Source organism: Peromyscus maniculatus, chromosome 16 (genome assembly GCF_049852395.1).
Source record: "Peromyscus maniculatus bairdii isolate BWxNUB_F1_BW_parent chromosome 16, HU_Pman_BW_mat_3.1, whole genome shotgun sequence".
NCBI classification, from domain to species: Eukaryota; Metazoa; Chordata; class Mammalia; order Rodentia; family Cricetidae; genus Peromyscus; species Peromyscus maniculatus.
The window spans coordinates 26,222,851-26,294,939 of NC_134867.1; the positions used below are offsets into that span (position 1 = coordinate 26,222,851).

General features: G+C 38.4%; 2 long non-coding RNA genes across 3 annotated transcripts; both read left to right on the top strand.

The window, feature by feature from the left end:
• The first annotated feature begins 9,257 nt into the window (after nt 1-9,257).
• LOC143268870 (uncharacterized) lies at nt 9,258-38,131 on the top strand. 2 transcript variants are annotated; one of them, XR_013045010.1, is made up of 3 exons: nt 9,258-10,139; nt 27,299-27,360; nt 33,696-38,131. It is a non-coding gene; the product is annotated as an uncharacterized LOC143268870 (long non-coding RNA). The 2 variants fall into 2 exon arrangements; XR_013045009.1 differs by having other exon boundaries at nt 9,263-9,758.
• A 4,939-nt stretch (nt 38,132-43,070) lies between these two features.
• LOC143268958 (uncharacterized) lies at nt 43,071-54,151 on the top strand. The gene is made up of 3 exons (XR_013045209.1): nt 43,071-43,129; nt 43,806-43,936; nt 51,990-54,151. It is a non-coding gene; the product is annotated as an uncharacterized LOC143268958 (long non-coding RNA).
• The last annotated feature ends 17,938 nt before the right edge of the window (nt 54,152-72,089 follow it).

The following is a 72,089-nucleotide window of genomic DNA, read 5'->3' on the forward strand; positions in this document are numbered from 1 at the left end:
TGTTATTTCAGAGGCCATATCAATAATTTTATTATAGTTATTGAACTTTAGGCAGTTCAGACCTTACATTCCCGATTTCTCCATTGTTTTTGTTGTTGCCATGACCTTCATTTTCAATTTCTCTTTTAAGTGATAAAGTTAATCTCTTTAGAAAATTTCTCAGCTGATATTATTTCTAGAATGTCCTCGTAATGGGTCTCTACCCATCTTTGTAAAATTATGAAGCAGGCAGTGTCTATCCTTCCAGGAATATTACGTTTCGTACCCCACACTTGTGGGGAAGTCAGCAACAAACCACTCACCCATCTGTTTGCTTAATAGAAATTTTCAGTCAATGGGACTGGTGTCTGGAGCCAGGCAGGCTTGGTGGCACTGGGCTTTAGCCAGACATTTCAAACCATTTCCCTAAATGCTTCGGATCCAGCAAAATACAAAGCTGACATTACCAAATACTTTTTCTCTTTAATTTTTTAATTTGTGCACATTGAGAGGGAAATGTAATCCATCTGTTTAGTTGGCGTGTAGTTCAGCAAACTATTGTTTTGCAAGAGAAATTCAGTGTCCAAGAAGCCTCATGAGCCTCTCTACTCTCTCCACTAGAATCCCAGAGAAGTGGAGATTTCCAAAAACAGATGGGCAGGAGTGTTAGAAGGTACCAGGTGCCATAGGTTTAGTGAAAATTATTATTGTCTTAATACTCTTTAGCCCATAAAATTTTGTCTAGTGCCATCAGACACTAAGTTAAAATATGGCCTAGTGGATTTAATTATTAGACTTTTGTTTCCCGTTTCTTGATTTCTTTTCAGTTCTTTCTCATCTCCACTCTCCCTAAGTGCTGTGGTACATGGTTCCCAGCCTATATAATTTCTTTCTTCCGTGCTCTTAGCATCAAAGTTATGTTTTTCTACCAAAAGCTTTGATTACCTCTAAGTGATTCCATGTCTCAGGGGCTTGACTTTGGGTGCACACGGACATGTTTTCAATGCTTGTATAGGAGTATGCCCCAGGCATATTCCATATCACTAATTCCACAGAGTTATGGTAGAAACTACATTTGAAAAGCTTTGTAGACTCATAAATTTTGGAAATATTAGGTTAAAGGAGATTAAGTGGGCTTCTTGGCTTTGGGATTCTAAGACCTTCACTATTTTAATGGCTTTGTACATCTCTTAGAGAAAGCAGCATACGGAGGACTCAAGAATGCTCTTCTGCCTAGGGACAGGCTTCTGGGGGAGCACCCAGCTGAAGTGGAGCCCTGTGAGAAACACTTGAGAAATTCTGTCTTTCTTTCCTCCTTGTATTTATTTCATTACTCTGTGGTAACCAGTGTCTATTGTCTAAAGACAAACAATAAATCCCCTTCTTTTAAGATATAACTTAATTTTCGTTTCATTAGAGAAAATAAAATATTCTGTTTGACTGAAGAGAGAAGCTGACCATTAACAGACAGTATGAAGTACTAAAGACTGTTTTGCAACTATTTGAATGGAAATTCCCATTTGTAGGCTTAGTGGGCGGTGTGACAGCTTGGATAGAAGAACTGGGTTCTTTGATTAATTTCCCCCCAATTGTGTTGTGAGAGGAACCTTTTTAATAAGACAACTGTGTGAGAATTGGCTCACATCTACCAGTAAACTCAGAAATGAGGAAGTAGAAAAAATTGAATCGCCTCAAAGTAAAGTGAAATAATTTGGGAGCATTTTTGGTAATGCAGAATTCTTTTTTGTCTCTCTCTCTCTCTCTATTACTCTATTATTGATTTATCTTTCTTTGCCAAAATCTGAGGTTACAGAATTTTGAAATTATTTTCATTTGTTTCTCTAAATCGTCCTGGGGTTAACCTCCCTAAAATGGCTCTTTGGTCTTTGTCTCAATCCATACACCTCATTTTGCTACCTGTTTAAGGACCCACTTTGGGAGGTGAGTGCCTGGAGAAAGCTCTTCCGAAAACACCCAGGAGAACAGCTGCATCCCTTGTAAGAATTCATGTGAATCACATAATTTAAAGTGCCAAGTGACCTGTTTTGGTCAGGGTGTGTGTCCAGGTCATGAGTTCTTGACTCAGAGAAGAGAAGAAATACCTCCACTTGTTTCAGGTGAGGCAGTTCTACCCCAAGAGTGACCATTTTTTTCTTGAGAAGCTTCTTTGTCCTCTAAACATGCCAGTCTCAATTGGGAGGGTAGGAAAGGCTCCTGGAACCCATGAAACTGCATATGGAAATCACCTGAATTATTGATCCACACCCTTAATTCTTTCCTTTGTTCCTTTTTCCTTGTTTGTTCTAGAACAGTCCATGAAGAGACCTTTTTCCATCAACTTTAGACTGCATCTCCTGAAGTTACTCCTATTAATAAATACTCTCATTTACTCTCTCCTCACTTCTCTCTTTCCCTCCCTCCCGCTCCTCTTCTCTCATCATGAAACACTTTTTTTTTTTCATTTTATATGTTACAATGAATTCATGTGTGGCTTTCTAAGTCACTTATAAGACTCTCATCCTCTCACCTGTTCATTAATGTATGTACTTAGCCTTTTAGTAAACATTTATTCAACACCTACTACACAGAGGTTAAATAGTTTCTAAAGTTTCTCAATTTGTAAACAAGTGAAAGGAACCTCAGATTTTTTGCAGAGGACTTTCAGATGAAATGTAAAGACTAAACAGCATGAATATTCAAGGCCACAGCAACATTAATTATAGTTTTAATTCATCTAGATGAAATGGTCTTTTCTTAGACTGTTGTAGTATTCACATAATTCTCGGATTAATATTGGGTCTAGAACAATAGGAAATTGTACTTTGCTCAAAGAGAATATTGCAAAGAGCAAGCTCAGCCAGTACTCCCTTGACTTTGGCTTCTGATTTCATTGTCTTGTAGCTTAGAGGGTGACCTGCTATTGATGTCGAGTAGAATATCACTCTGGAAAGAAGGTTTCTCAGAGTTAAAATGGGAGTGATTATAGATACAACCTGTAATAGAATTAAATCCTACACTGATGTATACTTCAAGCTTTCTGTTTGCGTTGGTGACAATTAAATGTTTAGTGTGAGGAAAAGTCATGATTCCTCTAAAGAAGTTTCAAAACAAAAGAATTTGCCCTTTCTGCTGACACCACTGGCTGGCTAAGCATTTGCAGTTCAGTGCTTCTCCTGATTTAAAAAAACAAAACAAAACAAAAACAAAAACAAACCATTTCTCTATTTCTGTTTTCATCAAATCTCACAGTAAGTCTTATCTATATTCACGTTCTTTCTGTTTTTATATTAAATGAATGTGATATAGACTTTACTTAAACCATTTTTCCTAACTCTAACTGATCATTTCCTCAAGTTGAAGAAGTTTAGAGCCATCCCTGATTCTGTCCTAACTCTCACCTTGGACTTTTATAGGGCATTTTAATTTACTGGTCACACAGGCATTCTTTAAATTAAGACTATCAGAGCCCTGTGGAGCTCCTAGACAGACAGGAAGAACTCAGCAGACTCACTATTAAAAGGAAATAAAATGATACTGACGAGGTGGTCCAAACAAACCTGAAATTTACTCTGAGTTGTTCTGTGGAAGCATGGCTATCTGATGGTACCCAACATATCTAAAGCCTTGTCTTGGGGTCGGTGCCCTGTCAGCGCATGAGCTCTTAGTGTGGAGTGAGCAGTGCAGGCCGATTCCAGCGTTACTGAAATGGAGCATGACCATGTTCTTGTTTGCCTAAATTACTGCAGGCTTCTCTGTTTCCCTTCTATAGACAAAGTCGTCCTTCCCCTTTACATAACAATGATAGCGCTCCTTCAGAAAGGAACTGGGAACACACCACACCACCACTTGAAATTCTGGCTTCTCTCCTATGAAAGTCCAAAAAGCCCCAACAATCCACAGTGTCTGCTCCTTCCCTTTGCCAGTTTCATTTACTATCACTGTGTCTCTTGTTCTGCTGTCGTTGGGTTGCTGAAAGCCATCACCAGAAATGTATTATTATCTGTTTGCCATATCCTGACCTCCATCCTCATCTCCTTTAAGTCAATTTTCAAATGTACCGCCTTCTTTGACAACCACATGGAAAACCCAAAACACACCCCTTCTGACTTCTCAGTTTGAGTTTTCCTCCAAACTACTCTTAGCCACCTCATGTGCTCTATGCTTTCCTACTTCTCTGTGGTTGTCTGTCTTCTTCATGGACTGCAGCTTATGAGGAAGCAAGTCTTGACCTGAGTTTCATTGCCAGCCCTGAACCTCTTACTGCCAACTGAATGAATACAGAGCAGATTATGGATTCGTATCTGAAAATAGTGAGCACTCATTTGAACTCCTGGCTTAACCGTACAGAAGTCATTTCCACAGATATGTGTTCTTTATGAAACTGAAAGTCTTATTTTATAATACCAGATAAGTGCTGAGTCTAAGCAAGTGAACACACTACAGGGCTGAAGTGAAATTCAGGACAATGTCCCCTAAATTTAAAAAAAAAAAATCATTGCTTTTAGCTTTCAGAACTTGAAGCTGGAGAATGTAAGAACTCAAATGTAAGGTATAAATCAAGATCTGGTGAGATAAGTTTCTTAGACTACTGGCTGTGGGAGAGCTTCCACTGTTTAGATGTGGCTTCCCACTGCGACAGAATGGAAAATTTCACAGAGTATTAAGCTTTGAAGCTCAACCCTGGAGCCACACACCCAGGTGCCCATGTTTCTGTGTGCATATCCCAGGCATCTCAAACTCTTGTCAGCGACTGTCACTCCGTTTATCCCCAGGGAAAACTGTGACCCCTTTAGAATCCTTGTCTCATCAAATGGTATAAAAGTACCCACTTTATATAGAAAGAACATCAACATAGCAAAGAAAAGGCAGAGGCATCTTTAATTCCTTTCCCTCGGCGTTAGAAACCATTTAAATATAACCTTTTCCCCAGGGAACAAAAGTGTATGTCTGCCCGCCTACTTTCAACACCACAAACACTTCCTTAATGAATGACTTTTTAAAAGTCAAAACCTCCTAATGGATCCACGCCTTTCATCTCCTGGAATTTCATGTTTGCTACATGACAGCCAAATCTGAACTTTCAAAAGTGCAACTTGTGTGGTTCTGTGCATTGGTGATTTCCCATTTTTTTTCTTAAAGTGAAGTCCTTAACTGTCTTGAAATGTCGTTCATACCTGGCCTCTACTATGTTTTCAGCCTTAACTTCCACCACTTTTCCCCTCACAGGCTGGTAATGCACCACACTGAGTTAAGAGAAGTGCCCTCTGACCTTCGTATTAAAGCCCTCTGGGCTACAGACAGGCTAAAACAAGGCCTGTGCTTCTACTTGCCATTTTGGCAACACTCTGTATTCTCCTGTGAGATCTTTATATCAGTTACTCCTGTAACTGAGTCCTTTTCACATCTGATAATACTAAGGGTTATGTGCATCAGGCTCTTCTTTAAATCAGAATTATGCACAAACCATTCAATATACAAGCACCCAATGAAATAGGTAGCTTATGATTGAAGAAGCTAAAACATGATCATCCATCCAAGGTTACATCCCTGAACTCTGATTTGAGGTCTGAAACTGTTCTTAACTCCTTTGTGTCTGAGAAAGAAAACAACATTGCAGGCATACTTCAGCAAGCAGTTTTTTTCTTGAATTGTATGTACGCAATTGCATAATCAAGAAGACAATAATAGGGGCTGGAGAGGTGGCTCAGTGGTTAAGAGCACTCACTGCTCTTTCCAAGGGTCCTGATTTCAGTTCCCAGCACCCACATGGCCGCTTACAACTATCTGATACCGTCTTCTGGTGTGCAAATGTACATGAATACAAAGTACCCATATACATCAAAACACATAAAGACATAAATCTTTATATAAAAAAAAGAGGGCAATAATAGAAACCAGAATCCAACAAGAAAGACTTGGATTCTCTTTAATCCGTGCTCAACTTTGTTTTTAGTCCACAGTCTGTCTGCACTAGGATCCATATCCCATCACAATACAAGCTACTTAGAAGAGGGCAATGCCTTTCGTTTGTTTCCATGATAGAAGCTACTCCTCCTTATTACATTTATTTGGTCACTGTGGGGATTGATGTTTGCTGTCACAGTTTATAAATTCTTTGATACTGAGGACCTTGCCCATTTTAGCATTCCCCATTGTCAAGTACAGTTTCCAAACAACATGAAGTCACTGGGCAGTAGATTGGGGAGAGATTGGTGACAGCTGGAAGAAACATGTAGATAGGAGGAATCTCATAAGCAATCTCCTACATATATTTTTATTGGTGCTGTATAATTATGGTCAACTTTTCTTTGAAACTATGGGCTCCTGAAGTTTCTGTTCATTATGTCCAAAGACAGTTCTTAGCTTTGTTATTCTTGTTCTTTTGAGTTAAATCATCCTTACTGATTCTCATATTTGCTTTGCCTTTACATGAGCAATATGCTATTACCAAATCAATGAACACATCTTATGAGTACAGTCTATTGGAATATAGCAATAAACAAAATCCAAAATTCTTAAATTGGCATTATAAGATGGTCAATATCAGTGTTATAGCAACAACTCTAAGCAAGTGTTATAAAGGCTAATGAAATTGTATTTTCCACACCATGGAGAAAGAGCAAGCTCTGTAATTTTGTGTGGAAAGCTGCTTTGAATTTTCTCTGCCCAGTAGAAATCAATTATTTCTGTTTGTGTTTATGCCTCTATAAATTAAAAAACTCTTGCTATGCTCAGAAGAATGTTCTGATAAATAATGAAGTCATGTCCGAAACGTACTATACAAGAGCAAAGTGTAATTATGATTTTTTTCTGATTGGGGTTAGCTTGATTCCCAGTTTCTAAGAAGTCTGTAATACCTGCCTGACAGGCTAATATTATTTCCATGTCCTCTTGGGGGGCATCCACGCAGCTGCTTGGAAGGCTAACTCTGAATATCTATCACTTCGTATGTGTAAACTGCCCCATGCACAGCCTCATGGAATACATCCATGGAATACATGGACAGCACAAGGTATTTCTTCTGAGAGAGAGACAGAGACAGAGACAGAGACAGAGACAGAGGAGTAATTTTCTTTGTTGTCAAGATTTTCCAAACTCGGATGTATGACAGCGCCTCTTGATAAGATTATATTCATTTTCAGGAAGAAGTGTTCTTAACCCTGCTGTTGGGGGAAAATACAAAAGCGCTGATGTTTTCTGGGAGTTAAGACAACAGAACACTTTGCAGTTTTAAGCAAAACAAATTCACCATGTACTGCTGCAAGTTGGGACGCAATTAGAAATCTTTGTAGTAAATTTGAATTCAGTGACTGGTTGCTTGCACGGAGATTAATCTGACCTTTCTCTTCATTAGTATTCATGAGGTATGGTTCCATTTTTGAAACAGTCTCGGGCTTGGAGTAAGATACTTTCTTCCTATTAATAGACAATTATTCACTGACTCGGTGCAATCATCCATTATTTTTTAAAACTTGAGATATTGATTTTTGTACTTTTAAAATGCAATTAAATTCTACTTTGCACAAGAAAATTCACTCTTCTTTCCAGACAACATCACAGAACATTGATAGAGTAGCAGCCACCGTGGGGCTTCATTGAGATTTTGTTCAGATGGGGAAAGGTACTTAATAGATAAGTGAGATTTAGGAACCAGTGCTATCAATAAAATCTACTTTATTGTGGGATTATTTTCTTGCACTTTTCTAACAGAATCATTTTCCAACAATCATTTACATATTATTCTCTCTGCATCAAAGTTCTCATTTTATAAACATTGTTGTCAAGAAAATATTTTTTCTCCCCCTTGAATGGGAGAAAACATTTTTTTTTTGGTTTTTAATTGAAAAAGCTATTTGTTTTGGTAACTCTCCATTCTTCACTTAACTGAAGAAAGTATTTTAAAGCGGGAGATCAGTTCTATGTTATTAGCTGCCTTGCCTTTCTTGACACAGACTACCCACAGAGGAGACAAGAGAGGAAGAGTCCTCCTAGGTTAGCATGCCTTAGAAGGAGGCTGCCAGTGTTGAAGTAAGTTCAGGGCAGTTAAGGAAGACCTTCAGATTGGAGGTAAAGATGCATAGGATACAGAGTGTGTTCATGACACCCAAAGCCTCTCCATGAAGCATGTTTACCTTCCAATTGCCTACATAACTCAATCATTCCCTGGCTTAAGCTCCCCACTAACTCACCAGGAACCTCCTCACACCCAGGAACATCTGCTTTCAATTGGAAAGTGCTTACAAAGGACCACCTGCCAGCACAGGGAATGTTTTCCTTCTCCCAGTGGGGTCTTAGAGACAGGCTTTCATGTAGTTAAACAGCTAAGCAAGAAACCCAGAAGAATATTATTAAGGCTCGAATGCTTGCTGAGATGTTCTTATACACAGAAAACGAAACCCATAAGATACTAAGAGGATTGGTTTGAAAATTCCATTTTATCTGGTCCTTGCTTAGAACTCTGAATTTTATTTTCCTCACGCCTCTCTTCATATTTCTTTTATTTGCATTTGTCCATTCTGTTTGTGGGTAGGAGGACGTACTGTGCCACAGTGAGCACACGGAGGACAAAAGACAAGTAGGGAGGTGGGTACCACGTGGGGCCAGGGATCAACATCAGTTCATCAGCAAGCATCTTCACCTGCTGAGTACTCATCTTGTTGGCCCCTTTCTTCATATCCCTTTGCTCTGTCCTGTTTTCTGATATCACTCATGGCTTTAATACAAAATAGAAGTATTTCTCAGTTTCGAAAGCTACCACGTTAAAGCAGATGAAAACACTTCTGTATGTGGATGAATCTGAATGGGGTTCTCCTGCACCCATGACAGTCACCACTGGCAACAAGGGAATCAGGAGGGCTGTTCAAGGCCCAAAGAGCTCCAGCTCTCAACCTGACCTGAAGCACGAGTACAAACGTGTGTACACATGGAGTGAGGTTGTTTGAAGGGGATTTGAGGAGCCGGGAAAAAGAACAAGAACCACGTGGGACTGAGGGCGCTCCTTGCTGCCGGTTCCTGACAAGTTCTCTCACACACTCTGTTGCTCTATGAAGTATACATGGCTAGGAGACTGAGAACTGGTGTCACAACCTTGTTTTTTCAGTAAGGGGGGTGGGGGGAACACTATAGAAAGAAAACTCTTATGATTTTGTGTGAGATAAAAAGCGGTAGTTAAAGATTGGTGAGCATATTTTATTTTGTAACATCAACTTTATTGTCCAGTACTTAGAGTGGGTACTTCCTCCGTTGATACTTGGAATCCCCCTCATTCTTGTGGAAGGGCTTCAGTTCACCTCACAAACAGAGGGGATACAAATAGCTGGACTCCACCAGCAACATCAGCCTACATGCAAGCCTCAGAGACTGGCCTCATGAAACATTCCACAGGGATGGAAGGGATCTCAGACACCCAGCTACAGCTGACAAAGCGTAGGGGTCGGGGGGGACAAAGTGGTGACATGATCCGTGATGACAGCCAAGTTAATATCACTTCCGCAGACTTTCTAGCTTCATCAGTCCACACCACATTGTTGCCTGGGAGAGACACACTGCAGTAAAGACACACAAGCCCACTCACACGCAGCCCTGCTTTCCGAAGACCTTCCCTGCAGTGTGATAGGATCACAGCACAAGGGTTGCTTGACTATGGGACCTCTGAGTAATTCATCACTCAAGGGCTAAACGTGGACTAGATGAACTCCTCTCAGAAAAACAAGCTGAACGTGCTGGCTCACATTACCTCACCGTCAGCAGGCAAGAAGTGATGAGAAGAAATGAGCATGGTAAGAAAACAGGCCGTCCTCACCTGTTGCTTTCTCATGACATACTTGTCTTGAGAATCCAACAACGGAGGACAATAGCCTGCTTTAAAGACAGCCTGAAACAGGTATTTGAAAAAAGATCATCTTAAAGCAGGTTCACAGAGCTGCATAGCAAACATTCCCGACTCCTGAGCCAGAAGATCTCTCTTGCAAACTAAGGACAGCCATGAGGATGCCTCAAAGGCTACATTAAAAATGACACAAACAGGCAGCAGACTGCGTCTATTACCTGGGACCAAGTCTCATAGTTTGCTGACCTTTGCTCTAAAATGTTGTCAAGACCTGAACTGTAGGAGAATATGGTCCTGTGACTCATTCCAACAGTATTGCATAGAAGACTTTGTAAGTATTGCATTAAATTTCAGAATGTACTAACATTAAGCAAATCACACCTCCCAGCTTCAGTCTCCTCATCTACATATCCATGAGGAAACTTAATCAGAATCCACTGAGTGTTTGCTAACTTTAAATTTTGACTATCTCTCCATATACAATTAAATCTCCATATACAATTAAATCTCAGGAATGGAACATTTGCTCCAATTTCATTGAGCAGTGTATGCAGGGGGCCGGCATCTCTTTTCAATGATTTGATCTGAAGGATGCAAGCTGGTGATCTTAGGAAAGTCAAATGTGGGTTCTGTTAAATAAGTAGTAAGGCAAGTCACATACACTTAAGTGTTTATGTGCATTTTCCACTCTGATCCTCATTACATTAGATTGCAAAATAGCTAACCCTTTGGATTTCTTTATATTTCAAGAAAATAGCGGAGTAAAGAAGTTATATGACTTACCTACTATCTTACAGCAAATGCAGAGCTGAGCAGAACATTTTAAATGGCAGCCAGGTTTTAATTCTAAACACATCATTCTCCTACAGTGTCCACCTTTGGATTATTTCAAAATGTGACTATAAAATGAGAGAAGAACCATTCCCAATAGTGATGAACTTGTACAGATAAATATAGACATTCTATACTAGCTTCACAAGGCAGAAAAAAAAATGCAACGTACTGATATCAAGAGTAATATTCCACAAAGAAACTACTTACATGGCCTGGGGATTTTCAGGGCTATCCACATTTACAAAGACAATCCAGTTGTGCTTTCTAGGAGAAAGTATAATGTATAAAACTGTTAATATCAATTTAATTAGCTTCCTTCTAAACAAAAACACATTTATAAATTGGACACAAGTATTTTTGTTTTTCTCTTATTAAAGTTGAAACTTTGGTCATCTTAAATAACAACAAAACATGTCTCTTGTGTCTGAAAAACTGCATTCTAGCTGGCTTGGTTTTCACTTTTTTTTCATGTTTTTCACACTCCATCTGGTTTTGTGTACTCAGTGTCTTTTCCCCTCTGCCAAGTTTTTTTCTTTCCCACTGTACACACATCATTCTTCATCTTCAAAGCGCTTTACATACACAATAAGCTGGGTTTCCCTGATACTTTAAAATTAGCTTTAATTTCATCCTTCGTGTTTTTCTCATGAGCCTCTAAAATACCTCACTCCATGGCTCTTCTTTTATTTGTCTCCAAAGAAAACAAGTTTCATCTACACATTTAAAGTGGCAAAGCCTCATCTTGTTTGTATTGCCCCAGAGTATTGAATATTGGTTTAGCACATTCTTGGTGTCAAGAAGTGTGCAGTATATCCTGTTACCTAGATGCTGCAGTGCGGTCTTGAAGGAACCCAAGTCTTAAGGGAGAGAGGGACAAGAGTCTCCTGTCTTACTGTAAGCAGTCATGCTAAGCACAAGGATTCCAGAACTCTGAGAGCAAGAATGTCGAAAGCAGCTATGAGGGCAGCATGAGGTACTTCCTAAAGGCCTTTTCCATAACCAACTCAATAAATACCACAGACTGGGAAACAATAAATTATTATTGGGTTTGAGTGAAGAGCTAGAAATTATTTTCAACTGCTTGATAAGTAGCCACACAAGTTTGTGAGTACAGTATTTTGATACTGTATTTGCTTGGCACTGTTTTATCAGCCACACTCCTGATGTGTGTTTTGATGCCTCCACTTTTCATTTTGAAAGTCTGTGAGAGTCTTGGTATAGGCCTAACGGTGTGCTGCCGAATTCACTTGTGGACTTTCTAACCAGCAGGACCTCTGAATGAGACTGTATTAGAGAGCGCATCATTGAAGAGGAGACTAAGTTAAAGTGACCTTACTGGGAAGAATCATAATCAATGACTCTGCACAATGTGTTCTTAGAGAAAACGGGAATTCGAGTGCTGACGGATAAGAGCAGAAGCTGATGGAAGACTCAGAAGTGCAATGTCCACAAGCCAAGGATCTGACACCTTATCCAGAGCTTAGCCTTCAAACTGTTACCACCTGATGAGCAGCTATCTTGCTTGTGCAGTTTCTCACGTGGTTTTCAGCCTATTTACATTTATTAATTAATTCTGAATTTTTATAATACCCCTTTTAGAGGATGGAAGCTCTAAAAATCAGAGGTAGGGAAGAGCAGGGCATGAAATATCACTACCAGGGCCACCGATGCTAAGTGTCCTTCACTTACTCCTGCTTCTAGCGGTTCACCTGCGTTTTCAGCTGTCCTTCTGAGCCCTGGGAGGAGTCAGGGCCGGTTTGTTATTTTGAAAGCTTAGCAGAAATGGATAAAATGTGCATCATTAGATAAAGCATTTATAGAAAAGTTAAAAGAACAGGTATCTCCTACCACATTCACAATTGTCAACGATAACTTGTGTCCGTTTTTAAGGCTACATGAATACTCCTGGAACATTAAAATTAGCTTCTAGTGTAGACCAGGAAAATTGATACTTTTAGAAAGTATATATACCCCTAAAAATGATAAGAACTACTACTAAGGTTATTTTTAATGCTAAAAACCCAGTGGGAAAACAATCATACAAAAAAACCACATTGTTTTCTTGTTACTCATGCCAGTCAAGGTGGTCTGAAGGTGAGGGGTTATTGTTAAGTTGTTATTCATGCCAGTGTTCCAGAGCTTCAATGACATTAAAAACCCTGACAGCCTAGAGCCGGGGGGACTTTACAGAACATGCCAATGTCTTTTTCAACTTAGAGGTGTAGGTGATAACTCATAATTGTGAAAAAATATTGTAACTTGTTTTCCTCTGTATTGATCACCCCTTCTCTGTGCGATCAACTTCTGCTTTTCCTGTCTGCCTTTACCAGGACTTTGATCCCAGCCACTCTCCCACTACCGTGTATAACATAGGGCACTGCTTTATTAACAGGCCCTGACAGGAAACCATTTGGTATTTCTTACTTGGGATGAATTAGGTGGATTTCTTCTTTCTACTTAAAAACCAAAACAAAATATCAACAGTTTTAAATGCTTTTGTGAGCTACTATAGATTTCAAGAGGGCACATACACTTAAAATTTAGCTTTTGAAATTAGCAGTCTAATCTCAGTTTACTTTGAAGCTTGGTATTCCTACAATCCTTCAGTCTCCTCTATACTGCTGGTGTTTCATAGTTCATGTCTAACGACTATTTGTGTTCTTTGATCTTGCTCACACTTGAAGTGTCTACACACCATTCAAAGTACTGCGGACTTTTTTTTGTTTGTTTGTTTTATTTGTGAGGTTTTTTTAAAAAAATTATTTTCTATTTGGTTGCTTTAGGTTGTTATTTATATTAACCCTTTCTCCCATTTTATGTCCATTTTATTTTATGTTGTTGGTGGGTCCATATATGAAAAGTATAGATTGTTTTCAGACATGCATTTTATTCTTAGCCCAAAAGTTTGGCTCTCTAGCATTTTCATTTGGTATTCAGCTCCAAGTAGTTTATGGGCTCTAGTGATACTTTGCTTTAACTTAGTAATCATTTGCCATATGTGTGCATATGCATGGTTAATTTTCTTGTAAGTGAGACAGTTATTTTTGCTGGTAGAATTTCTTATAATTGTTGATGAATAAGTAAATGTAGCCTGTATGCTACCACATTTTGGAATTTGCTGACTTTTTTTTACTGTGGTCTAGTGCATGGTAGAATTTTATGACTGTTTCTTGTCTCTTTGGAAATGATATGTAGCTGCCATGTGTATGGTACAGACTTCTTGGTAGAGCTCAAGTGCCTTACACAGCTCTTCTGTGTTCCTCCCCATTAGTTGGTGGTTTTTTGGTTGACTTCTGAGAGAAGGGCGTTTGCCTTCTCTTCATCACTATGAACTTGCATGTTGTACTTTGTAGGGCTTTTAGTATTTGCACTGCATGATCCCTTTGTGGTGGCCCAGTTACCCAACTTATGGGTTGCACCGGTGTCTACTTCTGAGAGTAAGAAGTCACAGTTTGATACTGGCTGTCTTCTGCAAGGGAGCTTCCTCATACACGTTATGCATTCATTATCTATTCGATTTCTGCTATGTATAATACCGGCATCTAAAAATTCCAGTTCTGGTTTGGGAGCCTCCTTTGACTTCTAGGAGGACTTGATGGGAGAGGTAGAGGAAAGTCTGTATTGTGCTCATTTCAAACCTTCAAGATTAAACTTGAGTCATGTTGCCTCTTCTCTTCCACTTCCTGGCCTCCCTTCCCATCATGCTCCTATTCTGACTTAAGCCCCTGTTAAACTTGTTTCAAATCCTGAACAAAGCTCTTCCTTACATGGAACTTCCATACATCAATTGCTTTTGACCTAGAACTCTATTTTTCTTCGTAAATGATATTTTGCAGGCAGTCTTTAGAGTCTGAACAGATTTCATTGAATTCAATTTATGAAAGTATGTAAGCATACTGCAAGAATTGATGACAATGTATAGATGCATTTCTTTCAACATTAAGGCAGTGTAGATGAGCTCTGTTTAACATGTTCCTCAGTCCAGTTCTGGGGTACATTAAGATTACAGCACAAGTCACTTTATATCATTCAGTTATTTCACATAAACTGGAGAGAAACATCTGGATAATTCATAGAACATCTGGGGATGACTTGTGAAATATTTGACTAAGCTCATAGAACACTTGGGCTTTATAAAAACAATCCAAGAGTTATCTTTGCCTGACTCTGCCAGAGAGAAATGGGCAAGATCAACATTTTTTAAGACTTTTCTTCTCCTGTGGAATAATCTAAATATGTCCTATAAAGAGATGGAGATTGTGTGTGTGTGTGTGTGTGTGTGTGTGTGTGTGCATGTGTGTATGATGTGTATGTGTGTGTGTAGTGTATATGTGTATGTATGTGAAATAGAGAGATAGAGATAGAGATAGACAGAAAGATAGACAGAGACAGAAAATTTCTATCACCCCTTAGAGGGGTTTTGTTACTTAGTTTCTGTGACTGGATATTAAAACAAAAATGGAGAGAACAATTTGAAAATTTTTAAATTTTTTTAAATTTACTCCACCCTATTGCAATGTTATTTTTATTTAGCCAGTTTTTACTAAATAGTTTTGCAATAAAAACAAAAAATGAAAAGATTAAAAAAAACCTTGAATCTACTAGATTATAAATGTGTAGAAAGGACCATGAGTAGGATGTAGAGTGTCTGTATGAATTTTTGCTGAATGAAGGGGTTTTAAATGTTAAGTGCATGAAATAATGCATGGGTAGAGGCAGAACTGGAATAATATATTTTCAAAATTCTCATGGAATTTAACAATAGCTCCTTTACTATAATAATATAAATTATCAAAAGCTCACAATATAAGTTCATATTTGTCTTGAATATAAAAATTGTTCTCACGGTGAGTTAAGATAATTTCTGTTTTGTTTCCTCAAATTATGAATTTTGAAAATGTATTTCATTAGCCACTTCTACTTCCATTCATCCTTGAAGAAGCTCCTCCTCGATGTAAAAAGAACGATGCATTCATTAAAAAGGTAGGTTGGGAACAAAGATGGGTGCAAAATGTCAGTTAAAATCAAATCTGTGGAGAAGTATTACTTTTCCCTCTGAATTACATTTTTTGAAAATATAACCCATTCAGACAGCATGTCTCAAATTTCATTTATATAACCTCAGGAAAAAAGGTTTACCTATTCTTGTTTGCCTTATTGACAAAAATAATATTGAAGACGATCCAGTAACGTCAGTTAGAAAAGAAATTTAGTTTTACAAAGCAGATGGGTAGGATGACTCACTTCTGTAATCGCAGCACCTGCAGTCTCAGGCAGGGGAATTGCCATGAGTTTGAGACCATCCTGGGCTACACTGTGAGACTTGGGTTTTAAACAAACATACACCTAAAAAACATATATTAAGCAAAAGCATGTAACAAAGAAAATTTTCAAAATGAGTAGGAAGAAAAAGAATTAAATGACACATTTTTTTAAAAGCAGGAAAATGTTCATTTTTTTTAAAATAAAAGTTTATTTTATGAACAATTGCATGTGCTTGTTCTGTGACACTATTCCTGAGGGCATATGGACACTCAAAATAGGAAACTGATGACAGGCCAAAATAAGACACCACCCAAATACAACCTGTTGAGCCGATGGGTTTTGCTGGGAAGATTTACAGGAATATGACAAACATGACTGAGAGGAAGAGAAATAACTCGAAGACAGCTGTGTCATCAAAAGCCCAACCCAGCCTGGGTGATAATTCACGAACGTTTTATTGCAGGATAGAGTGCTTTACCTCGCTTAGGACAGCTTACTCTTAACCAGTTTTATCTTAGAAGAAATTGCTACCCAATAACTAGTGCCATTCTTTCATAGTAACCTGGAAGGAAACTAGGAAATGCACAGGTCAGTACAAAATGTACTTTTTGAAAAGAAAAAAAACACCTCATGCATTAGTGCCATCTTGGCAGTATCATAATTTGAATTCTAAGAATCACCAACTAAGCCATGACTATTCTTATGTGTCAACTTGTCTGGAATCCAGCACCCAGATTCTAGAACAGCATTATTCTGCTTATATCTGTAATGGTGATTTAGGATGTGATTAACATCTAAATAAGTAGACTTTAAGTACAAATAGATTGCCTTCGACAGGGTAGCTGGCATCATCTACACAGCTGAAATACAACTGGATTGAACATACTAAGAAGTTGACTTCTCCCAAGCTACAGGGAGTTCTCAGTAGACTGTCTTTGCGCTTCCTCAGCAATACTGACTCTCCTGGCTCTAGAGCACACTGCCTCTGTCTTTGGACTCAGCTTCAGCTCTGGCCTGTATACCATCCCTTTATCTTCCTAATTTGACTTATGAAGACTCTACAATAATTTCTGCCATTTCCTTAAAGTGCCTCCCCTACCACACACACACTCCCTCACATTGTTGGTTTCGTTTGTCTAGAGACCATGGATTCTGACAACTGTAAGAGCAACATCATTCCATCATTTGGGGAATACTTTGTCATTGCTCTGAATTCATACAGTAAAAAAATCTAATTGAATTTCAAACCTATGTGCTCTTAGCATCATATATTTTATAATGGTTTTGGTCAATAAAAACATAGTATATACCAATACACTTAAAGGTTCCACTAATTATAGATTATTTACATGATTCAAGTTGTCCAATTCAGATTAGTACCGAAAAAGGAATTTTCATTAATACAGAGTAACAAATATACCTCACTTATATGCCAATATCAACTTCTTAGATGAAATTTTCTTGTCTGATATCTTTTGTTATTTCAGAGACATATTCATTAAAATTCTTTCAATAAATGTGAAGTCACTTCAAACATAAATCCTATCAAAGCTGCATTAGCTTTTCTGAAGTTTAGACAAGTTAAATTATTTTGTCTGCTCCCTAATACATTGTTTTATCTTAATTATTTTGACTATGTTATTACTAAAAAAAACCCAGAATTTGTAGGAGCCAAGATCAATACAGACTCCTTAAACCATTCCAACCTGTCAGTTCTTGTTCACTCAATACCATTAGTTTCTATATATCACAATGTGAAAAATGTTCAAACTATAATAAAGAACAAACCAAACTTTTTCCTATAGGCAGTAACCATCAACCAAATAAAAATGAAAAGGACATAGAGGTATTGTATAATTTTTCTTGCCATATACTATATTGAGTGACTATAGGGTTTTGTGCGTTAAGGCACTATATGTGTGTTTAAGACTTACAAAGTTTCTAGGTAAAAGCACCTAATTACAATGAACAAGAAGACCACTCTGAAGGCCATGACAATATTTAAAGTCTGGATCAGGGTAGAGTCAGTACAATGAAAAAAATGTGGAAAGAGTTGGAATGTTTATGACTTTGAATTAATGGGACTTTTAATTGATGGGCCAGATGTGAGCAGCGATGTACAAGGAGGGAGGGAAAATTTTTTCTGATGAGCAAACTACGTTTTCAATAGTCCTAATGAGGAGCTCTGTGTTACCCAAGGTTCTGGGGTAGAATGACATTCATTCTCATCCTTGCCTCCATTTTCACAGTGTGGTAGAGGGCAAGTCTTGAATTCAACAGACCCAAAAGCACAAGAAAACACCAGATTTTAAAATATTTATCCTTTCATTAAAAAGAAATGAGAAAACCTTTTGTTTCCTTCAAAAAGTTTCCCATGCTCCAAGGATTCTGGATCAGGCAAGGGGGCCATTCTTTAAAATGAACCTGAGAGACACATTGGACTCTTCGAAGATAGATTTCCTCTTTTGAAATGACAGATTTTTCAGCTAGTGAAGAGGGAGAAAGAGAATAATTGAGATAGAGAGTCTCAGGAAAACTAGATTCATCTGATATTTTACAGACAGACAAATCACAGCATACAGCTAAGATAACAGATTTGGGAATTGGGGTCAGATACAGGGAAACTGAAAGAAAGTTACTTGAAACATAAATAAGAGGAACAAATGTGTAAGTCAGGTCAGTTTTTATCTGAACAACTACAATATTTCATCAGAATTAAACACCATAAATTTGAAGGCATAAAATATTCACAACCAACTAAATTACAAAGCACTTAGATCCACTACTGTAATTGGGTATATCCCTACTTCAGATCTGTTAAACATTTAAAATAGAGAGACATATAAATATCAATGAGCTCTGTTAGTAGTTTATAATTAAAATCCTAGAATTTCTACATTTCCTTCAAAAATTAATTGCATTTATTTATTTACCCATCTATTTATATAGGTGGGTACGTAGGTATATATGAACCACTGCAAGCGTGTGGAGGTCAGAGGACAAATTGATGAAATTGCTTTTCTCACCTTTTACCATGTAGGTCCTGGGGGTCAGACTTTACATGCTCAACCATCTTGCCAGTCTCTACCTTTACTTTTAAAAGTCAAGACATTTTGAAGCACTAAGATAGATGCTCCATCAGAAATTGTATTTAACTCAAGCCTTTAAACCTCTCATTTTCCCTGTATTGTTAAAGATCAACATGGATGGCTAAAAATTCTGGGCTCACTCGGAATTTTGGTTACAAGAGAAACTTGCAATGATGCACAGTTAGTTCTTTGCATCCAATGACTATAAACTTTCACATTCTTTGGAAAGGGTCACAAACCACAGAACTTCTGCCTTCTGCTTTATTTCAAAACTTCCAGCATTGGTTGTGACAAGCCTAAGTAACACTTAGAAACTCTCAGATGGCACAAAATACTCACTTTTATTTTGTAAGCATCCCTTAGATGTGAGTCTTTAGATGAATTTCTTGTTCTAAGTAAATTTACTACACTATTATTAACTAATAAGATGTAAAGCCAAAGATGAATAATGGGAGCACATGCTCTAAATTAGAAGGACGGAATAAGACAGTTTGCTATATGGAAAATTGCATGAACATGTGACCATTATATTGCCTTTCCACTTCCCTCCACTTTCTGTCCTGCATGGACATCAGTAGAAATGCAGTGCTAGAACCTGCCTTTTTATAGGGAGGTACAACAGCCTTCCAAAAAGCGGAGGCAGAACAGAGCAGGCATTCTACTTACATCGCCAAGTTGCTTGGCGTCTCCTCTCAATGTGATTCATATGGTTGAGCAAAGCAGTTTCAGATTTGTCCTAGGATATTTCTGCATGAAATGCCTAAGGTGGTCTTTGGGGTAGAAGACTGAGATGTACACAACACTTTCTTATACTGAAGGCTGGGAGGGCTTTGGAAAATAGCAATCTCGTTGCAGTTTTCATAAAAACATGTAATACAAGCGCCCAGAAATCTGAGCATAGCAGTAGAGAAACAATATATTTTAATAAAAAAAAAGATGGTTTTAGAAGATTCCATGCTCCTAGAAATCATTTATACATTATAAATTTATATATACTTGTATATTGTAAACAAAACAAAGCAAAAGAAAACAATGAAATCTGGAGGGATTTTAGACTCTAGTCTCATAAATTCTCTTCTATTAAGGTTTTCAAGGACCTTGAATTTTTTAGCTCAGAGATTTAACAATGATTACATATTTAATGTCTATCACCGCATTTCATTTGGCCTGCTTTTCTACACTTTTCTAATTACAAATGAGATATTATTCAAGATGATTGATCATAAATCTTCAGCAGTTTATGGAAATGTAGAAAGCATCAAATGGTTTTGGGCACAGCATTTTTTTCCATGACTATAATAAAACCTTTCTCCTTTCAGGTTCATGGGAAAGATAAATATTATTTCCTTGAAGAAAGAACTATTACACCAAAAAGAAGGGAGCACAGTGCTACAGTTCAGTGACTGACTACTTGGAAACCATTTGTTTTACACAGGCAAAGTACAGTGACTACAAAAGCCACCAAAGTGATTGATCACTGAAACACTTAGCCAAAAAAAAGCCAGAGGTGGTTGCTGTATCAAGACACACACATACACACACACACACACACACACACACACACACACACACACACACACACGTGCGCGCGCGCACAGAAAGAGAGAGAGAGAGAGAGAGAGAGAGAGAGAGAGAGAGAGAGAGAGAGATGGAGAGATGGAATGACAGAGCAATAGACACACAGAGAAAGACAGAGTCAAAAAGAGATAGATACACACAGTTAGACACACATACAGAGACAGAGACAGAGAGATATATACAGACAGAGAGACAAAGAAAGATACAGACACTGCTGTGGGATGGTCTGTATGGCAAATGTGTTGCTCTGATTGGTCAATAAATAAAACACTGATTGGCCAGTGGCTAGGCAGGAAGTATAGGCGGGACTAACAGAGAGGAGAAAAGAAAGAACAGGAAGGCAGAAGGAGTCACTGCCAGCCGCTACCATGACAAGCAGCATGTAAAGATGCTGGTAAGCCATGAGCCAAGGTATAGATTTATGGAAATGGATTAATTTAAGCTATAAGAACAGTTAGCAAGAAGCCTGCCATGGCCATACAGTTTGTAAGCAATATAAGTCTCTGGTTACTTGGTTGGGTCTGAGCAGCTGTGGGACTGGCAGGTGACAAAGATTTGTCCTGACTGTGGGCCAGGCAGGAAAACTCTAGTTACAAGACACACACACACAGCACACTCCACAGAGAGAGGGAGACAGAGAGAGGGACAGAGAGATAGACACACAGAGACAGAGAGAGATAGACACACAGAGAGACAGAGAAAGAGACAGAGATAGACACAGAGAGAGATACAGACACACACAAAGAGAGACAGAGAGATGGAGAGACAGAGAGATATAGAGACAGAGAAAGACAGAGAGCAAGAGACACAGAGACAGACAGAGACACAGAAACAGAGAGACAGAGAGAAACAGAGGTAGTCAGAGACAGAGACAGAGAGACATAGAAAGAGATGACAGTGAGTTCTTACACTCTACCAGTAGACAGATTGCCTCTGTGTTCTATTAACAAAGCCTGGGATGATCTCTACTCTTTCAGACTGGTAACATATTTTCTTTCTTTTTCCACCTAAGGAATAATTATCTAAGATATGATTCTTATAACTTTAGAATAATCTGAAAGTACAGGAGAAGTATCTTCAAAATAGTATATGCTCCCATGTCATGATTTATCTTTCCTATCCCTTGGTTTCTCATGAGCATATATATTTATGAAAAATAAATTTTATAAGCCATATTCACTTTTTAATATATATATATATATATATATATATATAATTGAGATCAATTTCTAAGCTTCAGTTCCTTAATTTCAAGACATATTCTTAATTAAGTTTTTAATGTTAACTAATAAGTAATATGCCTTATGAGTACACTCTCAGAGGGTATGTGTACACTTTTGTGTGTGCATGTGTTTGTGTCTGCAAGTATGTGCCTATATGTCTGTATTTTTAATCTATAAAGAATTTTAACAGTACCCTGCATCAGTCTCTCTATAATCCAATTTTAAGAGTGCTTATCTTTTTACTGTAAGTCTTTAAAATAACAGCATATTTCTGTCTCTCTGGCTAACTGAATTTTCAACCCAACGTGGTATCCTGGAGATAGCAAGACATTGTCAATTTACTACTGTAGCCTATTTACTAAACTCAGAAGACAAGAGCAGGCCACAAGGAATGCAGTTACGAAAGCCTGTGGATGGTGTGGTGGCCTCTCCTGCTAGAACAGGGGAAGGGTTCTGACTCTTGCTATTTGGTGTAGAATACTGTTTGGCTTACTTCACCAGAAGCCATGCTGGGAACTAGAGCTGTTCATACATACATCAAGCTTCAACTCTCAGGCAGAGTGAGATGAATAGGCACACATCAAAGTAAGGAGGGTGTGGAACCCTGGAGGGCCTGTGGGAAGAAGAAAAGTGTGCTGTGGAGGGACAGGGGAGTGTCTCGGAGTTCTCACCAGCAAGCTGAAGCAGTGTTTCACTGAATTTTTAGGTTCCTGGGTGTTGGCAGCCTTCACTTAGGAGTAGACCATGAGAATGCGGATTACTGGCAGAACAAGTTAGATGTCTTTTAAAGTGATGGGATTCAAGAACCAACTGGTATGTTTTAGGGCACTTGCACAAACATAAGTCAAAATCCCTTGACTCATTCTATAACGTTTTTGAAGTCCAGGGGCCTTTGCTAAAGAGCAACATTTGAATATGATTCACTCTTGACATTTGAAGGCATTCTGGAAAACACCAAAGGAACAGGACTTCAGACTAACATTCCAATCTAATACCATGCATCTCCAATACTAGCTAAAGTTGGCTTTATGAAGATGTGAGCTAACTGTCTTATATACCCACATATGTATATGTGTTTTAAAACATGGGCATTGGACAAATTTAAAATGCGCCTTCAGTGGGTTATTGTCCTGTGTGTGTGTGTGTGTGTGTGTGTGTGTGTGTGTGTGTGTATTTTCACAAATGAGTGTTTATGCACTGTTTACTTGGCTATTTCAATTAACCACTGAGAAAGGGATATTTTTGAAACATATCAAAAGGAAACTTGGCCTATTAAGGGAAAAGACACCTTTTCTATTTTACGTAAGCTTCACACAATGGCTTTCTAGTTCACAAAAGTAGGTGGGTACTGAGCACAGGTTGTTGCCATGTTTGGAGCTGGTATATGACAGAGTGAAGAAACCTGAACTTCACTTAGCAAGGCTAAGACACAACGTCTCTATCTTAGCTCATCTTAGCCATCAGTAGAGTGTTGGTATACCATACCATGTTACTTCTCTTTCCTTATACTCAACGTACTCAGATGATGTTTTGAACACAGGGTAGTTATAACCACATTCTTCTAAGCCACCCACCACAGAGTCCACTTCACACTCAGGGTAGCAGACAGTACTCCTGAGCTCTCTACTCAAGGAGTTCACTAAGGAGTATAAAATACGATGGTACTCAAGACAGAGGCATGGGCATAGGGCAACACAATACCTTTAGCCCCATGTGGAATACATACTAGACCTGAAACCAGAGAAAGAAAGAAATATTCACTAATTTTGTTAAAATGATTCTGTTAATTTTGTCAACGTTGTGTAATACTGAATGTACACATATGTAATAAATGAAGGAAATAAAAATGAAATTGCAAAAACAAAAAGCCCTATGACACACAGAAATGAGCAATACATTTTGACTTTTTTTTTTTAAATAGAATTTTACAGTGCAGCCCCATTGGACAAGAACTCATTATATAGATAAGAATTACCTTGAACTAATAGAAACACATCTCCCTCTGCCTCTCAAGGGCTGGAATTAAAGACATGTGCCATCATGCCTAGCAGATGAAATTCTTAAAAAGCAATTTATAAATATCATCTTAAAGCCACTTAACACATATGTATAGAGAAATACAACAATATGTTTCAAGGGAATGGACAGGAAGGGCAACAGTTAAGAGCACTTGCAGAGGACCTGGGTTCTGTTTCTAGTATCCACATAGGGGCTACAACTATTTGTAACTCTAGTTCAAGGAAATCCAAGGCCCTCTTCTAACCTCTTTAGATACCAGACATGCATGTGGTGCACATACATGTGGTCAGGGAAACACTCAAGTTCATAAAATTAAAAAATGTAAAACATTTGAAAAAAAACTTTTCAAAAATATATTAATGGAGAAAAGTATGTGCCAAGTCGAGAGTTCCAATAAGTTTTACCTGGAGATTTTTAAAACGTTGCGTTGCTTTGTACCTTTCCTGAATCTCGCTCTGTAGACCAGCCTGACCTTGAACTCATATATGTATATAATGTAGAGAGATAGTTAGTAGATGTGTAGTGATTGCTCATACTTAGGGAATTTTCAGAGGTATGTATGGAAAGTACCCTGATTAAATCTTTTTCATTATCAAGTACTTTACAATGTGGAATGGATACTAATGGCTATGATATATAACAGCCCAGAATGTAGAATATGAGAAGCTTTCTCTTCTCTCCCACTGCACCTTCGCACCTGTTCATTATTTCCTTTCTATCCAGCCATCCCACCATTCCCAGGCTCTCATCATTACCATTCTATGCTCTGCTTTTAAAGACAACTTTAGTTAATACATGACGGTGTTAGCCGGCAATAGCTGCCTCTCTCTCTCTCTCTCTCTCTCTCTCTCTCTCTCTCTCTCTCTCTCTCTCTCTCTCTCCCTCCTCCCTCTTTCTCTTTTCTGTGGTACTGGGAGCTGAACCCTGTGCCTCAAGCATAGGACACAAGAATTCTACCACTGAGCTACATACCCAGCCCAGTGTTTGTTTTTCTGTGCCTGAGTTATTTTTTCTCAGTATAATGTCCTCTGATTCTCTCCCCTCTTGCTAGCCTTTTATATCACTGCCACATTACAATGCCTACCCCCACTACCATCTGTAACCGCTTATAACCACTAATTCCTTCTCTGTCTCTATAATTTTGTCAACTCAAGAACGTTAAATGGAATCATACAGCATGTGACCTTTAGAAATTGTTTCTTTTCCCCACACAGCATGACACTCTTCCAGATTATCTGAGACATCGCACCACATGGCAATGTCAGCACTGGCCGGTATGCTAAGTGTACATTAGTTTTCAAGGCACACTGAACTGCTTTCCAGAGTAGCCACACCATTCTGAGTGTGTACCAGCTTTGAATGAGAGCCTCAACAATTCCATATCCCTAAAAAATATAATGTACTTGCTATTCTATAGTTAATAACCAGTAGCCAGGGCTGAAGAGGTTGCTGAACGGCTAAGAGTACTTGCTACTGTTGGCAAGGATCCAGGTTCAGTTCCCAGTCCCCATATCAGGCACCTTACAACCACCTCTAACTCCAGATCCAGTGGATCCAATGCCTTTTACTGGTTTCCATTAGTACCTGCATAGAGGTTGTGCAAACACACACACACACACACACACACACACACACACACACACACACACACACACACACAAATAGGCTGACGATATGGCTCAGAAGTTAAGAGCATATATTGCTCTTCAGAGGATCCAGGTTCAATTCCCAGCACCCACGTGGTGGTTCACAACCATCTATAACTCCAGTGCCCATTCTGACGGCTACAGGCACCAAGTATACATATGGTTACACATACATACATGTAGGCAAAATACTCAACATAAAGTAAAATGAACAAGCCTAATTTGAAAAAATAAAGAAATGAATGAATGACTAAAAATAACCACTAGCAAAGTTGAAGTGGCACTCCAAATAGCAAAAGTACAAATCATACAAACTCAAATAAAGAGAAAGAAACCAAAAAATTAAACCCTGAATATTTTCCAAGTGAATTAAAATAACTAAAGTTGAATTGTAAGACAATACAAAGAAAAAATTTATAACAATATTTTGTTCAGAAAAAAATTACACAGAATGATTTGCTATACTCTACCTACTCATAATTTGAAAACTTAATTTTTCAAGGGCTTCCTTATTCTTGTCTTTACCTTGTCCCAGGGAAGTTATAGACTTGACTCAATATGGTAAGTAGACTGGAACCTAATGCTGAAGTGATAGTTAATGAAACTCAAGTAGATGGCAATTCTCCGGAATGATTGGGTTAATTTAGGTGGCCCTGTTCATCAAATCATCCTGCAAATGCTTAGTAAGCCTCAATTGTATAGCATTATTAAATATGTACTGTAAAACACTTGGGGTCCATGCCATATAAAACAATTACATGCTTTTATGAGGCTTAAAATAAAGTAGAGAAAGGACTAGCACTTAAAAGAAAAAACAATGATATTTTGTGGTCCAGGATAGTCAGCTTTAAATTTTAAAATTATTTTGAATGTTTGCTTGAAAATTTTAAATTCTTAAATAGAAAGATAAGAATAGGATGAAAAGAGACAGCGAACAGTTGGAATCAACATTTTTGTACTCTGAAGTACAAATTATTTTTTGTACTCTGCATATTCTGTATACTCTGTATATTCTGTACTCTGAACAAATTATTTTTGTTCATTTTGATTGATCAATTTCTCTAATAGATTAGATATCTTTGGGGCCAATAAAAATACTCTGGGTATCTGCTGTGTCCTGTAAACATCCACCTATTTTTATTATATAATAGCAAAATTTATGTCCAGACACTAGGCACAGTGGGCCTGACTGAATGGCATATTAGAATTCAAGAGGGCATAGTTTTGATGTATTTCTCAGACTAAAGGGACCAAGGAAGGACAAAAGACTTATGTAGGGTAATAGCACTCTCTCCCTCAAGACCTGGACAGAGTTTTCAGGAAGGGACTGTGAAGAACTGCTCTGTATTCAACTCAGGACTGAATACAAGGACACAGAGAAAAGATGTGATTTGGATACAAGATTTCTTGAGTGGTTCCAATTCGGAAGAGGTAAATGAAGTGTGTTAAAAATAGCCACCTCTCTGGAAATAGCTAAAAGAGAACGTTCCTTTTGCAAAGCCAGTGAGATGTCCGGGAGTCGTTTTCAAGGTCACTTTAACCTCTAAGAAATGTATGAGAGTTCTTCTGTGAGAACAGGATCTCCTCCTACCCGCCCCTTACCCTGATCAGGTGATGTCACAGGTTTCTGTGATCCTTTTTTTTTTAATGTAATAAACAGTGCCATCTACTGACCAACTCATGCTACTGAAGTAGCAGATTATTCTGGGACTGTACATGGACCTGTGACAGACAATTTGTCATAGTTTACAGAAGTCGCATTCTACATGTGCTTGTCGAAGCTACAAGCAGGGCAGGTGCTGTCTGTTTTGATTGTCAGGATTTTTTTTTTAACAGAGGAAGAGATTGAGGTCCCAGAAGATGGACATTTGCCCAAAATTTTGACATGGTATTTTTCAGTGAGTACCATTATGAGCTGACTCTCATGAACGGAAGGGGATGTAACGCTTTGGAGATGTAAATCAATCTTTAGAGTTGTCTAACCTTGGAGGAGAAGCCGGACAGAGATGATGAATGGAAAAGGTGTGAGGTCCAGCAGAGCAAAGCACACTGGCAAACTACTGACAAGCAGTGTGGGGAAAAGGAAAATGCTCGCTCGGACTGTCAAGCCAAAGAATGGAAGGGAAAATAAGCCAAGGCTGTTTTGTTTCTCCTCCTTAACAACACAAGCTTAGAAATAGTTCTGCTGGCTGCAGAAGTCCCATTTGCCCTCACCTAGGCATTATCTAGAACCCTGTTTACTGTGTTTACTGTTTACTGTTGGCTGTACGGTGCCAACATTCTGTCATCTATAAATCTGTGGCAGCTAGGCTGAGGTAAGGACGATGCAGTGAAAATGTCCCTAATGCTTTCATTAACCAGAATTAAGTCACATTTGGTTTCTATTTGCACCCCAGACAGGAGTTGTTTTTGTTTTGTTCTTGTTGTTGTTAGAGTAGGCAGAGGGTAGATATCACATTGAACAGTTTTATGGTTATAGAACTCATGACATTTTAGTATGGGGTCTATAAGAGGGCATGACGAATATCTGTGGGATGAAATAATGGTAAAAGAATATTTTACTTTCTCATTTCAGAGAAAAAGCAAGAAAGGATGTAGATTTGGATGGATGGAGAGGTGGGGGAGGATCTGGGAGGAGTTGGGGGAGGGGAATCATAATCAGAATATATTATGTAAAAAATCTATTTTCAAATAAAAAAAGGATATACTATTTTTTCTCATTTAAGATAGGAATCAGCAGATGTGTTATTATAGGTCCAGATGTTTGTTTCTGTTCTTGTATTGAAGCTCTTGAGACTGTATGCAGCACATTCCAAGATTATGAAGTATACATCAAATTAAGAAATTAAAGTCATCTATCAGCTAGATGAACCCTATTAGGGAATATTCCTGAGGATAATACTCAAGTTGTCCAATCTTCCTGATCACTGAGGCACAGAAGAAGACAGAGAAGGCAAGCTTGACAGCAATGTTTCCATGTGGACACACGGGCTCTGTTGGCACACGACCAACCCCTTCCATTTCTCAAACCAAAGGCTTCCAAGGAGTTGGAATCTACAGAACCAATGATGTTAATGATCAAAACATACAATGCAAGCACCGGAAGGGTGAGCTTTCACAGGGACATTCTGTCCTTCGGGTTGTAAGTAACAATGGAATTTACTCTGGGACTAGACAAGGAACTACGCTGAAGGCAGAGGGCAGGTCTTCACGGAGCTGTCTCTTGGTGATGGCTCAGGACAGATCTGAGAAAGGCTGACAGCAGGAGATGGAGCAAGTCATGGACCCACACAGCATGTGGCACAGCACACAGAGCCTGGCTCTGGGCCTGTGTATTCGGGTTTGTGTAGAATTTCAAAATAATTCACGTGCACCATCTGCCGAGGCTCTTATGTGATGATCCCCTTCATATTTTAAATTTGCATCAGAAGACTTGGAAAGCATGACTCTTGCTTCTTCATTTTCCAAATGCAGAATGGATGTGTGTGTGTGTGTGTGTGTGTGTGTGTGTGTGTGTGTGTGTGTGTGTGTGCTTGGTTTGGGATCCATGCTGTGTTGTTTATAGTTTGTGTTTGTTTGGTCGTTGCTGTTGTTTTTAAATCAACATTGTCAGAAGTCTCATACTCATTTAGATTATGCTCAGTTGAAGATGACAGAAAAGTCGGGATAATCCGGGATGAATACCTTCCTCCTCCCCCTGATTTCTTTCCCTCCAAACTGAAACGTATTCACTAGAGGACTAACTGGTATTTGTAAGGTTATAAATTGCTTCATTTAAATTTTGCAGTTAATAAACTGATTTTGGATTTTGGTCACTTCTAAACATAAGAGGTTGTGTGTACACATCAAAGAGAAAAAAATCCTACAGACATTTATGGAAACCCTGGTAACAACTAGGGAAGAATACTCATTGCAACAAGGTGCAAAGCCCAATGTGCTTCTTCTTCTTGTTGTTGTTGTTTTTAAGCACAAATGGGTTGTTAAGGAATTTTAAAATATGAAATCCACTACAGTAAGCCTCTGTTTAACTGTGCAGTTTCCCATATAACTTTAACTTTAAATTCGGCTAATAGCTCCCTGAACATATTTAGAATGTGTTTTCCCACCATTACATTCTAAAGTGCCTTTTTTTTCTTTGAAAAAATAAGTGTTTGGGAGTTCTGATCCTATGGTGAAATTCCTACTGAAGAATGTGCCTATGCCGTTTTAGAGAGGCGGTAACATCCACTGTCCATTTCTGTAGTTCACAATTGCTCATGATTCTAAAGTTACATTAAGTCAGAGAAATCACACTTTTTTCTATTTTGTTCTCATTGCTTCTAAAAGGTGAAATCAAAGTCAAAACTATTGAGAAGCCTGGTTTAACTTTAAGTGTATGAGAATTCTTTGAGAATGAGAGATGTGATTCTTTTTTTTTTTTTTTTTTTTTTTTTTTTTTGGTTTTTCGAGACAGGGTTTCTCTGTGTAGCTTTGCGCCTTTCCTGGAGCTCACTTGGTAGCCCAGGCTGGCCTCGAACTCACAGAGATCCGCCTGCCTCTGCCTCCCGAGTGCTGGGATTAAAGGCGTGCGCCACCAACGCCCGGCTGAGAGATGTGATTCTAAATATACTCATTTTTCCTTTATGAAATAACTTTCTTACTAGACAGATTTTTTGTCATCATCCAAGGCCATAGCTCAAGTTAATGATATTTCCAAAGACAATTCAAAGTAGTCTTTTTTTAAAAAATAAATTTATTCATTTATTTTACATCCTGGCCATAGCATTCCCTTCCTACTTCCATCCCCTCCCCAACTTCCCTCTGTTTCCACCCTCCAATCCACTCCTCCTCCATTTCTGTTTAGGAAAGGGAAGGTCTCCCATGAGTATCAACAAAACATGGCATATCAAATTGCAGTAAGACTAAGCACTTCCCTGTGTATTAAGGTTGGGCAAGGTGATCCAGTATGAGGCATAGGTTGCTGGTATAGGGGTGAGCATAGCTGTCTTCCAAAGTACAGTCTTAACAGTACACCAGTTTTTAACTACTGAGCTGTCTACGTGTGGGCCATAGAACAGATTCTACCCAGTTAGCTAAGTCAATGGTAGAAAATTTCCAAGAAGTAAAAATTGTCACATATTTTTTGTAGGTATTTTGAATTTTTTAACAAGTACCTTTATTGCTTTTAGGAAGTTATGTTAAGAAAAAAATGCAAATAAAAGCCACAATGAATTGCTACCTCACACCCACTAAAATGCTAAAGTAAAAACTATCTTGAGTGTTGGACAGGATGTGAAGAAATCTGAAACACTGCGCACTGTCGGAAGGATATAAAATAATGCACCATTTGGCAAAATAGTCAAGTTGTCTGTCGAATCATTAAACCTGGACTTAGCATATGATTCAGCCTTTCTACTCCCAGGTATACAGCCATGAAAAAGGAGGCTAGACTGTACCCCCAATGTACACATGGACAGAGCATCATTTAAAAGAGTCACAGCAAACTAAATACATGCTAACTAAGGAATGCAGAAAGAAAATATTATATATATATACATATATATGTATATATACATATATATGTATACACACACAACACACACACACACACACACATATATATATATATATATATATATATATATATATATATATATAGAGAGAGAGAGAGAGAGAGAGAGAGAGAGAGATGTGGATGCTCAACTCTGGACAAACTAAAAGCAAGAAGTGGCCAAATTTAAGTATTGAGTTATATGGCACTTGAGATTTACTTCAATAAAGCAACTTAAGCAAACGTGGCTAGAATAATTTTTTTCTTGAAAAATATATCAAGAGTACATTCAAAATTTTGAGTTGAACATTCATAAATAACAAAATTAGACAGCTGTACCAATTACTAGTTAAATCATGAAATACAACTCCAAGGCTGGGGGTGGGGGTGATTTCTAAGAAACTTGTGCTTAATAAGGAAGGGCTGAAGTCCACAGAAGCTAAAATCCCATAATGGAGGAGATCCTACTAGATTTATTCTCAGCAATAAATCTACCTATTAAACAAGCAGGTTGGAATATCAGTTGAAAATATGACTGTTAGTGAATATTCATGTGTGAACTTAACTTTTTTCTCAAGTTAAGATAGTGGTTTTGCAAACCAATGACCCATTGCAATAAACATTTTGGGGTGCAGTTGATTGGACAAAAGTGTATACTGCATGACACACTTCAGCTCCCAGCGTCACTAGGATGAATGAAGAAGAGAGGCGAGAAAGACAGAGGGGTGAGGTGGTTATTTTGTTTTGTTCTTAATCATTTTCCGGGGGAGATGCTGCAAAGGTGAGGGGCGGGTATGGAGGGACTGGGAGGTGAGCAGGATTGGGATGCACGATGTGAAATTCCCAGAGAATCAATAAAGAATTATGTTTAAACAAACAAAAAAAGATAGTGGTTTTAAAAATGCAATTTGTATGCCAAAGCAGGCTGAACTCCAATCTTCTGTAATTTTAGGGCTGTGTGACCCTAGGTAGTATACTGTGTGTCTCTAAGTTTCTTTCTCAGCATTTCTTTTTTAGTAATAAGCACTATATAAGTTGCAGTATAATAAACAGAAATGCCTTAGCATTCAATATGCCTCCAATCTGCTGGGTTTGTTACTTTATTTATTTATGCATTTAAAATCAAATGAGCACACATAGCTCTGAATATCTTTCCCGTGGCTATCAATTATAGGCAAACATAGGGATGTTAGCACAATTGTCTTCTAGTGAGATTAAAACCTTGTGGTAAACTGCCATATGACTCCATCAGTGATGAGTAATGAGGAAGCTCTGGAAAATAGCTGTCTTGTTGCAAATAATCTAGTATCTCATCCAATGGAAATTACACCAGTTACTCCAACACTGATGAGCCATGAGCCAATGCCAATGAGACTTTGTATATCTGTAGACTTTGTAGATCACAAAAAACTTTTGTGCATATGAGCTATCGCTGTTTGATGTATATTTTGAATTTTGAAGGGATTCATTTGATATTTTCTTGTGTTTGGGTTTTTATCTCTGAAAACATTGGTTTAATTTGTGCTTCTTTCCCAAGTTTTTGTGTTGGAAGGAAGTCTGGGAAAATTTGCAGGGTAGTCTCAGGGGAAGCTGATCGTCCTGCTTCCTGGTGCTCCTGGAGAAGTGGTATGCAAAGAACACAGTGTTATAAATGATTGTAACGAGGGGGAACATATTGCTTTGCATTTTTATAAAATCATTGAACTAAATATTGGCAGGAAGAAATATTTATTCTTGTAGGATGAAAGGATTACTTTTTTTTAACATACAAACTTCTGGATTCCATTTGGGAAGGCGTATCTATACACACAGTAAGAAGATGCAATGTAATATAAAGGTCAAGAGTGTCAGGACAAGAAGAAAGTATGTACGAAATGCCATAATGAAATCCATTTGCTTTGTACTTCAACTTTTAAAAACCAATGGAAAAAGAAACTATAGCTGAAGTTGCAATTTTGGAAAATTGTCTACCCTGTGTCTGGTTTTATGAAGTATTAAGTAACAAGAATATGATGACACTTGCCTTACACATATTCTGATAGTACATGTGCAGCCTAAAGGAAGAACTTGCACACAGTAAGTGCCTCATTAAGGCACCAGATAATGTTGAAACATTTAGTCACATCAAGAGGGTAATAAAACGTTTAGAGTTGTTTTCATTCAAACATTACAATTATTGATGACTGTAAGAAAATAAGCTTCCTAGAAACAGGAGTTGTGCAGTATGTTTCTTATAACCCTATTGTTTATTCCAGCACTCATGAGCAGACTACACTGGATAATCATACTTGGACCACCCTCCCCCAAACTTAGGCCTGCCTGCCTCCTCTCCCCATTTAATTTCAGCTTCAAAGTCTTTCCTTCAAAGGCTCCCTCAGGGACCACCCAACCAAAAACAGATGCTCACGCCCCATTTTGGCCATTATTTAGGTTATTTGTCTCGTATCTCTCATCTTTCCTACAAATGATCTCTTATTTATTTCCCTATTTACTGTTTATCCCTTCCTGCTAGAACACAGGTTTCGTGGAACACAGGAAACCTGATGGTTTATTTTGTATCACATTGGTGCCCTGAACAGCGACAGGTATCTAAGAGCTGTCAAACAGAGGAATTTATTTTGGGGTGAAGAAGCAGCCTGCAAAGTAAGGCTGTAAGTCATCAAAGGGAATACTTCCCATGACTCCATCTTTTGGGTTTTCTAGGAAGTGGACTTCAGTTTGGGATGTTCATGGATTGACTGCTGTGGAAGGAAAGAGGAAACACAGAATGAGTCAAAGGAGAAACCACCATGTGGTGTGAGAATCAGAGCTCAGTCAATCCCCCCCAGGAAGCTCTGGGACTGAGATGCTTCGTCCTTCCACCCCAGCCTCAGCCAGTCTTGGTCAAAGGACCGCCCACAAAAAGCTCTGATGTTGGCTCTGACTACAGCCGAGTGTCAAGAGGCAAGATGACTTCCTTCCTTTCAGAGAGACCTCAGCGGTGTATCTTCATACTATTCAAATCCCTCCGTCCTCCTCACTCACTCATTCTGCAAACATCAATGTGTGTGTTCCATGTTCCAGGCATTGTTTCAAGTTCTAGGAATGTAACATGATTATGGCAAATTCCTCTATCTCCAGGAATAAAAAGTCCCTGAAGGAAGACTACAATAAACAAACACACTCATGTCTCGTCCGCCATGAAACAATATGTGTCACCAAGAATAGTATTTTTGGACAATGAGGAGGAGATGGTATTTTATCAGACCTCTGAAGAAATTAAGGGAGAAGATTTGAAACCATGTTTGTGTATGGACAAACCGCACACTAGTGGGTAGGACCAGCAATGAGAAGCCCCATCCCCACCTCCATGCAGCAGGCCAATAGACACCAATCATGTATTTGAGGGTTGAGTTATGAGTACCCTTCTTCACAGACAAAAATTTAGAATCTTGGGGTTGTTCTTTTCTTTATAGTTTCCTAAATTTCTGTCCAAATGTTACTCTTATTCTGACAAGGGATGCTTCATTATGGATTTGATGGTTCCACCTATTTATATACTCTTCCACAGACTTATTTGGCTGTTTACAAGCAAGGGACAAGAAAAGTCTCTGTAACCAATGATTGTAATTTTGCTCCACAGTTGAAATCTCCCAGATGTGTGCTCTGTTTCCTGCCATCCTGAGAGACTGTAAATGCATTTGCTTGCTGAATTAATGTGTTACATCTCATTTTCCTTTCCACGAGAGTCTCTGTACTTCAGATTTTGTCTCTTTTGAATCGTTAACTCCCCTATGGTGTTAGGACGGGTTACTTGACACCGCTGTCACATCTATCTGGGTGCCAAGTGTGACCTTCCATCTGAAACAACAACAGAACTTCTGTGGGCAGAACGAGGCCCAAACAGGTAGTGCCATGCACGCTAACCAAGGGGAAAGACGAGTCATTCTTCCTAAAATTCTTTAGAAGAACCAGCTGGTTTTATTGTAATTTTTTTCCCATAAACATATGTAAGCCATTATGCAACAGAAAAAGAGAGAGACAAATAAGATCAAAGTTCAAATCTTCAACTGGTATCAATCAAGAGAAACAGGACAGAAGATGGGGTGAGACCGAGGAATCTCGGGGCCCCGAGGGAACTAATGAACTGTAGGCGAATACCTACTCCCCCCAAATAACTGCTACAAAACAAAAAGCAAATGCAGTGTTGGAACTTCCCTCCCAGTTTGAGTTTCTTATTCATTCTTGGTTTATCCTCACTGTTCCCATGAGAACGGATCGGGGAGCAATGGTGGCTTCTTTGTTTGCTTTGCTTGGGGCCTTAGAGTTTACACCTTTGCCAAATAAAAAGCTTCACACCATTTCTATTTAGCCAGAGATGGGGGAAATAGTGAGAAATGAAGAGATTTGTTGTGCAGCATTGAATGGAAATGAAAAATGAACACTAAGCACCAGAAAGACTAATTTCTTAGAAGCCACACATACCTTCTCTCTGCAAATAGGTGTTTGATGTGCTGAGAGACTTTGTTGTATCATCTGCCTTTCATAGAAAATAGGAAATGAAGCTTCCTTTGGTGACAGAATAGACATTGTCTAATCCACCCATCCAGGGCCCTGAAGAGGCTAGAGAATAGTCCGGAGCCTGTAGAGGCAAAAAATCCTTCAACAAACGATCTTGTAAGTAGCCCTCAGCTGCCCAAAGACACATATCTTTGTTCTTTCACCAGGAAGAATGTAGGCTTGGAATAATCATCATGTACCCAGCTAGGAAATCAGTGACTACTGCAAAAAGCATAATTAAGTCCTCAAATTAATCAGAAGTTCAAAGCATGTAACCAAGACAACAGTAAAAAGGGATCTTATAAAAACCTAAGTTTATATTTCTTCTCTTTTTTATGTTTCCTCTTTCTTTTTAAACTTGTGCTTTGTACTGGCTAGTTTTATGACACAAGCTATAATCATCAGAGAGGAGAGATTCTTATTTGAGAAAATGCCTCTATATGGTCTGGCCGTAAGGAACTTTAAATTAGTGGCCAATGGAAGAGGATCCATCTCATTGTTGGTAATGTCAAACTTGGGCTGGTGGTCCTGGGTTCTATGAGAAAACAGGATGAGCGACATGAGGAGCAAGCCAGTAAGCATCAGTCTTCCATGTCCTCTGCATCAGCTCCTGCCTTCAGGTTCCTGCCCTGTGTGAGTTCCTGCCCTCAGTGCTTTTAAATGTTCTATGAAACCATGAGTGAAATAAACCCTTTCCTCCCCAAGTTGCTTTGGGTCATGGTGTATCATCACAGCAAGAGAAACCCTAACTAAGACATATTTACATACAACTGCCGAATTTTTTTCCGTCCTTGATTTAATAGGTGGGGTGAAATGTTAATGATAGGCTACCAAGAAATGAGCAACTGGCATAACTTGTAGAGTTACAATCTTTGTGGAAAGGCAGGGCACACACCGAAGTGAACATCAGAGACAAAAGACAAAGGGTCTGGTGGCCAGAAGAGAGAAACTAAGAACATGCAGCACAAAGCAAAGAGTTGCTTGGTGACAGTGTGCATGTGGCAAGTGCTGGAGAGCGGTGACAGGGACACAGGCCTGGGGAGATGCCAAGAACCTCAGAGATGACAGCTCTCTGTGAATGTCCCTGCCTGCCTTCTCTGTATGTGTTTCTACTTTTAATAAGCAATGTCACTCAACTCTAGTCCTCATGGATAGACCTACCAATTGTCTCCTGTTCTGAGACACACTGAGTTCCCATGAAGGTTTTAGATGGGAAAATGAGAAGAAAAGAGAAGATTCTCTTTTGTGTGTGTGTGTGTCTGGACAATAAGGTATAAAATGTACATATGCCAAAAATCCTTTGAAGCAATGGAAATAGCTATATAGTTAGGATGGAAAACATAACAAGATTCTAGATCGTAGTAGCAGATGAGTAAACTTTCAGAAAGCAAGAACCTGAATCTTTGGCTCAAAATCCCAGGGTCCACTTCTCCCTGGGGCTTTGAATGGGAAATCTGCAGCCACACAAACCACCGTCCTGTTATATTGATCACCCCTCAGCATGTAAATATCTACAAAGAAAGTCTGACTGACCTAACTTGGAACATACTTCAACCATTTTTAGGATAAAGGAGGAGAGAAATGGGGAGGAGCACTATGTGAAATGAGAGACAGTTAGATATGTATCCAAAGGAAAGATGCCACACCGACCAAAACCAGATGGATCCATTATAATTTGGAAGCTGAGTGGTTTTTTCTTTCCCTCCTAGCATGATAGAAAAAAAAATTGCAGAAGAGAAAAGAAGAAAGAAAATTGGGAGGGAGGGAGACAGAAAGTAATCAAAACTGTCAAAGATTTCAAAAGCTGTCAGTTCGCAGCCCAGGAAACTGTGATAAATCCTTGGCGCACAACAGCAGCAGAGGAGGAAACAGACTACAACATCCCAGCTGCCCTCAGACATAAGTGCTGAGGGCGTCATTGTGTCATGGAAACTCCGTGGAAGCCTACTATTGTAATAGTGTTTAATCATACGGCGCATCTCCTCCCCACTTTGCATGTTTTACAATCCTAAATTTAATACTCTAACTGGATTAATGGCAAAAATAAAAACTAGGCCATTTAGCAAGGGTTATTTTTTCCATTCCTACGGAGTTAATTGAAAAGAGGGCCATCTTCAGTTCTCCTCAGGCAGAAAACACATGGGACCCATTTACAAGCTCCTCTTTGAAAGCCACTATTGAATTCAAGGGCCCTCAGCCACTCCACCCTGGCCCAAAACATTTAAAGGTTTTATTTTTATTAGCTTTGTAACAATCAAAATAATGTACTCATATAACTTGGGTAGAAGACTTAGTTTATATTATTTTAAGAAAAATTATTTAATATGGTTTTCTGTTTCATTTTTACTTTTCTATTATTCTTTTATTTTACATGCAAGATACATTAACCCTTGACCAGAACTGCTGCTTCTTATGGATAAGCATTATAACTCATGGGAAGAAGAAATCTTCCTACTAGTAGGAGTCCTTAAAGAAACTGTGGTTTATACATATGTAAAATACCGTGTGCAGTGCAAAAGAATGAGACCACTCCATCTGAACTGTTGTGGGGAAATATATTTAAAAGCAAGTTACAGAGTGTATACTATATTATGTCATTTATTTTTCTTTATTTTTTATTTTTTATTTATTTATTTTTTTGCTTTTGTTTTTGTTTTTCGAGACAGGGTTTCTCTGTGTAGCTTTGCGCCTTTCCTGGGACTCACTTGGTAGTCCAGGCTGGCCTCAAACTCACAGAGATCTGCCTGGCTCTGCCTCCCGAGTGCTGGGATTAAAGGCGTGCGCCACCACTGCCCGGCAATGTCATTTATTTTTTAAATAAAATTATATTCATGTGAAGAGAGTCTCAGAAAACCTGAAAAGATACATATTCAGTGAAAGGATCATATGGGATACTGTTAAAAAGTTATATTTGCTTTATTGTATCCTTTGACTTTAAAGGGAGTATATTATTGATACAACTAAAAGCTTAACATTTTTATAAAGGCATTATCTAAAAGCGATTAAAGATGATGATAAATACAGACCTGAGACTTGGCTCAGTAGTTTAGAGCACTTGCTGCTTACAGAGGACCCAGGTTTGATTACTAATATCGAACTGGTGGCTCACAACATTCCTAACTCTAGTTCCAGGAAATCCAATACCCATGGGCACTAGATGTGCATGTGATGCATATATATATATATATATATATGCAGACAAAATATTCATACACATTCAACACATCTAAAAAGTTTAAAAACATTGTTATAGACAATATGAATGGTTACCTTCAATATCAGCTTACTATAATCAGAATGTTCATGTCTGGTTTTGAGTTTCAAAGTAGGATTTTATACTTGACAAGAGGTGGAAAGGGTAGACTAAGGCCTCACTGCAAGGGTGAAATGCCTGTCACTGAGTATTTTGCCATGGTCAGGTGGAATCTATACTCTGAGGAATCATGCTCGCGTGAGGTCTACTTATTATCTAGCCATTGTGTCACATATACTGGAACGAAACTTAAAGTGTAATTTTCATGGCAAGAATGTAAAGATTCCCAGTAAGCATACTGTGAAACTACCATCCTGTTTTAAAAAATGTAGATTTCTTTTCATAGTCCTACCAACCCAGCCAGTCACAGAAGGTACTTCCCACCCTTTCCTGTCATATTCTTTGTCTTTCGCTATGCACCATGCTGGCCTCAAAGTCATAATTCTCTTACCTCAGTCTGTGAAGTACCGGGATTACAAGTGTGTCCTACCTTGCTCAGTTACTCGGCCAGATATTATTTTATTTTATTTATTTGGGAACTAACCCAGGGCTTTCAACATGTAGTGGGCATGGACAGGTGCTCTATCACTGAGGTACAGCCTCGGCACACTTCTTATATTTTATTTTGAGCCCAAATATCACTAAGTCTTCTAGGCTATCCTTAAATTTACTTTGTAGCCCAGACTGGTATTTTACCTTCTATCTTCCTGTCTCAGCTGCCTCAGTAGCTGGAATTACAAGTCGATGCAAACAGGTCCAGCTACAGGGAGCTTTGTAACAACAGAATCTTATTCAACTAATACTTGGCTGTGAAGCAAGCATCATTTTTGCTTAAAGCTCTTTATTGAATTCTAATTCTCGAGGGAGTTAATAACAATGAGTATCTATTACCAACTCCATTTTTCAAAGAGACAATCTGAACTCAAATAGGTTCTGTGCTCACATCAATATGGGAGGGGCAACCTAGCTCTGGAGCTTCAATTCTCTCTACACAAAGTAAAAACATGCTTTGGCTTCAACATAGTTTTATTCAAAATCCGAGTCTCTCTACTAGGCGTTTTACCTTGAACAAATCATTAAGATCTTTAGTTCTCTGTCTACTCAGTTATTAAATAGACATAATAGCAAACACCACACCTTTTTCATGAAAATTAAAGAAGACATGAGCATAACATGCTTCATTCAAAAAGTGAATATAATCAACACTGAGATGGTAGTATTGCAAGCAATGACTTATAGATGAACAGATCATGCCTTCACCTTTCCAGGACTTGCTTAATCCCTCCTTGATCCTAGTTCCTGCTTTTCTTCTCTAAGAGAAACAGTTCATCAGTTGAAGTTAATGTTATCAAACAGCAGATGCTAGTTCTCATACCCCAGCACCTCGGATTTGTTTTATTTTAGTCTGAATTTGAATGCATCATGTCAGAATACAATGTAGAGGCCTGGGATGAGAAGGGCACCCATTGCTTACTCTTTGGAATGTCCTTGACCTATGAACTATAGTATCCACTGATGTAATTGATGCTTCATTTCTTTTATTCTTTTGTTCCCGGCGCTTCATAAAACTGGTGTGTTTTGTTCCCATTAATCTGCTTGAAAGATAGAATGGTAGGAGTGTTAGACTTGAAACCAAGAAATGCCGTATTTTCTATCCAAGCAGTTTGGCCAATCTCACTATGGTCCTCAGAGATTAACAATCAAGATTTTAACCTATAAACTGAATGATGTTTCATAGTATTCCCAGTAACATTAATAAAATATAAATATATAAATATTGTGAAGGAATGGAATTTGGATACACACACACACACACACACACACACATCATACTTTCTGAAGAACAATATTGGAGAGAACTGGTGAAACTTACTCCCAATAAAGAAGCTCAAAGAACAACAAAAAAGAAAACCAATATGCTTCCTTAGAAAGAAAAAAAATCCCAATCTTGATGCACATGGGAATAGAGATTCAGAATGACTTAAAACACGCAACAAGAGGGCAGAGGAGATGGCCCAGTTAGTGAGAACACTTCCTGTACAAGCAGGAGGACTCAGCACCAATGTAAAAAGTCTGATGTGGAGTGTGTACCCATAACCCCTTTATCAAGGCAGACACATAGATCCTGAAAACTGCCTGGCTGGCCTAAGCCAAAATGACAGGTTTCTAATTCAGTGAGAGTTTCTGTGTCAAGATAATAAATTGTCAAGTGATAAAGGAAAACAAGGGAACACACATGTGCACGTGTGTGCACACATGAGAGAGAGAGAGAGAGAGAGAGAGAGAGAGAGAGAGAGAGAGAGAGAGAGAGAGAGAGAGAGAGGGAGGGATAGAGAGAGAGGCAACAAGAATAGCCATGAAACAGCATGTCATGTATAGATGCTTCAACCAATCTTAATTTAGCTGAAGTGTTGATTAATCTTAGAAGCTTTTGACAATTCTGTCATGTTTAGTTTCAATAAAGGTAGGGAAATTTGAATGGTGAGAATGATATTTTGAACAACAAAGCTCACAGAAAGAAACAAAACCATGTGTCTCAGTTACTGTTATATTGCTGTGAGTAGATACAATGACTAAGGCAACTTATAAAAAGAAACATTAATTGGAGACTTTCATACACTTTTCAGAGGTTGAGACCATCACCATCACGGTAGGTAGTGTGGCAGTATGCAGGCAGGCATGGCACTAGAACAGTAGCTAAGAGCATACATCTGGATCCTCAGGCAGCAGGTAAAGAGAGAGACACTTTCTTGGCCAGGGGTGGTGGGCTTTTGAAGCCTTAAAGCTTACCCCTAGTGACATACATCCACCAAGGCCACACATCCTGTCTTAGTTAGGGTTTCTATTGTTGCAAAGAAACACCATGACCAAGAAGCGAGTTGGAGAGGGCAGGATCAATTTGGCTTACACTTTCACAATGCTGTTCATCACTCAAGGGAGTCAGGACAGGAATTCAAACAGGACAGGATCCTAGAAGCAGGAGCCGATACAGTGGACATGGAGGGGGTGCTGCTTACGGGCTTACCTCCCCTGGCTTGCTAAGCCTACTTTCTTATAGAACCCAGGACCACCAGCCCAGGGACATCACCCAATATGGGCTGGGTCCTCCCCCACTGATTACTAATTGAGAAAATGCCTTATAGCTGGATCTCATGGAGGCATTTCCTCAACTGAGGCTCCTTTCTCTCTGATGACTCTAGCTTGTGTCAAGTTGGCACACAACCAGCCAGTACACCTCCTAATTGATTTAAATGTTGCTTGAGAAATGAAAGTTTACCAGCTCTCTAATTCTATTCCTTATCCTTAGTTTACCATTAGAGAACTAAGATATAAATATATAAGGACATGATATTTATTTCCAGTGTCATGCTTTAAAAGAACAATATTGGAGAGTTTCAGTGAATCATAAATAAAGAAGATCAAGGAAATAAGAAAAAAATCTGCTTATTTAGAAATATTGGATTAAATTAAAAATTGGATAAGAAATATTTGGATTAAATTCCCCTATGATCTTTTTATAAACATAGTTTTTAAATTATGAAAAAAAATTATCAAAATGATTTTCATGCAAGTGACTTATATTTCTTACTTCCAAGCCCTGCTAAATTTATATGAAATACATATGGCATATCAGTTTCAGAACTAAAACTAAATAAAATGTGAATATCCTCAAAGTGCTGTATTTTCTTCATGAAATGCTCCATACCTGTAACACAAACTTAGAAACAAACTTTGAAATATATAAACCTAAGGGAGTAATTCCTATTCAAATCATCACACCATGCATGCTGCTATTCCAGGGTTGTATCTCTGAATTTGTAAGATACACATCGTTGTATCACAAGAGCGCCAGAAATTAAAGTTTATCATCTCCGGTGAATATGGCTTCATCAAAGATTCAAGTCAGCCACTGAGCAGCACGCACACTCATGCATGAGTGTGCACACAAATGCATGTACACACACACACACACACACACACACACACAATGGATTTCTTATATTATTCTAGGTATTTAGCACTTAATCATATATTTAAAGTAGCAAAGTTTTCACCTAATTAATAAAATCATCCTTTGGAAAGCTAATTAGTGTGAGATATAGTTATTAGATACAGCTATTATTATATAATATAGTTATCATTATATATTATGTTATTATAGTTACTGACATAGTTATTATTGCTTCTATTTATTTACATTATTATTTACATTGATGAATAAACTAAGTCCTTCTTATTGTTATTGGTGTTCATTTATTAACGTGGGATTATGTGTTTCTTTAAAGATGAGAATGAAGTCTCTTCTCATATCTTTTTCCTTTCCTCTACTCCTACACAAATTCCTGTAAGCACATAGCTGCTCTTTGTCAAATAATGTTTTATTGATACAGAAGAAAATAACTCAAACAGAGATTAAATTTCACTTTCTAATTTTGAGAACTTTTTATAATAAAAAATTATTTGGGAAATTAGAGTATGATATTTACTGAACCTTAAATTTTCAAAAGAAATCTTTGAACTCTTTTCTCTCATAAGTATCTCAGCAATAAATAAATAAATAAATAAATAAATAAATAAATTCAATATTAAAATCCCAAAATTTCAATCCTGCCCTTTAATTCCCAGAGAGTTTCATTTTTGCCAGATTATTCCATCCAAAACTCCAACCATATCTTTCTGGACTAAAAATTATAATATTTTAGTCTTAAAGATCATCTTCTGTTATAATTTTTTTCCTTGAGACTATATGAAACATTGGCTTTTTTTCATATCTTTTCTACCACACATCTAGGCTGCTATTTGCAAAACTGAAATAAATATCACCAAAGAAAATTGGAATATTTCCTGATTAGCCATGGGAAAAATAAAAGCCAATAAAACCAGAGAAGTCTCTAAGCCGTGTGATCCAAGCAATGGCTGTATGATTTGTACCTCTCTCTTCTTGCCATTGTTTTTCTCCTGAACTCTAGGCACTCATGACAGTGTCCTCTTAATTCCTACTTCCTGTGTGTCTCTTACAGCCTGGCAGTGATGCCCAGGAGCATCAACAGTACACCTGAAGGGCATCACAGAGCAAGTACCGAGTGAACTTGTGTGCTTCTTAGTTCTCCGTACTAATGGATCATAGGCAGGACACCAAAAACTGAGCAAGGTAGGATATTGGAGTGTATTCTTTAGTCTCTCTCTAATCTCTCTTGCTTTCTGGTGTTTGGCTATTCTCATGAGCAATAAATTAAGTAATATCTTAGTCTACATACATCAAATTTTGGGGGGTTCCTTTTTTGATATTTTTAATCAATTTATAACCACTAGCTACAAATTTTATTCATAACTTATTTAATAATGAAAATTACTACAATTTGGTTATTCTGGTGATAAACAGGAATCAGTTGGAATCAGAATTTTTTCTATAAAGAGTTCCATAGTTCTGCAAAATATATCCAGTTCATGCTGTAATAAACTAACTCCTGTACTACTGTGAAAAGTGGTTCATTAGCATATACACGTTGTAGTTTAAGATTCTTGTAAGCATCTAGGTTAAGATAAACATAAATGATAAGACTCGTATTTAAAATATGAGATTGTTCAGTTTAGCATTTTTAAATGATATGTTTCATGGTTTGTATCTTATCAATTGATCCTTTTGTAATATATACATGCCATGTGTCTGTTATATGTAGAAAAAAAATGAAATGAAAGACATATTTCCTGAGGCATTAAAATTAAATAAGAGGACACAGCAGATTTTACATAAATATATACAGGACAAAGAAAACAGATGTGTGGTGAAGCACTTGTTTTCTTGTGTAGTTTTATTCTTATGCAATCTACCCTTGAGACATCTCCACAGCCCCCCCCAATATAATCTTTAAATGATGATGTCCAAAGAGGAATAGGTTTCCAAAATCAGCCAAAGCATTAGGGACAGCCCCTGCTTCCACAGTTAGGAAGCCCACCAGTAGATCAAGCTACACCACTCTCAGATCTAGTGGCAGATAAGGATGGGAACATGAGGGATCTGGTTGGTTCGGGGTGGAGGGCGAGAGTACTGAAAGAGATGACTGAAAAGGTGGGGTGCATTTTGGGGTCAGATAGAAACCTTGTGCAAGCGAAACTCTCAAGGATGACCCCAGTTAAGACTCATAGCAACAATGGATATGTAGCCTGAACTGGCCATCACCTGTGACCAGATTGGTGACTACCCCAATTGTCATCAGAGAGCCTTCATCCAGTAACTTATGGAAACAGATGCAGAGACATAAAGCCAAACATTAAGCTGACCTTGGGCAATCCTGCAGAAGAGAATGAGGAAGGAGTGTAAGAGCCAAAGAGGTCAAGACATCACAAGAAAATCCACAGAAACTACTAACCTGGGCTCATAAGAGCTCAAAGAATCTGAACTGACAGCCAACTAGAGAGCCTTCATGGGACCGACCTAGGCCCTCTACATGTTGTGACGGTAGTTTTAATTTTTAAAGAAAGTGGAAAAAATAAAACTTGTAGAGTTCTTGAGGATTCAATGAATGGAAAGATTCTATACTAAATTAAGGGGATGCTCAAAGAGTTTCTCAGCGGACTCTCTTAAGGACAATAGACAGCTGCTATGGTAGAGAGTGTAGAGAGGTGGACAGGTCAGGAAATCCAGGGAAGGGGCAGGAATCAAAATCTCCTCATAAACAAAAGATAAGGAACAGGATTAGAGACTTGGTCTATTTTCATTTCTCAAGCAATCCTTGAGCCAATTAAACCACAAGAAATATTGTCAAAGTGAGAACTACTCGCTAATAATGAATAATGAAAATCCCTTTCATGTGACTGCATACAGGCCCTTAACTCAGTTTAATGGAGCATTCAATGTCAGTACAATTTGGTGATTTTACTTCAAACTTATTTTACTGTTTTATGAATTCTTAAAGTTGAACATTTTATTTTCTAAATTTGTAATGATTTAAAGTATAAACCATCTGGGAAAGCAATGTTCTAACAAGTCATTGTCATTCTTGAAGTAAACAAGAATTGCTATTTGTATTTTAGCAAAAATTTTTCACATTCACAGGAACAAATTTCTGAGATTATCATAGACATTCCCCCAACTTAAAATTTTTAAAAAAGAATATGCATTCTTTTATCACCTTCTTTCTGTCAAATAAGCATCAGAAGAGATGTACACATTATCAATATCTGTGGGTATTATATTTTCCATGTATAGCTCCCTGTTTTCCTGAATCTGTATCTGCTCTTCTATTCAGTGCAGAAGAATTTTATTTGCTGTATTTATTGTTAATGACTTAAATATATTTTGCAAAATTATAAAATGAATACTAACCATTACTATAATTAAAAATTTAGAATACCCAGATAAATAAAGTAAAAAGTGAAAACTTACCTTTCATTTAACATACCCATTATATTCCCATTCTCAAAGGAAAGTCTGTAGAAGACCCTTACTAAATTTTCTTGCTTGATTTATGTGTGATATAAAAGTACATACATTGATGTTTTCTAGACATCTTAATTAGTATCCGCAGTAACAGGTTTCATTGTGATATTCACTTTAATTCATATATATATATAATATTCTACTTTGCTCCTCTTCATTTTTGAGACTTCATGCAAGCGTATGCTGTGTTTTGATCATGACAACCCTTGTTATCCACCCACCTCCTTCCAGGAGATCCCATCCTACCTCCTCCCAACTTCATGTTCTCTTTTCATAGCATAATCTGAGTCCAAGACCAGACTCTTAAAGCCCAAGAGACACATGTGTGTGGAAGCTTCTAAAAAGTAGGGTTCTGTGTTTCTTTTTACACACCCTTAGTTGTTAGTTGTTAGTTATATGTCTCCCATCCCCTCTTTTTCTTTATAACACTAGGTCAGAGTAAATTTTAACATTTTTTTTTAAAAAAAATTAATCATCTGTGACTGATATGTAAAATTAAATTAAATTATAAAATAAAAAAATTTAAAAAATGAATCCTTATCACAGTTTAACCATTTGTATCACTTATGAGAAAACTGGTCATAACCAAGGTAAAATAACTTGCTCAGAAGCCAATAAATAGCATGACCATTATCCAAATATCAGACCATTAAACTCTATACCACATATTCTTTCTATTATGTCTCTCTGAAAGGAACTAGAACATAAGTATAGCTTTACATATCAAATTACCATACTTCATTTAGACAGATAAAGATGAAATTGTTTCTAGTATTCATTTACTATTTGTGCTTTGTCTGTTTCTTTCTAGCTGAACATAAAGGTGGAATTTTAAGACCTCAAGCAGCTATTTACCATTTCACAAAGGAAATACAGCAGTTTGTGGATATTCACATTTTATCCAGTTTTAGTTTTGAAATTGATATGCACAACATATTTTGTTTAAATTTAGCAGTGGGACATATAACTTTCCCCTCCTAAATCTGAAAATCATTTTGATAAAGAATTTTTCCATAATTTAGAAACTATGTGTTTCTAAAAGGTCAGAGGAGAATTTAATCCAAATATTTCTAGTCCATTTAAACTCAAATGCATAAAAAATGGTGTATAGGCATGGTGAGTGGATGATCCTTGAGGACCGAATAAAGCATCCTTTCCCCACCAATGCAATATTTAATGGAGTGCAGTGTAAATTAATCACTAGGAACACTCCATATTAATTTAAAATTCACGAGTCTTGTATATAACTCATATAGGAAATGTGAAGAGAAAGGAAAGACAGAATGAAAAAGCTGAAAAAGAAGGCATGAAAGGGAGAAAAGAAATGATGTAGAAGTATTGTGCATGTCTTTGAGAAAAATTGAACCTTCCTTAGGGAGCTAGGATATCAAAAACGTAGCCAACAAAGAGACACAGGGGGTGAGTTTTAGAGAAAAGTTTATTGTAGATTCAGAGATGAAAGGCTAATAGGGATTGAGAGAGGGGGGAGCAAGTAGCACTCCCACATAGGAGGGGATCTCAGCAAATCGGTAAAATTGAGATGTTTACTGTGGATGTAATAAAGCTTTACTAGATGGAGGAAAGAGATGTGGAACAATGGAGTCCTTAGTATGGTTTCTAGACAAAGCATCCTGTTTTAGGGGGAAAGAATTGTTTTTTTCTTAAAGGAAAAATACAAACAAACAAACCTTCCTGAAACTCTACTGGAAATAAAAGGATGCCTTACAACTCCTATGTCCAGTTGTAAATGCCCAAGGTACTATTTGCTTTTCAGTGTAATGAGTGTAGAAGCATAAATGAGTGGAAAGAAGCCTGGGTACCATGTAAGACAAATTGCTAAATGGTCTTATTAATAAAAAACCCAGAGCCAGATATAGAGGTGAACCCAAGAGATCAGAGGAATAGGAAAAGCCACAGCCAAGCCCAACTCACTGACACCTCGGTCTCCAAAGAGAGTCCCTTCCTGTATCACCACGCCTATATACCCTTTTGTTCTGCCATCTCATTTCCTCTCTTCACCCAGCTACATCACTTTCTCTTCCTGCCCAGCTCTGTCACTTCCTGTCTGTCTGTACAGACCTCCAGACCTCTGTGGTTAACTAACATTGGAATTTAAGGCATGGGCCACCATGCCTGACTCTGTTCCCAGTGTGGCCTTGAACTCACAGAGATCCAGATGACTCTGTCTCTTAAATGTTAGGATTAAAGGCGTGTGCTACCACTGTCTGATCTCTATGTTTACTATAGTGGCTGCCTTTTTCCTCTGATGCTTGGATAAACTTTATTGGGTTGCACAAATAAAATATCACCACAGCACCACTGTTGAGGGACTCCACACCCAGAACCTGTAGCTGAAGTTTTTTTGTGTACCACCCAGTCCGCAGCCACTCAGACCCAAGTAAACACACAGAGGCTTATATTAATTTAAACTGCTTGTCCATTAGCTCAGGCTTACTACTGACTAGCTCTTGCACTTAAACTTAGCCCATTTCTGTTAATCTATATGTCACCATGTATTCCATGGCTTTACCTGTGTGACTTTACATGCTGTCCCCTGGACGGTGGGCTGGTATCTCCTGACTCAGCCTTTCTCTTCCCAGAATTCTCCTTGTTTGCTTATCCTGCCTGTACTTCCTGCCTGGCTACTGGCCAATTAGTGTTTTATTTATCAACCAATCAGGGCAACACATATTCACAGCACACAAAACATCCCACAGCAAGAACCAAAAGTTGAGAAGGGAAGTGGTGATAGGGAGGTGGCAGGAGGACAAGAAAAGGTAAGGACGGCTTAGTCCTTAGAAGCTAGGCTCACAACCCAAAAGACAAAGGACAAGATGATACACAGCATACTTTGTGTTAGTCCTTTTGGTGCTCTCACAGAGTCTAACACATTTTCAATACAAAATAATTCTTTAAATGGGTGGTGCCTACAGGTGATTCCACGAGGGATGTTACCCTAGTGGGAGAACTGAATTTTAAGTTATATTTTTTAAATGAATATTCCTATAGGAATAAGTTGTTTGAAGAACTTAACTGCTGAACTTAGTTTATTTTGTCTTTTAAACAACAATTTTAGCTATTCAATTTATAGAGTATAAGACCGTGAGACTAAGTTTAAAATGCCCTAACTTTAAAAACTCTGAGAATACTGGCATCTTACTTTATTGTCCCTGAATCTCAGTCTGCAACACTAAAGAACAAAGGCTCTGTGAGTCAGGAAGCTATGAACATGAATCTCCTAGTCATCTATTTCTCTTCAGTATCTCTCAATAAAGAAATATTTGGATGAATGACAGGAAACATTGTGAACTGTGTACCCGGAAGACATATTTCACACATTTCTTTTTGGACAGTTTGTTATTTTTCACCAGGTTGACATCCTTTTTATTTTATTAAGGAAAGATCGTTAAGCATTTCAAAAGCATAAACATTTCACATTAAAAACCTCTGGTGTCTCAGCTGTAATGTAGTTATGATAGGACATAAATCTAATGTAGATCTAGTTTCTTTGTCATGTCTACTGGCTGCAATTTAGGAGACATGCCTTTCTGTTCTTCCCTATAGGCCCATCAGCTAGAGAGGAGAATTCTTCTTTGTCTTATGCAATGCTCCTAAGTCTCCTAGGTCACAAATCATAGAAAAGCAATATGGTTGCATTCTGTTGGGGATTCAGCAGAAATATCCTCAAGGTACTTTTGCCAAATGCTTTAAACTGATCGCCTGAAGCTTTCCAAAAAAAAAAAAAAAAAAAAAAATAGAACAGGCATAGGTAGTCAATGTCCTCTGGATTCTGAGTGATTTTTATGAGTAATATGTAATTTGATCAACTCAGCAGTTTCCCAATTTTTAACATATAAAAACTGTAAGTTAGGAACACGAAGAAACTCAGAAAAGTGAGGTAGGAGAAGTAAAGGACTTGGCACTCCAAAGCTGGACCACTGGACTACAGTGCAATTCGACCTTCTGATGGACGTTAGCTCTGAGATGCTGAGGGACCAGCATGGAGAGCAAGGATATCACACCAAGAAGCACAGTGTCACCTCTGGTGCATAGCACTGATTTCCACATCTCTTACCTCCTTCCTCCTTTGTCTCACTCTTTTCTTAAACAAGGTCTCCACTGAGCAGCTTAGCTGCTAATCATTGTCAAATTTCTTCAGCTCTGTTGCTGCAAGGATATTATTGAGGCAGAGCGATCCTTGTCACTCACTGAGCCACTTACATGCCATGTCCTGCAGGGTCTGCAGGACAACTTCAACATACTGAGATACTGAGAGGTCAGACGGTCAGTGACAATCAAAAAAGGGAGCTATGGTCTTCTCAAAGCCCAGGCCAGGACCTAGACTTCCTCATTTGTCAACCATAAAATGGGCTGTACTCTAAACAAAAGTGTTGAAATACGTAGTTAAGTCCAACACCACAAAACAGGTTGCTGCTATAGGTTATCATGTCAACAGCTTGTTCAATTGTCTATGTGGTACCAGGGACAAGCAGTGAGAACTCTTTTCTGTTGCATCCTTGACTCTACTAACCCAGCGATGAATTATTCTATTGACAAGAAAAATAGAGAGGGATGGGAAACATCAAGATGACCACAACTGTCTCAGAGGGCAATTTTTCTATATATTAAGCTGGATTTGGGGATTAACTATCAGGCAAAGGCATTTGTCTCTTTCATATTTTATAAATAAGAGCCGAGATTTTGATTCTTTCTGATTTCACTGTTCCTTTGAGTTTGACCTCATATGAAATCCTGAACAGACTGAAAAGAATCATAATTAATCTCCCTTCTGACCTCTCACCTCACCTCTTAAATCTCCAAAGCTGCCTGATATTGGTGTAGAGAGGGGATTAACCTATCATGGGCTTTTCCAGCAGAAGACACCCCCCCGCCCGCCGCCCTGTTTCCCTCTTTGCTCTGAGTTAGAAACCTCTGAGCCTTTTCAGTAACCAAAGTGGGGAAGCACTCTGTAAGACTTACTATACAAAAGAGCAGTTAGGGGTTGTGACCAGGAATGGGTCTGCAGCAAGTGAGAAAAGCAGCAAAGGGAAAGTCCAGAGTCAGCATGCGGGCTTGTGTCTGGAAAGTTAACTCAACACACTGTGGTCTAGGGCTGCACCCCCCTGAGTGCATTAGATCTCCTCTGACAAAAGCCACCTGAGGACAGGAAGAATGTGAATCCTTTTTTTACAACCTCTCATTATGATCATATGTCTCTTATCTATGAAAAATAGCTGATATTTGCACTTCTCAGGTGATCTCTCTTGTTTGGCTATTTTGTCATTTTTGTTTGTTTGATTTTTGTTTTTATCATTTGTTTTTGCTTCTTTAGTTTTGCTTTCATTGTTTATTATTATTATTATTATTATTATTATTATTATTATTATTATATGTGTGTGTGTGTGTGTGTGTGTGTGTGTGTGTGTGTGTCCATATGCACTGGCAAACACGCTATCGGAGGGCAGAAGGTAACTTCTGGGAGTCAGTTCTCTCTTTCCACCATGGGTCTCTAAGACTATATTCAGGATGTCAGTTTTACCCACTAAGCTGTTCCCCTGGCCCTGATTATTTTGTTGGTGTGGTTCGGTTGGGTTGGATTATTTTGTTTCTTTATTTCGCTTGAGATGGGGGTCTCACTCTATAGGCTGAGCTGGCCTAGAACTCAGTGAGGAACTCCTAACCACCCTTTTGTCTCAGCTTTCTGAGTGCTAGCACAATAGGCGTGAACCACCACATACCACACCTTCTCTTTCTTTTTGTCCAGGTGACAACGTGGCTTTCTTTGCTAGCATCTGTACAGGTGAAAAATGGAAACAACTAGCAATGTGGAGCCAAGACAACAAGCAGACACCAGCCCCAGACACAATCCTAGAGCTACAGTCATTGTTGTGGCATCCTGGTGGACAGTCAACACTTGACATGATAATTCAGGAGGTCATTTAATTTACATGCCAGCCAGTCATCAAGACCAATTCCTAACGTGTACAGATGGTCTTTCATACTGGCTGACCTTGCTGAGTGTGGAAGGTGAGAGTTTTGAGAACTGTAAAAGGAAATCCAATCCTTCGTTGGCCACAGGATGCTGGGATTGCTTTGGACAAAGGAAGCATGGGTACACCTAGGCTTCTGGAGAACTAGGAAAAGCAGGGAGATAAACAATTTAGAGTTCTCCGTAGATTGAATCTTTGAAGCGAGGGGACAACCAAAACCACATTAACCAAGGCGGTAAAACAAGGGCACGAGTAATAGTCACGATGTCACCACACTTGCTTAAATTTAACACGCCCAGAGCAGTCGATTGTGGAATTTCTGGTTTTGAGAATTCTTACTGAGTTTTCTGGAAAACGCTAATATACCCAGGCATAGACCCCGTTTGTCACTCCTTGACTCTTTGGACATCATCATTCGGAGACTGTGTTTGGGGGGCTGTGGAGATGTCTCAAGGGTAGATTGCTTGCTGCACGAGCAAGAAGACCCGAGTTCAGGTGCCTAACATCCACTGTGAGAGCAGCAATGCAGGTCTGCAGCCCTAGCTCTGGGGTGGAGGCAGGAGGATTCCCAAGGCTTGCTGGCCAGCTAGTGTAGCTGAAACAGAGAACTCCAAGTTCAACGAGGAGCCCTGTCTCAAAGGAATAAGGGATTGCATGGAAGAGCAAGATATAGGACATAGGCATTAACACACACACACACACACACACACACACACACACACCACAAACACACATACGCACACATGTGCACACATACCATCTGTTAAAGAATATTTAGTTTGGGGGCAATAAAAAAGGTAGCTGGCTAAACATGCATATTTGAAGAGAAGAGGCAAAGTAACAGATTTGGTGACCCACACAAGCATGCAGACACCACTGTAATATATTCTTCACCTGTAACGTCAAGAATCAAAAATTTTTGTTCAAGAGAGGACAACTACTTAGCATTAAACCCTATGTCCAAACACAGTAAGACAAATGAACAATATCTCTTCTTCAATCATTTACATAGATGTTACAAATTCCCTTTTTCCTCCAAATTACTTCATCTGTAATTCATACATTTTCCAGAGCATGACACCAAGGAGGTCCATGGAAGAGTACTGTGAGAACCTCAATATCATTTCAGCTACTACAAAATGTAGCAGCAGCCTGCTTGCTCAAGGATCTCAGGCAGATGGATCATATTAACATCTGTGTACTATGGCTTGCACTGGCTACAAGGGTGCTTCTGGATGCTGTTCAAAGGACTGACTTTGATCTATGGTGCTGTGTACATTTTAAGCCAGAAACTATTTATCCAAAAAAAAAAAAAAATCACCCACAGTGGGCAAGATGAAACAGGGCCGCTGTTGAAGCTGCTCCCAACATAATTTTAAGTTTGTACCTTTATCAGCCATGTCTACCAATTCACTGTTACTTGGGAAATTCAGCCCAGTTTCCCTCCACTCCTGACTGGAAGGCCTAATAGAGAAGAAAAAGATAAAACTCTTCTACAGCATGATATTTAAGCACTACAGGAGAAAGCTAAGTACTATAGTATATTCAATTCTTATTTAGCACCTTCCACATCTCACTTAAGAGACATTACTTTAAAAAATTAAACAGAGCATCATTCTTAATTTCAGTTATTACTTTATATGTATAAAGATTTATTATTTTTATTTTAGCTTCTAAAATTTAGAATCTTAAATTTAGAAGCTATCTAAGTAATTCATAGTAGGCTCTTCTTTTTCCCTTTAAGAAAAAAAGAACTATTCTAAGAAAATAAAACCAACAGGACAGAAAGAATTGAAATTACTTCTCATTCTCCCATCCAAATTTTCTCTGACTTTTATAATGAATTTCATTTCAACAGAAGGATATGTACCTTTTATTAATGTGTGTTCATTTATCTCTATATTCATTAAGTAAAACACAGTGCTAGGGGATCAGTTTTTTTTTTAATACTTTGAACATAGTCCAAATGCAAAGAAGCCACATAAATGATTAAAAGCAATGTGTACAGTAGTACAGTATTATAATTGTAAAATCTGAAGAATAGTTTTCCATTTTGTTTATTTTTGAGATTTTATTATAATTATAACATTTCTTCCTTCCCTTCCCTCCCTCCAAGCCCGCCCATGCACCCCTCCGTGCTCTCCTTCAAATGCATGGCTGCTTTTTTCATCAATTCTTATTGCATGCATATATGTATATACAGATATGTTTATAATTATAACCCGTTGAGCCCATATAATGTTACTTGTATGTATGATTTCAGGGCTATTTAAAGGACTTAAAAAACTAATGTGTACTGAGGACATCAAAATAGCACTCGTTACTTAAATTAGATACTTAAGCTCAATGCTGAAGAAGAGCTCAGGTGTGCTAGACCTGTGGGTGACAGCAAGAAGAAGGTATGAACCACTGGATCAAACACCCAGGCCTTGACACCTGAGCTCTACCTACCTGACACTTGTGTCAACATCATCTTTGAAGTTTCGTAATTACGTGGCACCACAGTGTTCTCACTTCTATAAAATAAGGATAATAATATTTACTTCAAAGAATAGCTGCCATTCAAAGGAATTATGTGCAGAAAGTACTTCACACAGTGGTAGTTATTATTACAAGACTAGGTGAAATGCCAGGATGTAGTTGAGACTGGTCAGCATCTGGGCCTTAAGTACAGATGAGAGAGAGAGAGAGAGAGAGAGAGAGAGAGAGAGAGAGAGAGAGAGAGAGCAGAAAATGAGGTTGCAGAGAGAGTAGGAATGTCCAGTGAGGAATACACTCAATTACTTGTCAGATGATGCAGTTTGACCTCTGTGCTAGAAATAAAGGAGAGCCAACTGCAATCTATGAGGTAGAAGACTGAGATATGACCGTTTGTGTCATGGTCTAGGACTCTGATGAGTATGCAGAGAATGGGTTTCAAAGGGAAAGAGACTGGAGCCTGGGATGACAGTTCAGTTAGTTCAGATTACTGCACCACTGGGAACGGGGGCACTGACAGGCTGTCACCCTAATTCCCCACTGACCAGAGAGGCTGCAGCCGCCGCAATGACCAGAGACACTGCAGCCGCCGCCATGACCAGCAGCATGTGAAGATGCCAGTAAGCCACCAGTCACATGGCAAGGTACAGATGTATGGAAATGGATCAATTTAAGATAAAAGCACAGTTAGCAAGATAAGGACAGTTAGCAGGAAGCCTGCCACGGCCATGCGGTTTGAAAGCAATATAAGTGTCTGTATTTACTTGGTTAGGTCTGAGCGGCTGAGGGACTGGCGGGTGACAGAGATTTGTCCTGACTGTGGGCGAGGCGGAAAAATCAAGCAACATTTGGCGCCCGAACTTGGGGCTAAAGAAAAAAAGGGCTAAAGAAAAAAAGAAAAAAAAAAAAAGGGACTAAAGAAAAAGGACAAATGAACAGGGATAAAGGCCGGTGTTATGAAAAAAAAAAAAAAATACTAAAGACAAAGTCCCTTAACCAAGAGGCGCTCCAATAAAGTGTGATCTGAGAAGAATCCTCGCGTGGTGGTAAAGAGGATTCAGAACTCAACACACGGAGCGGTGACGTCGGTAAGTTCTCCAGGAACGGTGACGTCGGTAAACGCCCCACAGTTCCTAATTCTCTCTCTCAAATGAGCGGCAGCCGCCGGTTTGAGTTACTGGCGGGTTCCTGGGGCTTGGAAGAGAGAGGAAAAGGAACATAGACAGTTATATAAAGAAATAGAAAGTTTAAAAAAATAAAGTCTTTAAAGAGAAAGTAAAAGGAATATAAAAAATAAGCCATGTAAAGATGGATATCACACAGAGAGTTTGGATTATATTGTCTTTGGGATTTTTAACTGCAGAAAAACATTTGATCATAAAAGATGTTGAGTTAAACCAATATGTATATATTAAAGATATCTTGACTTTAAAATTTGGATATAAGGATGTGTTACTTTGGAAAGGAGACTCTGCTTTTGTCTCTACAGAAAGCCAGAGGCTATGGATTTTTTCCAGATTGAGATACATCAGGTTTGACCAGCCAAGACCACCTGAAAGGTCTCCGATGACACCATGGCCCAGATGATCCAACATCCAGAATCGTTTCAAGGCAACTGGCTCAGACGATACGGTCTCACGGACTACTCCATGATCCTAAAATTTTCTTTGCATCCCCATAAGATACAGCGCCCCCCTCCAGCAGGAAGTAGTTAAGAGAAGCTACGCCCAAATTCCCAAATATACCAAGCTGACTTTGGAGATGTGTAAAAGTTAAAACCTTCCTTTTTAAAAAAAAAAAGAAAAGGGGAGGTGCTGTGGGATGTTCTGTATGTCCTGTGGGAGCCCATTCTCAGGTTCTTTGTGGCGTTACCCAGCAGGTCCGTATAGAGGATGATTAGGACCATGGGCCTGAGTGCAGGTGTTTGAGATGGTCTGCACTTGGCTGTGCTGAGGGATGGTCTGTATGTCAAGTTGCTCTGATTGGTTAATAAATAAAACCTGATCGGCCGTGGCTAGGCAGGAAAGATAGGTGGGACTAACAGAGAGGAGATATAAAAGGACAGAAAGGCAGAAGGAGACGCTGCAGCCGCCGCAATGACCAGAGAGGCTGCAGCCGCCGCAATGACCAGAGACACTGCAGCCGCCGCCATGACCAGCAGCATGTGAAGATGCCAGTAAGCCACCAGTCACATGGCAAGGTACAGATGTATGGAAATGGATCAATTTAAGATAAAAGCACAGTTAGCAAGATAAGGACAGTTAGCAGGAAGCCTGCCACGGCCATGCGGTTTGAAAGCAATATAAGTGTCTGTGTTTACTTGGTTAGGTCTGAGCGGCTGAGGGACTGGCGGGTGACAGAGATTTGTCCTGACTGTGGGCGAGGCGGAAAAATCAAGCAACACCCCACATTTTTAATAAGAGGCTCAAAAACTTTATTTTGATGTGACCAACACACACACACACACACACACACACACACACACACACAGAGACAGAGACAGAGACAGAGAGAGACAGAGACAGAGAGAGACAGAGAGAGAGCAAACAGTGTAGAAAGTTGACACACTGACACATCCATATTATATTTCCTTTCCATCAAACATGTCAAGAACCTTTGAAGCTCTATGCACATCCCACCTCTGTGAGATTGAGTCTCTTCTGCACTCAGGCCAGGCTGCTCTTCAGGGAGGTTCAGAGCCACACTGCATTCAAATCTGCAGAGAAGTAAGTGGAGGGACAGATTTAAACATACTGAGAGACTGAAGACGCAGCTTTCGATAAACTCACGTCAGGAAATATGTTCAGGAAAGGTTAGGCTGAAAGGCATGGCTTTTGGAAAGAAGAAACCAGAGGGGCATAAAAGAGCCTGGTGTTTAAACCAGCTTCACCAACAGACCCACAGCTTGTTAGAGCCTCGGAGAATGAGAATTTATACAAGTGTAATTTGAATACCAACAATGACATTGCTAGTGAAATATGCTTTTCTTCAGTGCACATGTGAGCAAAACATCACTTGAGTTTTAATTTGTTCTGGCTTTTGGTTTATGTATATTTTTACATGGGCCATTATATCTCATTTAAATTATTGTTTACAATATATATCAAAATGAAGGAATGAAAAGCATTTTACTTCACAGTCTTTTAGAATTGGAGAGTCAGATCTAAGGAAAAGAGCCCATATTTTTCTAATGCATCTTTGCTTCCACAATTGGCAGAGATAAGAGGTATTTCATAAGTTATTTTTAAGATGAGGTCTCATTGTGTGTCTCAGACAGGCCTGGAACTCACTTACTATATAGCTCCGGCTGGTCTCTACTTTAGGATCCTCCTGTTACAGTCCGCAAAGTACACCTGGTTCATAGGTGAAATACACGTAACTTTTTCCTTTAAAATATGAAATTGCCCTTTCCATCCTAATAAACATAAATGTTGACTCAAGTGTGCTCACACTCCTAAACTCAAATGAAGCTTCCCAGTATATATTTTAAAGTAGTTGTAAATTTTCTTGGGGGAAAAAAAAAATCTATACCACGGAATTGCACAAAGGCAAATCTATGGCGTGTAACCAGGGGTGGGAATAACCAAATGATGATATGTCTGTAAATTAGATGTTATAATAAACCAGCTGCCAGGTCTGGTGTGGGGTTTTGCATGCTAAGACTGGGTAGTGGAAAATGTTAAGGAGAAATTTTCCATTCATCTCGCATACTTCACTGCTTAGAAATATGAACCACCTGTAAAGGGAGCCTCAGGGGATTAACCAAACCCGTGCAGATTACCCACTAATGGTTCAGACCCCCTCCTGTTTGAAACGCAGTTCTTTTTTTTTTTCCCCCTCTCTGAACATTTCATGATCTCTTCCACTAATTATCTGGAATTCGTTTGTAATAAATGCCGTATGTTTCCTCTACCGAGGCTGGCTTGTTCCCTCACATTTCACTCTGTGTGATGTGAGCACCAAAATAGAATTCCAAAAGAAGAAAAGATAAACTTTCGGTTAAGTCCTGTTTGTTTTAGAAAAGGAAAGGAAATAGAAGTGTTTATTTGGGCTGGGCTGAACGCTGGGGTCACTGCATTTTCTCTAGCGATTCTTTCTTTTCCTACTGCACCACAGACAGGAACTACAGTTTCTTAATACGGAAGGGAATCAGCTGGTCACTGGACAGAATGTGCAAAGAGGTTAAGAGGTTTTCAGTGATGCTGATCCAAGGTTTCTTAGTGTGTTGGGCCTCAGGACACCCTCAAAGCTCCTGAGCGTGAGTGGTCTGAAGCTCGTGTATCTTCAGCAACCTGAATCAAGATGTCACTAAGAAACACCCAGTCTCTGTAACTGCTATAGATTCATACATTTATCTCATGATGATATAATAAAAGAGTTTTAGAAGTTATGTTTCGGTTCTTGCTAATAAAAGAGCTCAAAGATTATCCTGGTCATGGCTCTATCAGCTTTCAGATCAATGTTCTCAAGTCAGGGCAATTCGTCCTCTTTCCCCCTGTATTACTGACATACATACACAGGGATGTGAGACGGCCTCTCGACAGGGACTCCTCCTCCAACTGCCAACAGTGCCAACATGGAGAACACATGGGGCAGACAAGTGGTTATCTCTACACTTCAGTCCATCAACTTTGAAAAGTTATCACCGGAAATTCCAATCAATTTCTTCCATGCTCTGTAACCATAGGAGCTTCCTTTATGTCTTCAATGAACATAGCCACAGAGAGCCACTTCACAGACATGTCAAGATGCCTTCTGAACAGGCTACCACGGAGCAGCTCAACCTCTTGTCAGTATGGATGCAGGAGAGCATCGAAAGGCATCAACAGAAATCAAGACCTACAGTGAGCCTTACAATTGATATCCCTCCAATCCTGGCCAGTATCCAGGAGATGTGGTCTTGAAGGAATGACTACCATGCTTACTGAAATGGTCCACAATATATTAAGGATAATAGCACTGGCGTGATTCAGTGGGTCAGGAACTAAAAATCATTTAGAGAAAAAGCACAAAAGCCCAAAATCAGAGTCCAGCCTACTAGACATTAGATGGCAGCAAAAATGAGAGACATGAGTTTTATAATTGTAATTAAGATTGCATAGTACTAATCATTACAATAGTGGTTTGTAACCATTTCAAGATTGCATAGACACCCCCCCCAGTTATTTATTGTGATGAATTGAGCAAAGGCTTCCATTTTATTAACAGTCCACCTTTCTCCAAAGGGGAAGGGAAGCCGGCTTCCTCTTTTAGTTCTATCAGTTCTACTTTTCACTGGAATAACACAACAGTTTCTTTTTTTTTGTTTTGTTTTTGCTTGTTTGTTTGTTTTTCCTTTGTGTGTGTGTGTATCTGAGTCCTTTGTAAATGCTTTAGTTGCTTTATACCTGGAAATATTCCTTACTCAAAATCTACATTGACTAATATTGGTAGAATCCTTCTGGTTTTCAAGTTTATTTTTCTTGAGTGTTTTTATTGACTGGCCTTTCCGGCTGAAATACTCCGCCAGGAGATGGATAGGATTTTTTTTCTTGCCTTCACATTTAAAAACAAATTATAGCTTCCCCAATACATTTCCATGTTCCCTGAGCTCTGAAGCCTGTAGCAGGTTTCCTTAGTGTCCACTCTCCTCTATTTCCTCTGGACTATTTTATTTTCTTACTTGTTTTATCTAAAATCTCCATTCTTCTCATTAGCATACAGGAGAGCTTGTCCTAATGATACTTGCATCTTCACAACTAAAATAGTGCCTAACCAGTACTTTGTTTATTATTATTGGTTGAATACATACAGAAACAAAGGTGAACAGGGATGGGACATATACTGTGTCCCAGAGGCTGGTGGAGGTTCTGAAGAGAGTAATGGAGTTAAGCACACTGTGTAATTGTTACTCCACACTAGACTGTCAAGAGTTGGAGAACAGAAATTAAGAATAAGGACTCCAATAGAGGCATAGAGAAGGATTTGGTTGTCAGAGAGCAATTAACTCTGACTTTGCATGTTCTCTGGGAGAGGGTGCAGAGAAATCATTATAAAGAAGGTGACAATTGGATTGGAACTTGAGGTTTTCCAACAATTTGGCCAAAAGAGGAAAAATTCTTCCAGGAACGAAAGCCAGAGCAAATGTTCAGAAGCAAATATACATTTATCATATTTTGGAATAATGATTTAGTTAAAAAGTGTTCATGCTTTCCTGTTTAAAGCTTTCTAATGGAAGTAAAATTATTACTTTATCAAGTAAGCCCTAGTTAAATTTTACTCTGTAATACATAGAAGTTTCATGGCTATAAAATTATGTCTAAGAGTTATGAATATTTGGAAACATTTAAGCCTATAAGGTGTACGTCTGATGCAAGTAATTTTCTTTTTAATTCCTGGAGTTACGGTGTACGAGTTTGCTATTTCCTTAAATCAGTCTGATAGAGAATCACCTGAGAGCTGTTGCCATTGATAGTAATGCATGTCATCGCACCACCTCTGCTCCCCTGGTGAAGTTTCACAGTTTACTGGAGCAAAGTTTACAGTGATGTTTTATGAGAATGGAGCAGTGCTCCATCTCTTTGCCAGCATGCCACCCTGCTCATTACTGCTCCTTGCATTGATGTCCTTTGAGGTGAATGGAAACACCCTGAACTTAAAAAAAAAAAAAAAAAAAAAAAAAAAAAAAAAAAAAAAAAAAAAAAAACACTGCTATGATGTGAAGGGGGAAACACCCTGGAATTTTAAAACACTGCTATGATGTGAATGAGCCCTCCTCCTTGCCATGATGAGGAAAGGCTGTGAAGAGCCTCTCCTCCTTTATGTGGTTTTAGTTTCATTTCATTTCTGAGTCTGATAGAAAATGAGTTATTTTAGTCACAAATTCTTTTTCAAACATTTCTACATTCCCCTTTCCTTGTAGTAGTCTGTCATTCCATACATGACTCAGATCTAAGTTAAGTGGGATTTTTTTTAAAGAAATGTTTATATTAGACTCTTTATTAAAGGATTCAGACTAGTTCATTGATTTAATTGGTATTTTCCAAGGCTATTGGTTGCCTTGACCAACTAAGTTTGGGAAATCCAGCAATAGAATATGTTGTTAAAATATTCTTATAAAAGACATCTTCAATAAATATATCCATTTTTAATTTAATATAAAATACTGAGTAAGTTAAATATCAAAGAGTACCTATAAGAGGCAATGACATTTAAAAGGATAAGGCTTTGAAGAGGGTATATTTGAAATGAGCTAAACCAGCTGCATAAAGATGTCCTGGAGTCACTTTCTAGGATGAAGTTCACTTGGTGATATCAAGGAAATATAAAGAAAATCCAATGTGCCTATAAGAGTGGGAGAAAAGGAAAGTAAGACAGGGTGGACTGGAGAGATAAAAAGAAGACACTTTCCAATTAGTCCCTAACAATGGGTTTAAAATTCATATCCATGCAATGGAAAACCTGTGGGAGGGGCTTTTCTCACAACTTACCAAAGGCATTTCATAGAGCATTGACTGCAGTGGAAATGGAGTGAACTGGTAGGTTGCTATTGCACAGTCCAGAGGAAAGATGATGGAATATTGAGATATTGACAGGGAAAGGAGAGATAGATTTGGGGTGTGGACAACAGAGGTGGAGCTGGGAGGACTCGCTATAGACAAATTGTGGAGAATGAGGCAGAGCCAGGAGTAGATGGGATGCTGTAATTTCTGAGGCTTGAATTAGAGGTAGCATTCTGATACTTGATAGTTCTAAAAATTGTGACAAATATTTTACCAATCTGAGGCTGTTTTCCCATCTCTATTATTAGGATAATAGTGACTTGAGCTGACAGCATTCAAAAGAGTTAAATTCTGTGCCACAGTTAGCAAAGACCTAGAACTCAAGAGATATCCAGTCGTTTTCATATATCCAATGACTGTGATGAATAGGTATTGAAAGTTTGCAAGTTAGTTAGGAGTTCTACTAGTTCGGTAGTGTGGCAGCTGCAGGTTCTCCTCCAAGATTCATGACTTCACTAGCCTGAACAGTTAGCTAGGTTTTGAGTGCCAAGCATGATTCCCCTCTTGTTCAGTGGGTCTTAAGTCTAATTAAAGAGCTTCAGTTACCACCAAGGTATGTGAGCCACTATTACATGCTTAGAGTTACTGTGCATGCTGGTCATTGTTGTAGTTCATAGATATCATGACCACAGATACATGCAGGTCTCACCCCTCTGCTCATCAAGGAAACTTCTTTGCAACAGAGACAATTATAGAAAATCGGAACTGATCAATATGGAGTTGTGGGCCCAGTCCCAACTGATACATCCACAACACAAAGCTCAAGGGTCACTGAAGAAGAGGTGCCAGAAGGATTGTAGAAGGCAAAAGAAAATGAAACTATAGCCGTGAAGTCTCACCAACATGGCTTTCTAAACATGACCTGGACAAGGGTTGTTCCACCAGACATTCTAACATGGAAGGGGAAAGCTCATGAGGCCTCAACCCTAGACATAGAACTATAGGCAGTTATAGAATTCTGAGAACAGAAGACAGTCATCCAATACCAAATGGTCAGCTCTGAAAACACGCAATGAAATATCATTATGTGGATAAAAAATACAATTTATTTTATAGCATATTCTGTGACTTTTGTAAGACATTTTTAAAGTCTTCTGTGAAATTTGGCAGAAGAATGAACCTTGTTATATTTATCATGTGTTACCGTATTTACTATACTGACTGTCCAACAAACATTTGATACTTAAAAGTCTGCCATTTGAAAGAATATCCCTCTCTGCTTCATTTCTATGGCATTATCCTTGACCAAGAACATGCTTAACATTTGGCTAACACTTCAATGAAGACAGATAGAACATGAATACTGAACATTCAGATGACACAAAAATAGAAGGGAGAACTCATTAGAGATACGTTGGAATCAGGACTGAAAATATTCTCAGTAGGCTGAAAGCATGAGCCAGAAAAAAAAAAAAACAAGGAGGAATTCAAGAACTATAACATAAAGTTTCATATTTTTGTTCAAAACAAATTAACCTCACATGTGCAGGATTAGCAGCAACCCATGTGAAAAGGTTTGGCAGTTAGAGTTGACTGCAAGGTCAGCATGCACTTGCAGAATGACTTTGCTGGTAAAACACTAAGAAAAACGTTTGGCAGCTTCAAAAGAAATCAAGAGTTAAAGGCATTGGGCCAGCAAGACAGCTTAGTTGGTAAAGGCAATTTTCTGCCAGTTGTCCCTTGATGGCCACACATGTATCCACCTTGGCACGTGCATATTTCACCCTCATTGCTAAGGCATTTAAAGAGATGGTTCTATTTTTCTCGATTCTGGTCAAAGTCACCCAGAAACTGTCCACTTTTGATGGCAAAATTTATTGTTTGATTATTGAGTAATACAGTATATCATGGAAGACGGAAAATCTAGTAATACAAAATTATCAACAGATTGTACTCTCAAAGGTATATCCCTGTATAACACAAGTAAACTGGCATATCCGTAAATAAGATGCAATGTAAAAGAGATAATGTCTCTGAAAGATAGCAATAAAAATTAAGGTGAATATTTTAGTTAAGTATTGGTGAGTTTCAATTAAATCAGATCAATTCAATTTCATTTTGTAGGTGAAGGAGCATTGTTGGCAATACCAGATTTGGGGAATGATGTAGTCAATGTGATTGAAGAAATATGGGGAAAAGATAGTCATTTACATATTATCCACATGAGCAGACCCTGGTGATAGAGGCATCACCCCAGCTACTTGGGACCTGTAGTAGGAGGATTGCAAGTTCAAGGCCTGTTGGAGTTGTAGAACAAGACCAAGGGCAACCTGTACAACTTAGTTATACTCTGGCCCAAAAGAAAAAAGAATAACAGACTAGTCCATATGAGCCTCAAACACACTATTTCAAGGCCTAATTACTGGGGGTGGGGAAAATGATCAATTATAAGGGGACAGATTTGGGTTTAAAATAATGAAGGAATCTGTGTTTATTACATTGCCTTATCACAGAATAACTACTTGGAAGACACTGCCCAACCTTTCACTGGAAGAGTTCCAGTGGGAGCAGGAAGGTCCCACTCAGTTGTGTGTGAAGCAAAGCAGAAACTGACTGATCTCAAAGTTTCCTGTCCTTCCGGGAACTTAGAGCTCCAAGGTTTAATTAACAAGATAAATATAATCCTTAAGAATATTTTAGGAACTTCACAGCTGTCTTTTCTGATGCCTGGAGAATAGAACTATGTACACTTATCATTAAAGTAATGCTAAGTAGTATTTATGTTCTTATTACAATGTTTTAGTTCAATTTGAAATTATTCATCATGTTTTGAGTGAATTGATCAATAGCAGGAATTGGTTTTTAGTGTACCAATCAAGGATCTTATCAAATATAAATATAAGCTCAGGAATATAAAGCTTGTGTGATAAAAGTTATTAACCACAGGTCTACACATTTTGGAGTTATGAGTATAACCAATAAGAAAAATCTGAATCTTACTGTCCTTCTGCATTAAACAAGAATATAACAACAGAATTCTATGATGGTAATTTGGCTTTTTAATCAATGAGTTCAATTTCAATGACTGTTGGAAACAGCTATAATTTAAATGTAAATTATTGTTCAGTTTTTTTTTTAACATTTTAAACAAGCCAACAAACAGTATTTGAAGTTTTAGCTAACATTATCTTCATTCACAATATCATCCAGAGAGTACCAGAGTGTGAACAACAAAAACCTTCATCCACCTATTTTATACTAAAGAAAGTGAAAATCAATTATTGAGCTGTCATAGGCAAGGAAATATCCAGGAAATGAATGAGAAAGGGGCCATGGCAGAAACTTGTAATGATAAATGACCTTGCAGCTAGTGCACACAACTAAATCAACAGTGGCCTGATTAATGGCTCTTCCACACAGCCCCATCATACTTCTGGGTGAAAAAGAAACCTGCAGGTTTTCAGCAGGGAATGTGTTTAATATGTCCAGGGGCACCGTGAGAGGAACACCTGCAGCAAGCTGCTTTAAAATTTTTAAAAAATGTTGACTAAACTTGGGATACTATTTGTTCAGAAAAAGCTTATCCTGACCAAATAATAATAATAATAAAAAAACAATCCTCCCCAACCAAAACAAAACAAAAACCGAAAACAACAACAACAAAAAACCTTCCATTTCTGCGTTATAATTATTTTTAGTTATCAGTTTAGAGGGCAAAGTAGATGCCTCCATTGTGAAAAATCATTTCCCCCCAAAGCCTGATGATTTGAGTTCTGATCCTCAGAACCAGTTTGAAAGCCCTGAGCTGGAGCTCGAACATCTGTAATCCCAGCTTTCCAGACCAGGAGATGTGAGGCTGAGACAACACAGTCCACCGCAGCTCTTGGGCCAACTAACCTGCTTTAGACAGCAGCAAAGAGCCTTGTCTTAAATAAAAGAAAACCAACCTGGAGGTTGTCCTCTGACCTCCATGTACTCTCCATGACACGCATATGCACACACCTCTTTTTCTCCAACACACAAAATAATACTTTAGGGAAAATGTGTGTCACCTTCCTGCTGTAGGATGTCTTTCTCTATGCTATGAATATGTGTTGCTCTGACTGGTTAATAAATAAAGCTGTATTGGCCTATGGCAAGGCAGCTTAGAGTCAGGCAAGAAATCCAAGAGAGAGAGAAGAAGAAGAAGAAAGGTAGAGGCAGAGGAGACACCATCCTGCCATCTAGGGAGCAGCATATAATGGTACACAGGTAAAGCCAGAGAATGCGTGGCGACATACAGATTAATAGAAATGGGCTGAGTTTAGTTATAAGAGCTAGCTAGCAAGAAGCTTGAGCCATAGGTCATGGCCATAAATTGGTAATTAATACTAAGCCTCTGAATGATTATTTTATAAGTGGCTGCGGGACCGTGGGGCCGAGTGGGACACAGGAAAACCTCTGACTACACCTTCTGGAATTGTATAATACCAACTTTGTTAGAAATCTGACCATACATGAGTTTTTTGCATGGCTGGGGACTAAACCTGGGCCTTGTACATGTCTTTGTCTCTTTCTTTCAAAAGCTAAATATACTTATTTATTGAATCTAAGTATATTTATTTCTGATACTCGGGGCTTCCATAACTGTTCCCCTTCCTCAGGGGTCATCTAAGACCATTAGAAAATACAGATGTTTACATTATAATCCACAACAGTAGCAAAATTACAGTTATGAAATAGCAATGAACATAATTTTGTGGTTGGGGGTCATGGTAACATGAGGAACTGTATAAAGGGGTCACAGCATTAGGAAGGTTGAGAACCACTGCCTTAAAGCTTTCCTGTTAAACCTCTGTGCTGGTAACTGGTACTCAAATAGTGTGCCTGTTCTTTTCTCCTCCATCCTCCTCCTCCAGGGAGCTACTAAGATCGACAGCTTTCTTGTCTTGTGGAGTTTTTTCTTTTAACCTCTAATAAAATCATCCCTGAGCTTGCTACAATTAAGCCTGTTCTTAAGTTATCTTATTAACAAGACTAAGAACCCCAGGCAGGAACCCCAGTTTTCTCCCTATCACCTTACATCCTGGGTGAAAAACCCCAAAATTCTAGTAATGATACTATCAAATAGACCCCTTTGATGAGATATGCATGATGGTTTTTCAAGAGGAAGAACAAAGAGCAAATGTTTGATCATGATGTGTTGAGTATGTATATGACACATGACTGACCACTGTTGTTCACCTTGGTTAGATATAAGGTAGGATTGGTCAAGTCCTGATAAAATCATATAGTTACTTTGTTTGTCTTTTCATCATAGAGGAAAGTCATTGACCTCAGCCCAGATGTGAATGACTTGAGTCTTAGGCTTTGTTTTCCAGAACATCTTGAAATTGATTCCCCAATTCTGAGGCAAGCCGAAGCAACATAGCAATAGCGCCTCTGACACAGAGGTAAGGACAAGTCAGCCAGCTCATGCTGTCATATTCTGGGTGCTTTCCCAGCTCCCACCCACATGGCTAATAAGAACAGCTGTGACCCCAAGATTCAAGGTCTGCAGAAACATGAACTTGCTGAGTGAGCCCCTGATACAGAATGGATACCATAATCCTACACGTCATTAATTACGGACTCATGTTTCTTTCTTTCTTCTTTTTATTTTCACTTAGTTTGCTAACATTTTCTACACTTTTAACTTAATTTTTGGTAACTTTCTATCTTTTCACTCTGCTGGAAAGACAGAAATTTTTCTATTTTTTTTTAAGTTTCCAAGTGTCTTCTTACAGGTCACATTATGAATTTACAGAAAATTTAGTCATGTAAATCTCAAGCAACACTGTGACCTGCTTCTAGAGACTGTTGTTCACAGCCTCATAGCTCATGTGTTGAGGTTGAAACACTAACTTCTCTAACGACAACTATTTCCATGGTGACAAGGTCACAAATTCATTTTGTGTATGCACACTTTAGTTAATGCAACACAATGAAAAGAAAAAAAAACTTCAAAAGCTGACAAATTTCCATTTTTCTTTCAGATTCATATGCAGGATCTATGGTTTTCTTAGTCTGTGAACTAAATGCCAAAGCCAGAAAAGGTCTGTCACTGAAAGCAGTTGACAGTAGCTGACTGTCATGGTGTCATGGACAGGTTGTCACCAAGAAATAATTTGTTTGCATTTATTATACAGTTACAATCATGAGCACAGCTTGTTTTGTAAAGGCTCTATTATTATGTCCTCCATACTATAATAATGGAATTACAAAATAAACAATATATATCCCATTCACGTTTATAATGATTCAGCTTAGAGGAACTATATTTATGTGGTTAGGATTTGGTCTCATTATCAATTGATTGCTCATATCCCTTGCTAGTTTCTAATTGTTGCTCATTCCCCTTATTTGTAAGAACTCTTTATATTCAGATTACAGCATGGGGGCTACACTGGCCTTTGGGTTGGAAGAATACAACCTGAACTGAAAGGAAGAAGCACTGGCTGGGGAGAGATGAAGGAAGCCAGAACTTCTGAGATTGAAGATGGGGAAATTTGTGAGGGGTCCAGCGATTCGGGATCAAAGAGAGGAAACCTTTCAGGTGGGCGTAGACAATACTTGAGGTCCCCATGGAAGAGACTGGAAAGGCAATTGTTGGGAATGCCAGAATTTTAAACAAAAAACAGATTCACACTCGAGCAAATTGACAACTTGTGCCTTTTAAATAAAGGAAATTTGATTCAAAGAGCTGACACAGCTCTCCCTTTCCTATATGCAGTAAATTTACATCAGAGCTCTCAGAGTGGGACCATTAAAATAGCAACAACATTAATACAAATGTTAGTAGTGGTTCTTAATTGAGATGTTTGTGAACCAAGGCTGTGCTAATTTTATCACACAAAACGATTCTCTTCTTCTTCCATCTGTATACGCAGTGCCTGCTGTTATTCCCGCTGAGCTGATGGGGAAAGTGAGCCTGGAGAAGTCAGGTGACTTGCCCCAATTCCAGGATGAGTGTGTCTTCGGGGAAGGCAGATGAGGTCAGAGACTCTAGATACTCCATGCAGTCAGCGCTTCACCACACCCTACCACTCCATGAAGCAATCCATAACAGTGTGTCTCTTCAATTTTCCAAATCTGTAGAGGCTTCTGCTCCCTGGCACACTTCTAAGTTAGCACCTACATTTTTGTAGTGTCTAAACAATCATAAGTGCTGTGGTTTTTTAACATAGTTTAAATAGAGGTAGTTAACCGAAAATGCTTCCATCACTTTTAATGTATTCAGTGGACTTTACACATTATACTGTTCTACTACAGATCACTATTCATTTTCAGAACAAAAGAATACTTTTTAAAAGTTACTTTTGGCTTCTTTCCTTTCTTTCTTTGAATCATGTTTTCATTCCACTCCCACCATACCTATTTTCTTTAATAGCAAAATCTTTATGTTTCATAATATTCTTGTATACTTTACTATGCTAAAAATATTTTTGAAAATTTAAAATATCTTGAATATTTTAAAGCTTGAATTTCTGTTACTCCAGGTTCTTAAAATTAAAATTTTTTTTTTTGGATTTTTTGTCTTAGTCCATGATCTACTGTGATGAGACACCATGGCTATGGTAACTCTTACAAAGGAAAGCATTTAATTGGGGGCTTGTTTATAGTTTCAAAGGTTTAGTTCATTATTATGGTGGGGAGTATGGTGACATGTAGGCAGGCATGGTACTGGAGAACCAAGCACCTAGAGTTCACATTCAGATCTTCAGGCAACAGGAAGAGAGAGACTCTGAACTTGCTTGAGCATTTGAAACTCCAAAGCCCACCCCCAGTGACACACTTCCTCCAACTAGGCCATACCTACTTCAAAAAGGCCAAACCTACTCCCACAAGGCCACACCTCTTAATCCCTCTCAAGTAATGCCATTCCCTATTGAACAAGCATTCAAATAGATGAGTTTATGGGGGGGGGTTCTTATTCAAACCACCACAGATCTATTATTTCAAATATTACTTGTATACAGTTGACCGAGCAACCTAACTAAAAGTCAAATGTTCATTATTAAAAATAGAAATACAATTTTATAAGGAACATATTCCTTAAGAATATGGATGCAGCTTTTTCTCCAAGTGGTTTATATACACATAAACAAATATTACTTTTTATTAAAATTATTCAGAACTTAGTAAAATTTAATAGTGAGAACAAGAGAAAATGGCCACCTTAGTGTATGATTTATCAAAGTATATTGGGCATTCTTGCTAAGTCTTATAACTACATGAGGGAAAGCCATAAGAATTGACAAAGCTGGAGACTTAGTCTCTTATTTAAAAAGTTATGATTAAAAAAGTTTCTTCAGCCAGGCGGTGGTGGCACAAGCCTTTAATCCAAACACTCAGAAGGCAGAGCCAGGCGGATCTCAGAGTTCGAGGCCAGCCTGAGCTACCAAGTGAGTTCCAGGAAAGGCACAAAGCTACACAGAGAAACCCTGTCTTGAAAAAAAAATCTTCTACAAAAGATGTTATAAATTTTTAACTTTTATAAATAATTAATTAAATTATTTTTCTTGTAATGATAATTTGACCATAGTTTATGACAATCTAATGTGTAACTTTTAAGCTCTTTCATGAAAATTCCCTGGGGACAACACTTTATGACAAATTTAGGGATTTGGATCTCTCTATACTAAAAATGAAAATGCTACTGTGTTTTAAATGGTGATGCTGTGTTAGAAGAAACATGTATGATTTCTGCCCTGTTGTAACCTTACAGATGCTAATACTTGTAGAATTTAGGATTGGATAATTGTCTTTTTTTATAGTGAGATGGCTGACAGCCATGACTCCTGGATAGTCAGGCTGAGGTCTTGTTACCAGGGGAACCAAGAACAAATTAGAGGGTTAGAACTTTCAGGCCAGGAGTGGAGAAGGTAGTAAAGCAATGTTTCTCAACCTGTGGGTCAAGACTCCTTTGGGTATTGAATGGCCCTTTCACAGGGGTTGCCTATCAGATATTCTTAATATCAGATATTTACATTAAAATTCCTAATGGTAGCAAAATTACAGTTGTGAAGTATTAACGAAAATAATTTTCTGGTTGGGGGTTACTAGAACATGAGGAACTGTATTACAATGTCAGAATTCAGAGAGTTGAAAACCACTGTACTAAAGGTAGATTTGTTCACTAGTGGCCAATGGTTTAATCAATCATGCCTACATGATGGAGCCTCCATCAAGTCCAAAGGACAAGTTTCAAAAGGCTTCTGAATTGCTGACCATGTAGACGCTCTAGGAGAATGAAGTGTTCAGAGTGGCCACTGAAGCCCCATGTTCCTTTCCCTTACAATGGGCCCTCTGAACCTTTCCCTTTTGGATGCTTATCTCTACCCTCCACTACACCCTCTATAGTGAATAATAACCTGAGCAAAGTGTTTCCCTGCATCCTGTGACTTGCTCCAGTTAATCAGCTGACACTCAGGACGAGTCCTGGGATCCAGCATTTACGGCCAGTTAGACATAGTTCACAACTTAGGGCTTGTGATGTGCATTTTAACTTGGAAATATATGGCATCTGATTCTTTTTCCAGGTCAATAATGTTAGAATCTATTCCAATTTTAATATTCCCAGTTAGTATCTGAGGCAACTACATGATAAGTAAGGGGAAAACAAAAACAAACAAACAAAACAATGTCACAGGTAATGTCTTGAGTCGTATGTGAGAGTAAGGGAATGTTTTTACTTTCAGGTTAGAGGATTTTGATACTTGAGACCAGAAAAGATTCCTGAAAACTGTCCATGCTAATGAACTTCATCAGGTCGGTCATCTTTCCCCTCTGTTCCAGCCCATATTTGAAGGTCATTGTTATGCAATACCAGACATTTTGAAAAGAAAATAGAAAAAATACTAGTTATAAAAAACAATCAGGCATGGAGTTAAAGCC